The 60,948-nt window shown below is 29.9% G+C and overlaps 2 protein-coding genes, 1 long non-coding RNA gene and 1 pseudogene across 3 annotated transcripts; 2 read left to right on the top strand and 2 right to left on the bottom strand.

Moving 5' to 3' along the window:
- The first annotated feature begins 14,735 nt into the window (after positions 1-14,735).
- LOC124939484 lies at positions 14,736-22,762 on the top strand. The gene is made up of 4 exons (XM_047479957.1): positions 14,736-15,137; positions 15,215-15,609; positions 21,688-22,132; positions 22,210-22,762. Exons 1-4 carry the CDS (start codon positions 14,750-14,752, stop codon positions 22,605-22,607), a joined length of 1,626 nt encoding a protein of 541 aa, XP_047335913.1. The 5' UTR covers positions 14,736-14,749; the 3' UTR covers positions 22,608-22,762.
- A 3,718-nt stretch (positions 22,763-26,480) lies between these two features.
- Positions 26,481-28,983, bottom strand: LOC124940489 (annotated as a pseudogene).
- A 7,170-nt stretch (positions 28,984-36,153) lies between these two features.
- LOC124940490 (chitinase 5-like) lies at positions 36,154-37,209 on the top strand. The gene is made up of 2 exons (XM_047481015.1): positions 36,154-36,570; positions 36,642-37,209. Exons 1-2 carry the CDS (start codon positions 36,189-36,191, stop codon positions 37,046-37,048), a joined length of 789 nt encoding a protein of 262 aa, XP_047336971.1. The 5' UTR covers positions 36,154-36,188; the 3' UTR covers positions 37,049-37,209.
- A 15,618-nt stretch (positions 37,210-52,827) lies between these two features.
- LOC124940491 lies at positions 52,828-53,520 on the bottom strand. Its single transcript, XR_007099468.1, has 3 exons — positions 53,395-53,520; positions 53,169-53,307; positions 52,828-53,086 (listed from the first exon to the last, which is right to left on the bottom strand). It is a non-coding gene; the product is annotated as an uncharacterized LOC124940491 (long non-coding RNA).
- Positions 53,521-60,948: the final 7,428 nt, after the last annotated feature.

Here is a 60,948-nt window from a genome sequence, read left to right as displayed (position 1 = left end):
GATATAAATTATGCAAAGTGCAAATATTGTGCTACAAAAATTGGTTGTGCGACAAAAAATGGAACAACTACTTAGCTAATCATATCAAAAGATGTAAGCAACTTTTTGCTAATATAGATAAGAAGCAAAAACTTATTGGAATTGAAACAAAATCTATTGTCCGTGATGATGGTGTGTTTGAAATAATCACTCTTCCGTCTTGTTGGCATTTGATCAAACAATTTATAGAAAGGCCCTTGTAGGATGATTATCGTGGATGAATTGCCTTTTGCTTTTATGAAGCATGAGGGATTTATATACTTCTGCAAGTGTTTGAATCCTACATTTTTAATTACATCACGCAAGACCATTTCTAGAGCTTGTTATAGCTTTTTCATCGAAGAAAAGCGAAATTTGAAAGCTATTTTTGAAATACTCTTTTCTCAAATTAATTTGACAACTGATGCATGAACTTTCAATCAAAACTTCAGTTATATGTGTCTTACTGCTCAATTATTGATGACAATTGAGTTTCATAAAAAAATTATTAACTTTTGTCCTCTTACTAGCCATTCTAGGCATTTGATAGTTCAAGGTGGATTTTTTTGAGAAAAGTGTTTTGATTAGCCATTCTAGGCATTTGATAGTTCAAGGTGGATTTTTTTGAGAAAAGTGTTTTGATTGATTAGGGACTTAAGAATATTATGACTATGACTATATACAATGTTAGTTTTAATGATTTTGCGGTTGATTATTTAAGAAGAAAACTTCATTGGAAATCTAGTATTTTGGATGAAAATTTTCTACATATTCGTTGTGTTGCTCATATATTCAATTTGGTTGTAAAGGATGGTTTGATGGATATTGATTCATCCGATCTAGTATTTCTTATCGAATATCTGCTTTTTTTGTTTTTTTAAATTTGCAAATTGTATCTGACCCGATATTTGACCATTATCTGATCCGAAAACACCGGATTGGGTCAGCCAGCTAGATACCTGCCAATATAATTTTTTTTTCTTCCATATTTTTAATTTTTTCATATACTAGAAAATAGAAACTGGTCCATTAAGAATCTTTGTTATGAATTGAACTCGTAACTATAATACCAATCAAAAATATAATTCAAATGCCAAAATGAAATCAATATCTCTTTTAAAACAAAAAGACATTGGTCCACCCAAGTGACCCAATATTTTATAATACTTGCAGGTCTTGTAGGAATGTTGATCTCTAGTGGGCAGTGGCTTCAAGTTCTATCTACTCTAGTATCTTCGTCTCTAGTGAGTCCTAAAATGTCTGAGGTTATATTTACAATAAACAGAATAACACAACATCACAAAAACTTCACATATTTTACTTCAACGATTCATTCAATCAAACATTACAAGATGATGTATCTCGACATTTTTCTAGTTCTAGTATGATACTTAAGTCATAACTCTCATCATCAATTATAAAGTTTGGTTGCTCCTTAGTTAACTCTTTCCTTCCTACAAAAAATTAGTAATGAACAACTTATAGATATTAATATTATTAAATTAAAAAGATATTAATCAATTAAAAATTAAATAAAATAATTAGAAGATTAAACATTCTTCAAGTTGCTCCAATGATGCCAAATTTTCCTTAATTGCCACAGCCTTTGTTGTACGTTCCCAATAATAGGTACAAATAAGGGCCCAAGGGCCTCAACTATTCTTGGGGTTAAAGAAGTATGAAATGAGTCAAGGACGTAACCCCCGGTACTGAAAACCAACTTAGAAACAATAGTTCTCACATGTAAAGCAAGTACATCACGAGCCATCTTTGCAAAAATATGAAATCTCCTCTGATTATCCTTCCACCAACACAAATTATTATTCTCAAGAGGATCTTCTAGATACTTATCCAACTCAGATTTGTTCCTTTAAGCATGATCAAAACCAACCTCTATTTTAAACCTTGAAGTCAACAACCTTGCAAAATCTATAACTTTCCCTTGACGATTCTCATTCCTATTTTTCAATGCACTATTTGAAAAGGATCTTGTTTGCTTGTCTTCTTGAGACATTGAAGAAGTGTTGAAAAGGATCTACACTTCACTTTCATTTGTTGAGCCATTTTCTTACATCCTTCATCATCATTTTGCATAAATTAGAGATCTCTAAACCAATGGCAAATACACTTTGTGCACAACTATTATAGTACGAACTTTTATAATAGATGAATTCATATCCTTCAAACCATCTTTTACAACCAAATTAAAGATACGAGCAACACAATGAATATGTAAAAAAATTTCATCCAAAATATTAGATTCCCAATGGTTAAGTTTATTATCAAATAATCAACTACCAAATCATTAAATTAGCATTGTCTACCCTCATAGTCATAATATTTTTAAGTCCTCAATCAATTTAAACCTCGACCAATCAAATGCCTAGAATGGCCAGCAAGAGGACAAAAATTAATGATCCTTGTATGCAAAACTCAATTGTCATCAATAAAAGAGCGTTAAGATACATATAGCTCAAGTTTTGACCGGAAGTTCATGCATTAGTTGTCAAACTAATTCGAGAAAAGAGTGTTTCAAAACTATCTTTCAACTTTTGCTTTTCTTCGATGAAAATGCTATAATGATCCCTATAAATTGTCTTGCATGATAGAAATTGAAAATGCAGGATTCAAACACTTGCAGAAATATATAAATCACTCATGTTCCACAAAAATAAAAAGCAACTCATCCACGATAATCATCATAACAAGGGAATTTCTACAAGTTGTTTGATCAAATTTCCAACAAACGGAAGAGAGATTGTTTCAAACACACCATTATCAAGGACAATAATTTTTGTCTCAACTCTCATAAATTTTTGTTTCTTATCCATATTAATAAGAAATTGCTTACATCTCTGAATATGATTAGCTAAAGTAGTTGTTACATTTTGTTCCGCACAACCAATTTTTGTAGCACAATATTTGCACTTTGTATAATTTATATCATCCATTCTATCAAAATGAAACCACCAAATAGAATTTATTCTATTATTATCACAATTAGAACTAGAAGAAGAAACATCACTAGAGTAAGGATGATTTAGTGGTTTTTGACTTATAGAAATATGAGGAATTAATATTTTCTAGTTTTGCTAAATCTGTTAGGTTAATCAGTTTGCTCACCCCTAATTAAATATATACAATAACACATATAAATGAACAAAGTAGTTACCTTGCGACTACATAACGTGCATAGTTTCATTTATCATCATCAATTGCCAATAAGTTTACCATATCTTGACCAACATAAGTTTCACAAGATGGATCGGGACATCTCAACATTAAGCATCTAGGATCTTTCCAGCATCAGCATGTAAGGCATTAAGCCTCCAATAATGCATAATTTCCCAAGGAGGCAAACATTGCCACCAACAGGAGATCTGGAGAATAGGAGATGAAGTATCGTTGAGGCTCGAGAATGAAGGTTTGGTAGCGACGCGAGCGGGCAGTTTAGACTTCACTTTAGACCCTTAATTAGGGTTTGTAATTTATATAAATATGTTATTTTATTTTAAAATTTTTAAATTTTAAAAATTACCGAATCAGTTTTGGGTATCCGAAAATTCAAAATTTTGTTTTAACCCGCTGTTTATGAATTAAATAGAGTTATGTGTTATTAAGTGATTATAACATGCTATTAATTCACTAGAAATTAAGTTATTAGAATGTGTTTCTAAATTATTTTCATATATATAAAATCAAAGTAGAATTCTTAGAGTTTTTAAAAATGTAATTGGTACAAACTTTTTATATATTAATTTGTTGGGCTAATCTCTATATATTAGTTTTAAATATCTCTATGCGTGATATTGTTTTAAATTGATCTTTATATATATATATATATATATGACATTGCTTCGTATACATTTTTTTTTTGTTTGAAATTGCTCATTATTACATTTTTTTAAATAGTTTGAATCTTTCAAATAATATAAAATGAAGAACCTAACTCACAATATATACCAATTCTTATTTTATGGTCAAAATTTGAACACTCCTGATAACTAATTTCAAATCATCGATCGTCAAAGGTTTCAACTATATTGTGTTTCTTAGATTTAGATTCTAACTTATTTTGACTAATAAACTGATTTCGTTTTCAAATAAGATTACTCACTAAAGGATAGTCATCATTTTGGTGTAATCTTGTCTAATCGGCTGATTCAACCATATTACAGATTTTGTATTACGATATCATATTTTATATCTTATAATATTTATTACAATATTTATATTTTAATTATATAACTACAGTACATCTTTCTCTCCTTTAATATTAATATTGTTTATCGTTTAGATGATTTTAGGGGCATCTAAATACCTCCTTGTCGTGACTGCGCGGTCGTCATGGAAAGGCCCGTCGAACACAACGACTTTATAAACTACCTTGATCTATGGAATGACGTAGTCAAGATGAGTATCCCAAAAGATCAGAAGAATTATATTGACCAGATCATCGAGGAGTTCCGACATTAGCAAGAGGAGGAAACAGGACGTGAATGTTCCGTCACGTCTACCTCCTATAGTCGAACTCGCTCCCCCTAAAGAGGAGCTATAAGTTTTACCCCTTTTGTATAAACGGAAAAAGTTAGAAATGAGATAGTGTAATCAACTATTAAATTAAAAACTCCGAAAATTTTGAACTTTATCGAGATTCTTTTAAAGCAAGTATATAAAACTTTATGAGATGTTTACTCTAAGTCATGTTATTTTCATATGCATTTTGCTCTTGTTTTTACAATTCCAATTCCAATTCTCCCCTCTTCTATAATCGCAGTCTTTAACGATATCCATGCTGACGGATATCGAGTTGGTCCCCTATGTAGACAACTTCCACGTTAATCGATGGAACTTTAAAACTTATGGCCTTAATCGCATCATGAGGTTCTTAAAATACAAAGTAAACTTCAACTTCATGATGGAGATGCAACAAAGGTAGAATCCCGACAAAAGAGCTTATAACTTACTCGATAGAAGGACTATATGCCCAACCATGGAAGAATTTTGGGCTATCCTAGTGACGGATAACAAAAACGTTCTACATCTAAGATCGTTTATAGACTCGATGTCTATCGGAAAGTTTCTACAAGAGGAGTACCACTACTCCAAAACAACCTCTAATGCTATCATCGTTGGCACGCACATCAATTTCGAGGCTTGGGCCGAAATAGAAATAAAAGATGGAGAGATTCCTCTAACATCGGGATCGTCTATGATTACAATGTTAGTCCCACTGGCTCACTTTTTTTATAGCACCAACAAACGATAAGCCTTCTTCAAGAATCATTGTGGTAGCACACCAAATGCGAAGGAGCAATAAAGACCCCTCTGACATTATTCTAGCAGAGACATTAATGTGCCTAAACGACTCATCCACATCGTCTACTATGAGTAAAAGAGGTCCCCCTTTAATCCTCTACATCTGGCTGCTTGACAAGCTTAAACGTCTACCGCCAGTTTTGCCTGATGGCATCATATCCCCATTAATCCAATACCAAAGAATGAGGGAATTTTTGCCCGAACTCTCGGTACAATACAATGATGAAATCTAGGACATTCTTCCATAGTATCTCCTAAAAAAATGGCTTTCATGATAGATGACAAGCCAATGATTATGCTCATGGGGTTGGAATGAGTTACCTACTACAATACCCATGATCTGTTCAGGCAATTCGGTTATAACTACATTGAAGCTACTATCGCGGTAGATAAACCTATCGATCAAAAGATCTACGCAGGATACCTCGGAAAATGGCACGCGTGTTGCCTTCCAGATGAATATCTAGCTAAAACGAACAAAATATCTGGAATTTATCTACAACCAGTATGAGAAAGCTCAGAGAACTGAAGCGGAAGAAGAATCTAGTGTCGGAGAAGACTACATTTGGACTTTAAATCTGTAAATTTCGTCAAATACTTTTTCCCTTTTTAGACTATTTTATAAATTATCAATAAAAGAGTCTTGGTCAAATACTTTTTCCCTTTTAGACTATTTTATAAATTATCAATAAAAGAGTCTTGTTTATAACAAACACTGGAAGTATGTTTATATACACAAATTATCGGATTTATAACATTTAAATGGTTTTTGATATTTATGGTATAAATTTAAACACAAAAAAAATGTAATACAGAGCCATTTTTAAACAAAAACAAATTTATAAAGAGTAATTTTAAACAAAAATAAAGGTATAAAGATAAATTTAAAACATGGTATAAAGATAAATTTAAAACATGATCATATATAGGAAGATTTTTAAGACTTAGTTATAGTTGGATCATCATACCTATTAGCCTTATTTTTTTTTAACTAATCAGAATACATTTTATGTAAATAATTAAAGATATTTTAAGTTTTCATGGAATTGAATTACAGATCATCACGAATATAATTTTTTAAGTTTTCCATAATGTCAATATTGCTCTTTTTAAAAATTTACATTAAGACTTTTGTTGTAATTTTTTGTTTCAAAAAATTGAATGGCGTTGTATATATAATAAAATAAAGTTAAAAATTTACAGCAATTATTGAGAAACACGTTTAATTTTGTTTGGTAATAAAATTCATTTCATAAAAAAATAAAATTAACAGGATTCCAAAAAAAATTATAGTTGTCTCACAATCAATCAAGTTCATGTCCACCAAATGAATAATATCCAAAAATAATTTGTCAAGAGGTAAGACCAAATAAATGCTGTCCCACAAAATCGAAGAAATGAGAACCAAGTGCTAAAGCGTCGATCCAAGAACTGTTTGTCGTCATGTCCTATGCAGTCATGAGAAACCGAATCACTCAATTTCAAATAGCACTAAAAAGACCTGATAAATCAGTAGCCAATGATGCCAAAAATCAAAACCTAAGGAAACCAAATCTGAAGTCATCTATTGTTTTTTAACCTTAAAATTTTAATTTAACAATTAATTCACTTAATTTATTAAGTAAATATGAGAATAAATTTATAGAATTATATTTAAAAATAAATTATATATTATCTGTCTTCACAACTTCAATTTTAATTGAAGACTAAAAGAGTCTCCTTTATATTATCATTTTTTTTTATCATAGAAGACTAGAAGAGTCTCCTTTAAAGGCTTGTTTGATTGATTTAATTTTTTTTTTTAAAAAAACTTACCATCTTTTCATTTTTTTCACCAATCACATTAAATTTCAATCAAAATACTAGAATGCTACCTTTTTTTTTCAATAAATATTAATACCTCATTTAATTTTATTTTTATTAAAAGAACAAATTTATTTAAATTATTTAAATAAACAATAAGAAAAACTTGTCCATAATGGCGGCTAACTAATACTCAAATTTCTATGTCATTCCATATTTTATTCCTTTAATCTTATAATTAAAAATGTTATTTTCATTAAAATAAAATTAGTTTCCCCTTAATTTCTTTGACTTGTTTCAATCCAATCTTACTATATATAAATATGGTCGATCGGCCATCACTTGTATAATTATCATCGTGGTCATGAATCAGATAATATCATTAGTAATTATTTCGGTTCTTCTGACCGCTGCTCGTCCGGTTGCTCAGAACTGCTGTTTTACCCCAGGATTTTGCGGTAGCGAATATCATTACTATCGTCGAATACTGGGGAGAATCTATGTTAGAGTTCAGTGGACTTCAGTCTATTCGAACAAAGAAAAGAAAAAAAATATTTATGGTAGAAATGCGACATAAACACCTACCATATTAGAGATAGTGGTCAATCGCTTTGGTTTTGGACCAACAATGCACAGTCACCTTTCACGAGGGTTCGGGCCCTCGATCCGAGCCGTAAACAGCATAGTAAACAGCATAGTGTGATAGGAGGAGGCCCGATATTGTAACATGTTCGGGCAACAATATGTGTTGTTGAAACTGTCGGTCGTAGGTACTTCAGGTGTGGAATAGAGAGTCTGGTCGTTTTTGCTGCCTAAACTAATGTTTTTCTTTCTTTTTCTTTTTTTACCAATAAAAATGTGTCTAATGAATGAAAACTGAAAAAGTAATAAAATAAAAACCTCATTTTTTTTAAATTTCATTAACTTTTCCGCTTCATTACAAGCCACAAGGGATGTCTCCAAATTGATCTAAAATCTAAACAAATCAATTTTACAATTTTATTTTAGCAAGTGATTTATGAACTTGACAATTAGGTGTTATTAATTAAGTAATTAGAATTTGTTATGAACTTATGTGAAATTAAGTGATTAGAAACACAATTGGATATATGTAAAATCAAAGTTGATTTCTTAGAGTTTTAAAACATATTGAAGTGGATTGTTTTTTTGAGCTTTTGAGAATCTTGATGTAAGTGACTATGTCCTACTAAGGACATATTTACCTTTTTCAAAACATATAAAGACTTGCACTAATTCTCCGTCGGTTTTCAATAATAATTTCCTGAAATCGTCTCAAATTCTTTTAAGCTCATCATAACTTTAATTTTTGGATGTGTTCTTGACTGACAATTTTTATAATTGACTATTTAATATATTAATAAATTATTTAGAAAATAAATTCTAATAATTTAAAAAACTATATTAAATTACCTAATAATTAAAAATTAATTAAAACATTTCAAATATATTCAATTTACTTTCTTTTTTAAAGTAAATTTACTATTTTTTGAAGTAACTTATGTATTAGTTAATTAAAATTAAAATTATTAACTATAAATATAAATATTAACTTATCAAGGTATTTCAAATGATAAATATCTTACTTAAAAAATTTAGATTTGATTCTTATTAAATAAAATAAAAGAATATTTTTCAATATTTGAAGAAATTTGACGCATGATCATTTATAGAGATGATTGGACCTATAAATTTGTTATTGAAAGGAATTTAATCAAGACATCTAATTCAAATGCTCTATGCAAAAGATCAAGTTTGAGAAAGGTAAGACGGTTTTCAGAAAAATAAAATGACACAAAATCTCGAGGTTCCCATTTTTTTTTTTATATTTTATAAATTTTTCTGGGATTTGAGATTTAAATATACATGTTTTTTATTTAGATGTAATAATTTTACCTCTTTATTTTTTGGAAAGTGATTGTACTTTGTTTTAAGGTTTTTATTTTTATTTTTATTTTGAGAACATATATATATAGGTAGTTAAATAATATTTTTTAAAAATAATAATTAAATTAAGATAAAATTACAATTGGTCAAGGAAATCAACATATTAACAGACGTATGGAATTGTATGTATACTGATTAGTTTAAGCTTTGTAAATATGTCTGGTGCTTCCATAATTCCATATTCATTCATGTTAATGTCTATTTATGAGCTAAAATTGCTGTTTCTACGTAATCGTTATAACTACGTCGATGTCGTAAGTAAATCTAATATAATTTAAATATTACAATGAGAAGAAATAGACTTATTTGATAACTTTGGGTCTGGTATATAGTTTACAGGAATTAAACCTTTGCGACTAATTTTTTTTTTTTAATTTGTTCTAACCTGTATATTTTTTAGTTAATATACTTAAATCAAACTTTTAGATGCATTGGTTGATTTTTTGGTCATCAACTTTAATTTGACTCTTCATTTCATTGTTCATTTCTATTTTTGTTTTAAAGTTGTTTTTATCTTTATTTTTTTTTATTTTCTTGAGTTATTAATATTTCATCATATAAATTTATCTCATAAAAGAAAACTAAACCATTTATTTTATTAAGTATACTCTATAATATTTATTTATTAAGTCAATTTAATTTAATTTAGTGTTTAACATTTAATTAAATATATGAAATAAATTAAATATATTTATGTAACCTCATTAAATTAGTAAATCTTTCTCAGTCAACAGTAAATTAAGAAAATAAATATAACTTTTGTGAGACGGCAAATACCATTCAACTTTTTCTGCTCTAAAGTCTAAACTTCAGCACTAATTTCTCAAGAAATATTTATATAATTTTTTAACCAATTTTATAGAATTAGCTGAGCACATATTTAATTATGAAAAAATTATGCTATGATATTATAAATCATAATTCAAATGAAAAAAAAAATTGTTAGCTGATATTTTTTTTTTTGTTTACAATGTATGAAACTAACATGATCTCTTCTAATCTTTATTTTGATAAATCTATTTAAAAAATAATATTTTAATGTTTAACACTCAATTCATTATATAATATTTAATAAATAAAATAATTTAAATATATGTATAATTAACCGCATTAAATTAGTTCCTAACATTTACATTCTTAGTCAATGCTTTTTAAGTCTCCCCATTTTTTAAACTTGACTTTTAGTGCCATTTTTTAGTTGATGATAGCTCACATTATTTTCCTTGGTAGTACTTTCAAAAGTCATAAATTAAAAAATATATATATATAATTTATTAAAAAAAATTAAAATAATTATGTATTGACAAATAAATTATTTTTAGATAAACTAAGTATGACAAATCAATCACCTAATCAAGAACTATAGAGTAATTTGGACAAAAACATAACATTTTGCAATTTAAAATGATATGTTACTTTTGTTCTAGTCCTCTAATATTTGCAATTAGGACTTGGAACTCTCTCTTGACATTTTTTTTTTCAAATAAACAAAATAAGAAAATAAAAATTAAACATTGGGAGAAGATTGAATTTGTGAAAGCTTTTTTCCATACATTTTGCGGCACAACTTATTTGTCAGAAAATTAGTCGTCAGAATAATTTATATTCGTTGTAGCATACCATTTAAAAAAATAAATAGATATCATAAGTTATTTTATAGTTGATTTGAAATACTAAACTATGTGAAACCATAATTTATAAATAAAAGAAATTAAGAAATTAGTTAACTAAAAATAACTACAATAAATTGAATGAATAACCGAACCAGATACTAAAAACAATAATGCTTTCGAATAAACATAAGTAAATAAATAAAATAAAGAAATTCGATAAGATCCCGTACCTAAAGTAAACATCATATAACTACAAATGAATCATGTGCCAGGAACCAGATTTGAACTGATGACACGAGGATTTCCAGTCCTCTACTCTACCAGTTGAGCTATCCCATAGAGACGATTACATTATTCCAAATTAAAAAAAGGAAAAAGAGATATAAATCCTAAAATTCTTGTTTGGTCTACTTATCTCATACCCCTCTCAATACATATTTTTTCTATTGGTTAGTCTATTCATTATCATTATTTATTAAAAAAAATGAATAGTCATTAAATAAAAATAAAAAATATTGATTTTGTAATCAAAGTTAGGACTTTTGACTCTTATAGATCTAATTAATTGAAATGCCATCCAAGAATTATAAATTACTAAAACAATTTCTCGATAAAGAGAAATAAGAACAACATTATTTTGAATATATATATATATATATATATATATATATATATATATATATATATAAATAAACTATAAGATATAAAAGGAATACACCCATACTAAGGATTCATAGAATTCATAAGAAACTAGTTAACTAAGAACAACTACAATAAATATATATATATATATGGAAACTAGTTAACTAAGAACAACTACAATAAATATATATATATATGGCAGATATGTTGTCTTACAAGCAGTCCTCGTATATATCTCACACTTTAAAATTAAAATTGAAAAAAATTACACATTAATTTTAAAATTTAATGTTAAAATGAACTAAGTTTTGAAGCATGAGACCTATAGAGACTGCTTGTGAGATAGCAATTTACTCCATCTATATATCCTTTCAAAACTTAATCTCTCAAAGGAGTTTCAAAAGAATTTAATATTTTTCTATAGTAGTTATATATGCACTTTATTTTATTTGTTAAGTCTAAATATTATGGTTTCAAGCCTTCTCAAGCAATTAGGAAAATAAGTTTTTATTTTTCGATTTTATATATTAAATATTTTTTTAATCAACTATTATTATTTTTGTTCAATTTTATTTCTTGATTTTATATATTAAATGTTTTTGTAATTAACTATTATTATTTTTTGTTCAATTTAGTTGTATTTAAATTGATTTTTGACCCTTAATTCTTTAAAAAATAAAAAAAAGTTTAACCAAAAAAGAAAAAAAAAGTGATATATTTTTACAAAGCAAAATACAAAAACTTGGAAGTAGACAAATGAGACTGACCAATAATTGAGAAGCAACTTAACGTGTCAAAATAAATCAATGGTGGTCCATAAGTGTTGGGTCTATTTTTTAATTTTTAATTTAAAATTATATTGATTAAACAGGTTAACTATTAAATAAAAATAAAACACAATTTATTATTACTTAAATTTAATTTAAGTGTTATTAAATAGTCAACTGAATTGATTTTATTTGAAAATTGCTCATATTTTTCAATTATATCAGTCATCTATCTGATCTTTTCTAAATTAAAAAATAATAAAATAATAAAATAAATATATAGTTACGAAATTTGAACCTAACCTCTAAAATTCATAGTGAGTCAATTAACTATCTATTCAATATATTTTTTTTTATAATCTTAACTCTAAAATATTATATATTTTAATTATTTAAATATTATATATATAATAAAAAAATTAAAATAAACTTGGTTATCAACACTAGTATTATTTATTGACTGTATCATAGTACTATCATGATTCAATGTACCACTTGTTTGTCTGACATGGGTTGTTGATGTAAATAAATTTTTTAATACATTATTGATATTATTTTTACATTTTTATTATATCAACTAAATTTATTGAATATCCTACCATACATGTTTTATTATTATATATTTTCACATTTAGTTATAATATATAGGTTGTAAAAATTTATCTAGTACTATTGCATATTTAATTAACACATGCTCTTAAAATGACAAAAAATATAGCATGTCTGTATGGCAATATGACATTTTATCATTAAAATAAATAATATGTAGTTTACATTATATAGGTTGCAATACAATTATTAGTATAATATATCTAATATAATATCTCAAAAATCAAAACATAAAACATAAATCATAGATTTTTTACGATGTTAACGAATATATTAATCTTATTCTCACTTACAAAATTATGAAAAAATATCTAGATTGGCACTTAGTCTAAATTTCATTGATTTTTTTTACTTTTGTTTTGTCTTTAGTTTATCCTCTATTTATTATTTCATTTTTTTCTTTTCTCAATTTTTTTTAAATATTCTTCTATTAAATAAGTTTTATTTTATTTATTCGTTAAAAAAACAATTAAAAAAATGAAAGAAAAAGAAAAAGATGCATAATAGAAAAAATAAATGTCATTACACTCTCATGATGATCAATTTTGGAATGAAATTAAACTTGGGGATATTTGTTGCTTTACAACTGATCATTTTTTTGTCAAATGTTTATAGATGTCACACTTATTGTTGATGATGAAATTATATTTTTAGTGGAAGCTAAATATAAGATATTTGGTGCTTTAATTTACAACTGATGAATATTTGATCAAATGTTTATAGATGTCACACTTATTGATGATGAAATTATACTTTGAATGAAAGTTAAATAAGATATGAAGTTTCGTGTATATATAGATAAGTTAATAATATTTTTTCCCATCAAAATTTTAATTTAACAAATAATTCACTTAATTTATTTAGTAAATAGGAGAATAAGTGTTAAATTTTAAATAAATAAATTTTACTTGATTTTAAACACTTAATATCACCCTCAATTCTTTTGTTTCTTTTATCATAGAAGATTAAAAAAGAGTCATCTAAATTTTAAAGTTTTTTTTAATAAATAATCTAAAACATTTCACAATCTTTTTGTCCATTTTTCATACATCACATTATTTTATTTATCAATCAAAATATTAAAATATTATTTATTTAATTTTTTTTCCAACAAACATTAATATTTTTTTAAGTTGTTATAAAACTATAATTTTTAAAAATTATTAGAGAACAAATTTATTTAAGTAAACTGAATCCTAACATTCTAAAGTCTCCCAGTCAACTTGAAATTAAACAATAATAGCAACTTGTACCGAACGGCGGCTAATTAACACTCGGTGGAATTTCTAAGATTCATTCCACATTTTTATTCTCTAACGTATAAACTCCACCAAGTGACTTTTATATAATTAAAATATTCTTAAAAAACAGGAATTTTATAATAAAATTTGTGAAGAGATCAAAAAAAAAATATTATAATTTTTTTGGTTATAAAGTTAGAATAACGATATAATGGTAATCGTTTAAACATAACGACAAAAATAATAAAAAATACGAGATTGACTTTGTCACAAAAGACACTCGAAACCTAACCAGACTAATTATTTGAAAATAATAATGAAAATATAACTAAAAATATTCACCAACGAACTAACATAAAATAAAATTTAACAATTAATATTAATGAGTTAGGACAGAAGTGAATCCAAAAATAAATAATTTACCTTAAAATGTGACATAGCACCTTAATTTTCTATGTTTATAAATTTAATTTATTATTTAATTATTTTTCTTATTCTTAAAGGACGAACGTTAATTTACTCATGTTATTCATAATTTTTTTAAAAATATTTCAAACTCATTACAATTTTTTTAAAACTCACAAATCTAAATACGTAATTGCCTCACCAATCACGTTATCTAGTCTCTAGTCTCTAGTCAAGAGCAAGAAAATAAAATTAATTAATTTAATTTCTTTGACTTTTCCAATCCAATCTAGCTTTTAGCTCCATCACTAATGTATATAAATATGGCCAGTCACCATTTGTATAATTATTATCATCGTACGTAGTCATGAATCAGATAATAGTAGTGGTAATTATTTCGGTTCTTCTGACCGCCGGTTTTACGGTTGCTCAAAACTGCGGTTGTGCCGCAGGGTTTTGCTGCAGCCAATTTGGCTTCTGTGGCCAAACAGCAGAATATTGTGGTGCCGGCTGCCAGTCCGGTCCTTGTACCGGCACCAGCACCGGCGGTGGCTCCTCCCTGGATACCATTGTGACTCAGTCTTTCTTCGACAGCATAATAAATCAAGCCGCCGCCAGCTGCTCCGGCAAGAGTTTTTACACCAGATCGGGTTTCCTAAACGCAGCCGGTTCTTTTACTTTCCCAGCCGGGTCGGGAGATGACGCTAAACGCGAAATCGCTGCTTTCTTCGCTCACGTCACTCACGAGACAGGACGTAATAAATTTTTAATTAACATTTCTCTAATTAACATATATTATAATTGTTTTGAATAAATTAATTAATGTTTGCAGATTTTTGCTATATTGAGGAGATTAATGGAGCATCCCAAAACTATTGTCAAGGACCAAATCCATGCAACCCAGATAAAAAGTACTTTGGTCGTGGTCCGCTACAATTGACGTGGAACTATAACTATATTGCAGCCGGGAATAGCCTCGGGTTCGATGGGTTAAACAATCCCGAGATAGTGGCCAATGACCCGACCGTGTCCTTCAAGGCGTCACTTTGGTTTTGGACCAACAATGTTCAGGGACCTTTCAGGTCTGGAGGGTTCGGGGCCTCAATCCGAGCCATAAACAGCATAGAGTGTGATGGGAAGAGGCCCGATCTCGTTGAAGCCCGCGTTGGTTACTACACGGATTATTGTAACAGATTCGGAGTGTCGCCCGGAGACAATCTACGTTGTTGAAACTGTCCATAGTTCGTATTGATGGAGGTGGAATAAAGAGACTGGTCGATTTTGCTGCTTTAAACTCATGTTTTTCTCTTACCTTTTTACCAATAAAAATGTGGCAAATGACTGAAAGCTGAGAAGTAATAAAATAAAAACCTCCTTTTTTATAATTTCATTACCTTATTGACTTCATCACAAGTCACAAGGATGGTCTCCAAAATGGGTCTAATTAAAGTCTAAACAAATCAATTTTGATTACTGTTAAACTTTTTGATAGCCTGTGTAATTTTACAATTTTATTTTGTTAGTTATAAGTAGTTTATGAATTTGATATAAGGGTGTAACTAAACCCATAAACCGAATTGAATCCGCTTAAATCGAACAATATCAAATTGAAACCAGCCAAACCAAATTTAATATAGTTTCTTTTTTATCAAACTTATCCCAACGATCCAGCATCACTGAAACCGACTGTTTAAAAAATAATATTTAAATAGAATGTTTAAAAAATAATATTTAAATAAGACAAAAGAAAATTAAATCTTAAATTGACAATGATGAGTGATATATATATGTTATAATAATATGATAAACATTCAAACTTATTAATAAACTATTAAAGATATTAACTTAGTATCTGATAAATTTAATTCAAAATTATTGACTCATCTTTTATTAAACAATTCTTAGTATTAGTATTAGATAAATTTAATTCAAAATTATTGACTATTTTTTATTAAACAGTTCTTAGTATATATATATATATATATATATATATATATATATATATATATATATATATATATATGTGATTTTATTCATAATATTTGTTTTTTTATATTAATGAAAATAGGTATACGCTGTTATATATATATATATATATATATATATATATATAACATTTTAATAAATTTATCAATCAGCCTAATCCTAATCCTCAGTAGAACCTGTCAAATCGACTGTTTAAAATTTAATAAAATATTAGTGGTTTTTGATGTGTATTTCAATTGATAAATCGAACTGAACCGCTTATCTATTAATTTTATTTACGTGATTATAATTTGTTGTTATGAACTCCTGAGAAAGTAAAATCAAAATTGATTTTTTAGAGTTTTAAAAAATATTGATGTTGTTTTATAAATGGATTGATTTTTGAACTTTTGAATTCTTTATGTAAATGATTTTGGGCCTAAATATTTTTATTAACTTTTTCATTTTAATTCAGATACTTGTTTATATCATTTCTAAAAAAAAAAGGTAAGACTTATATGTTTCATTCATAATTCTCTCTTATTGCAAATACAAAATTTTAAAGCTTTTGATAATGTAAACATTTTTGTTAAAAAGTGATTTTTTTATGGTTTCAAACAAATTAATTATGTATATATAAGTAATAAAGAATAAAAATGCACATTTAAAAAAAAACTTTCACAGACGAGGTTAAAGTTGATCATCATGTAAAAATTTCAGTAAAATTGCATATTAATTAACTAGTTAAAGAAGTTAATTGTTTGAACTTAACAAAAATTCAATTCATTATTAGTATACAATGTTACAAATAAAGTAGTCAATAATTTATAAATTTTAAAGACAATTTTCTTGTGCATTTGTAAATATCAATTATTAGCACAAATTTTGTTTTGTTAAAGCTGATTAATAATTAACATGATATTTAGTATGTACAAGGCTAGTTATCTATAGTATTGATCATTTACATTGTTAATAATTAATTAAAAAAATTAGGTTTTCAGCTTTTAACAACTTTTTGCTATGTTAATCTTGTAGTTTTAATAGTTTTTATTATTTAAAATACCTCAAAATTAAGATTGCATTTTATAAAATTTAAAAATTAAATACTGAATATTATACAGAAATTAAATATTGAATAAACTAACTAAATAATTAATTAATTTTATAAAATATAAACTAATATTATAAAAACATTTAAATATATTTTATCATTTTCATAAAAATAAAATTTGAATATTCAAGCAAAAAAAAGTAAGAAAGTGTTATATAAATATATATTATTTACAATATTAATTAATAAGGTTGAAGATAATTATCAATTATTAGGTCTATGTGATATTTTATCAAGTTTTTCGTTAAATATTTATTATTTGTTATACGGCACCTATGAATTAGAATTATAAATATGTAGACTATAGCTATTATGCTATATTTAATTTATTTACTTGCTATAAACTATTTCAATCTATATTAGAATGTATCCATTGTTGAAAATTGAAATCATAATTCATTAAATTAGAGGTGAATATTGCGTCATGATAGAACAAGAATAGAATAACATGTTCTATTCAGGATTTAAAATTTGACAGTGTCTTTTACTGTTCATGTATTAATAATAGAAATATTTATTTAATTGATTTAATTGATTTAATTTTTAGTTGCATGTAACTAATTAAGATCAATCATGTTAGGATTCAGATTTAAAACGCACAGGTCGACACGGTGTATGATTCTACACAAGTCACAATATATAATTATATGATAAAATCAAGAAAAAAGTTAAATACTTTTTTAATGTTTTTTTATGTTCAAATAGATAAAAAAAATTAAGTAACATATTTTTCTGTAAGTCCCAATTTTAAATATTATTTTTTGCATATATTATTAGTATTTCATAATTAAATATGTTCTGACATTAGATGGGCACAAGTGGCGTGACACAAACACAAAGTGCCTTTTGAAAAAAAAAACATTTTAAATGAAATCACAAAGTTTTACCTATGTTCTCATAATAGAAAAAATATAATAGAAATATCTAATTTAATGAAACCTAACCAAGTCTCCTTTTCAATCATCTGTTGATCATATTGAATGAAAATACTTATTTATAACTAATTTCCAACATATGAAAATGTATTAATCTCATTGAAAAGAGTATATTAATTTGATGAAATCTAATTAAGTATCTTTTTAATTATCTGATCATTTTGGAATCAAAGTATTTATATATATATTATATAATTGGAGAGAAACATCCGTGGGGCTGTGAATATATACAAACAAACAAAACTTCAAACCTCTTCTATTCATTGAAAACTGCATCACTGCAGAGTAACTCTAAACTAAATATCAGCTCATTCTTTATAAAATATTGTGTTTCTCTATTCCACAATCCAAATCTAATTAACCATGTATGGTAAGTAGTTTTCTTTGAGTTTTTGTATAATTTGTATGGTAAGTTTTCATTCTATCTTAATTTATTTAATTTGTTGTTTTGCATAAATCAATATCTTTATTATATCATTTATGCATAAACAATTTTTAAAATAGAAAAATAAAAGAGTATAAGTTATTCTATTCTATTCTTATTAAAAACTTTTAAATTGAAATCATAGTTCACAATTATAGGTCGTGCTAGTTTTTTAAAATTAACAAAAATGATTTTTAAGTAATTGTTTTTAATATTATTTTAAACTTTGTTTTCATGTTATTTTTTTTTTGTTATTTAAGAAAAATATTTGAGGGGTAGGAATTAATATAGTTTGCAATGAAAATTTTCAATATGTCCAATGTATCATAATTGTGCCAAAGATTTTTTTAAAACAAATAGTTGGAACAATATTATTTAATTAACAAGTTATTTCGTTTAGCTTTAATTCTACCTAGTTCAAATACAACTACAAAATAATCATTTTCCGCTATGAAACTTGCTTCAAGTAAAAACCCGGATTCAATTATTGCTGAATATTATATATTTTAAAATGATCGTATATCCCAATTTTAATAGCAAATGAATGCCTACACAATTTTTATTATTATGTTATATTGGTTGTATTTTTACCTTTATTTTTAAATTCTAGTTCCGCCCTTTGAAAAATCAATATTTTTATATCTTTTGGATACAAAATAATTGTGGTTAACGACATACTCATTATAATTTGGGTTAAGGCTAGAAATGAGGTTGTGTAATATGAATTCTTTCATATAATAGTTAAGCTCAAATATGGTTAAGTTTATGAGTTTTTATAATTAATTTTATAAAAGGAATAGGTTTGTGTCATGTGCTTATATTAATTATTTCATATAATTATAAGACTAATTAAATTTTAATGGTTGACAGTAAATACTTATATCTCTAAAATTATGAGTTTAAATTTTCATAATCGTTTTTTATAAAATATATAGTAATAATAATTTTATGAAATTTATAAAGTTGTTTCATTAATTTATAGTTTTAAGAATAAATGATTTGTATTATGCCTAAAGATAGACAATTAATTTGTTTTAAAGGATTCATTGGTTAATATATATATATATATATATATATATATATATATATATATATATATATATATACTATTTAATATATTTTTATAAAATATATTAATAAATTATTTTTTAAAAAAGATTCTATGTTTCAATAGTTTATTTTCTTAAACCATCTCTCTGTTAAATAAGTTCTATTTTATTTAACCATTTACAAAAAATATGAAAAGGAAACAAATAAAAAAAAGTGTCAAAACACTTGAAGACGATGATCAATTTTGAATGAAATCAAAATTGGGAATATTACAACTGATTAAAATTTTGAGTTAAGTTCAAATAATTTTAGAAAAATTAAATGCTTATAAATGTTATTGACGATGAATTCATATTTTAAATGATGGATAAAAAGATATGAATTATCGTGTATGTATACACAAGTCAATAATGTATTTTTTTTCTTTGAGAATTTCAATTTAACAATTAAATAATTTAATTTATTAAATAAATATGAGAATAAGTGTTGAATTTTAAATAGAGAAATGAGTGTGGAAGAAAATTTAAAAAAAAATTACTTGGCTGATGAAAAATAATGAAAACAATTTCTCTCTTCACTCTTATTTATTTTTCTAGCCAGTTGGTGATAACTTGTTCTAACTTTTTTTTTCTCTCAAATTCCATCACTATCAATCCTCTTTTAAATAAATTAAATTTATTTAGTATTAAACACTCTTGTATTTAAAATTAAATTATATATATCGGTTAACTTTTTATATCTTATATCATTAACTTTAAGACTTGTTTGGTTTCTTATTTTGATTTTTAAAAAATCTAAAAAACTCACAAATTTTTCATTCATTTTTATCAATCTAAATAAAATATTAATTTATTTTTCAATAAACATTAATCATATTATTTAATTATATTAAGTCTTGTTATAATATTTTTCTTAATTCTTTTTTATTAGAGAACAAATTTATATAAATAAACTGAATCCTAACTAGTTCTAAAGTAGTACAATTAATAATACCAACTTGTACCAAACGGCGGCTAGTCAAATTTGGCCTTAATTTGATATTTAGGTTTTAGGTTATTTAAGGAATTTACCTAAAATTCAACATTATTTCCGTCTATTTAATCACTAATTTTATTTATTAAAATATCAAATTTACATTTTATTTAATTATTTGAAATTAATTTATCATTTAAGATAGAGAGAAAAAAAATTGAAATATTTTTTGTCTTCCAACCATAAAAAATAAATATTTTGAAAATTTAATCAAATAATTTTATTTATAAAAAAAAATCAAGAAAAACCCAACAAACCAAATATAAAAAAGTCCTTCCACATTTTTATTCTCTAATGTATAAATTAGGCCGTAAAATGAGTCGAATCTGACTTAAACTTGCGTAAGTTCGAGTCAACTCGATTCAGTAGTTATTAGATCGACTCGAATTTAAGCTCAAACGAGTTTATAAATTTGAGTTCGAGCTCAACTCGACTATTTACCTACAAGATTGACTTAATTCGAAAATTTGAACAAAAATTAAATTTTCAAGTTCGAAAGTATGAGATAATAGGAAGAAAGGAAGAAACTCTTTATAAATAGATAAGATTCATATAAGACATGATTAATGTTTTAAATTTTGAACGATTGGGTTGAGTACTCATTTGTTGCCCTAATATAAATTATGGACTTTTAATCTTATAATTTAAATATTGTTTAAGAAACTTAAGAACTCTATAATGTGAGAGAATTGAAACATTATGTCAAGAAAATAAAATTAGTTTCCCCTTAAATATTTCTTTGACTTTTCCAATCCAATCTAGGTTTAAGCCATCACTAATGTATATAAATATGGGCGGCCACCGCTTGTATAATTATTATCATAGTCGCCATGAATCAGATAATAGTAGTAGTAATTATTTCGGTTCTTCTGACCGTTGCCAGTCTTTCGGTTGCTCAGAACTGCGGTTGTGCCCCAGGGTTTTGCTGCAGCCAATTTGGCTACTGTGGCCAAACAAAAGAATATTGTGGTACCGGCTGTCGGTCCGGTCCCTGTTCCGGCACCGGCGGTGGCGGTGGCTCCTCCTCCTCCTCCTCCCTGGATGCCGTTGTGTCTCAGTCTTTCTTTGACAGCATAATAAATCAAGCCGCCGCCAGTTGCCCCGGCAAGAGGTTTTACACCAGATCGGGCTTCCTAAACGCAGCCCGTTCTTTTAAGTTCCCAGCTGGGTCGGGAGACGACTTTAAACGCGAAATCGCTGCTTTCTTCGCTCACGTCACTCACGAGACCGGACGTAATTATTAATTATAATTAAATTTAACATCATATTATAATAATTGTTCATTTGAATAAATTAATTAATGTTTGCAGATTTTTGTTATATTGAGGAGATTAATGGAGCATCTCAAAACTATTGTCAAGGGCCAAATCCATGCAACCCAAATAAAAAGTACTTTGGTCGTGGTCCGCTCCAATTGACTTGGAACTATAACTATATTGCAGCCGGGAATAGCCTTGGGTTCGATGGCTTAAACAATCCCGAGATAGTGGCCAATGACCCGACCGTGTCCTTCAAGGCGTCACTTTGGTTTTGGACCAACAATGTCCAATCACCTTTTAGGTCCGGAGGGTTCGGGCCCTCAATCCGAGCCGTAAACAGCATAGAGTGTGATGGGAGGAGGCCCGATCTCGTTGATGCCCGTGTTCGTTACTACACGGATTATTGTAACAGATTCGGAGTGTCGCCCGGCAATAATCTACGTTGTTGATCGAAAGATTCCATAGTTCGTATTACTACTGGGGGTGGAATAAAGAGAAGTGGTTGTTTTTGTTGTTTTTTTTTCTTCCTTTTTTACCAATAAAAATGTGACTAATGACTGAAAACTGAAAAGTAATCAAATAAAAACCTCCTTTTATATATATATATATATATATATATATATATATATATACTTTCATTACAATATCGTCGACCTCATCACAAGCCACAAGGGATTGTAACAAAAATTGGTCTAAAGTCTAAACAAATCATTTTACAATTTTATTTTAACAAGTGGTTATGAATTTGATACAAGTGGTTATGAATTTGATACAATTATGCCTTATTAATTAAGTGATTGAAATTAAGTCATTCTATACACAATTGGATATATGTAAAATCAAAGTTGATTTCTTAGAGTTGTAAAAAATATTTACTTTTTTTTTTAGATGGATTGTTTTTTAAGCTTTTGAGAAATCTTGATGTAAATGGTTATGGCTATGACCAAGAAAGGATTTACCTTATGGTCTTAAACAATATTATTTAACTTCAATATTACTTAATTACTTCACTAACTAATATATATCCAAAAACAAGCAAAGTCTCACACTGATACCTGTCTCATCTATAATTTTCTCTTAATATAACTGAAGTCCGTCACAGATTTTAACAAACTTTAACTCTAAATTATGGATCATCTCTAACTCTGAATATGACAAATTTTAATGTAATTTAACTATAGTTGTGAATTCAAAATTTTAAGGCTTTTGATAATATCAACATTTTGTTAAAATTTTTTTATTATTATTTCAAAAATAAATTTGTGTATATATATATAAGTAATAAAGAATAAAAAATACACATTTAAAAAAAAAAACAAAGACAAGGTTAAAGTTGATTTTAAAAAAATCAGTAAAATTGCTTATAACTAGTTAAAGAAGTTAATTGCTTGAACTTAACAACAATTTATTATTAATATAGAATGTTACAAATAAAGTAGTCAATGATTTATTAATTTTAATGACAATTTTCTTGTAAATATGTAAATATCAGTTATCGGGACAATTTTTGTTTTAAGCTCATTAATAATAAGCGTGGTCTTTAGTGTAGTTTATTAATTCAAAGTTTCTGTGTGTATATGCATGTTTGTGAGAGTTAATCCATGACATGTCTTTAAATGAAAATAGATTCATTGTCCATGAGGCAATTCTTGAGGCCGAAACAGAGGTGTGGTCGGAAGTTCATGAAATTCCTCCACTTCCGTATAACTATCAACACGGAGAAATGAAAAAGTTTACAGTACTTTCTATCGATTATTTAAAGACGGAGAAATGAAAAAGTTTACAGTACTTTCTATCGATTATTTAAAGACTGAGAAATGAGTTTCGAAGCCGAGTAAGGTGTACTGTAATCAGTTTACCTAATGATTAGAAAGATTATTAGGTTGAACGTATGTGAGATCAATTATACTAATAAGCGTATGGTACTTAAGTCTCTATTGGGTACTTTCGGTTGTGTTATTTATTGTTTCAGCGAGACGAAGATGCAGCGTATGAATCAATGTGTTGTTAGGAGTATTTGTAGTGGCTTTGTGGCGGGAAAACTCTCAATTCTGTGGGAGCCTCAAGTGAGATTTTCGTGACAAGGAATGATGACATTTTCGAAAAAATGGATGTTAGTATTGAAATATTTTCTGTGAGCGTTCAGTTGAAAAATTATGGGGATAATTTTAGGTGGGTTATCTCGACTGTTTATGAGTTTGTCATTCCACAACTATAAACGGAGATTTTTTTGAGTTGGCTAGTGTTGTTAATCTATGGGATTTTCCTATTGTGTTCGTGGGCGACATGAATGAGGTTAGATCCCCTTCTGAAAGAAAATGTGCGAGAAGACTCACGAATGTTATGCGAGAGTTTTCTAAAACTATTGAGAATCTCGAGCTTCTTAATTTACCATTAGAAGGATGTCAATATACTTTTAGGAGAGGTTACAGTCATGGTGGGCTCGTTCAGTGTTGTTTAGACAGGTTTTTAGTAAGCAATTCAATTTTTTCGTGGGGTAGCTAATGTCTTCCAGAAAATTCTTCCATGGAGCTTTTATGATCATCGACCTATCTTGATTGAGCGTATGTTGGTTTTGAGAGTTTGTTGCCTATTTAGGTTTAAGAATAAATGGTTGATTAAACAAGATTTCCTTACGAGTGTGCAAACTTGGTGGGAGAACCAAGTTATACGTGAGTCACATTCTTCCAAGATTTTTGTTAAATTTAGAGATTTTTAGAAGCTGCTTAAAAGTTGGTTTGTAGGGACCGTCATTTTTTCGATCTAAGGTCGATAGTTTATGCTATTAGATCAATATATGTTATTGAAAGGGCTGAAGAGGTGCGTGACTTTTTGGATTTTGAGATTAGCTCTCGAATTCATTTGATTAGTGAGTTGCTATCTCTATGAAAAGAAGAGAAAATTGGGACTCGTCGGCATAGTAGGGCTACATGGTTAAGATACGTTGATAAGATTAGAAAATTTTTTCATAGTGTTTCGAATGCTCGGGCTAGAAATAATGCGATTAATTTTATCTCGATTCTCGGGGTTACTCATGAGAGTGAGCCAACTATTTTTGCAAACATTATCCAGATTTATAAGAATCTATTTCTCAAACCGTTTATCAATAGGCCAAAGTTAGACGACATAACTTTGTGACTATTAGTTCTGAGCAAATGTGTATTCTTGAGAGACGCTTACGATGCATGAGGTGGAAGATGTTATTAATGCGTGCGGTAGTGACAAGGTTCCAGGTAGCGATGGTTTCACTTTGGCTTTCTTAAAAAAGGTATGACCTTTCCTTAAGGGGTTGTTATGGCTGCTATTGAGCACTTTTATTGTTTCTCCACTTTCGACAAAAGTTGAAATTTTACCTTAATTGTTCTCATCTGCAAGCTTCAGAAACTATAAATTTAAAAAAATTTAGGCCTCTAAATTTTGTCACGTCTTTTTACAAGATTATATTAAAATGTTGGAAAATTATGTTGCGGTCTGGTGTTAGAATCAATTATATATGTTAACCAAATGACATTTATTAAAAAGCGTCAAATCTTTGATGTGGAGTTGATTGTCAATGAATGCATTGATTCAGGTAACTCTAAGGTTCTCAATGCGCCTTCGTCAAACTTGATATTGAAAAAGTTTATGACCATGTTAACTAGGATTTTCACTTCGATGTCATGGCTAGGATGAGAATGAGTGAAAAGTGGATTCGGTGATAAAATTTTGTAATTCCACAGCTAAATTTTTTTTTATACTGAATGGTAGTTCTCGAGACAGATTACATTATCTATTCTTAATACATCTGGGAAACCAATTTCATTCCCCAATACACCATCTAATCTCTCAATACATCTGGGACACCAATTTCATTCCCCCATACAACATCTCATCAACGATGATTACAATATCTGTATTATTTTTATCCTATAAGGCCTTGTTCTCTTTGGGTTTTTTAAAAAACCTATCCCAAAACAATTTTCCAATAATCACTTCTCAACAATCATATCACTCATTTCATTAAACAAAATACTAAAATACCCTCTATTTTAAATTATTATTTTTTATTTTATTCATATATATCAATACCCTTTAAGTCTTTTTACCAAAAATAATCATCACTTCCTCAAAATCATCACCAATCATTATCTTTTTTCTTCTCTAGGTTTTTTCAAAAACCCCAATCCGAACAAGGGCCAAGAGAGAAAAGAAATTTCTTTTATTCTACTAACAATAATGAAACCAAAATGGAAGAAAGTGAAAACATTCATCCATTAAAAATAGCAAGAATTTAAAGTTGTAGAGAGATACTTTGAAGTGTTTATTTATGGGTTTACAATCATGTAACAAACAAAAGAGTTCATTCCTTGGAATAACTCGCGGATGAAGAAATGCTTTGAGTCTGTGAGGTTGTATTTGAAGATATTTTTTCGAAGAAAACTAAGCTTTGATCGTCGCCTTCTTCAACAATGACTTGAAGAGCCCGTGGAACCGGAGACTGTTCCACGTCTATAACCCCTTCAAGGACCTGAACCACTTGACCCATTGTAGGTCTATGTCCTTCCCAGTCTTGTATGCACCAGCAAGCCACCCTACAAACTCTCATCACCTCCTCAGGTTCGGCACTTTCCCTATCCAGTCTAGCATCCAATAGACTCATAATATCTCCCCCTTCTACGGCCAAATTGGCAGCCAAAATGGGGAAGTACTTCATTCTCCCATCTCCAAAGTTCCTTCGTCCTGATATCAACTCGAATAGCATCAGCCCGTAGCTATAAACATCCGCTTTTGCCGTTATAGCTACTCCCGATATCCATTCCGGAGCAAGATACCCTATTGTACCTCTCATACTCGTCAGCACCCGGCTGAAATCTCGACCCATGAGCTTCGCCAGGCCGAAATCTGCCACCTTGGGACAGAACCCGGAATCTAGAAGGATGTTTTCGGGTTTTATATCGCAGTGGACGATGCAGTCTCGACACTTCTCGTGTAGGTAAGCCAAGCCCCGAGCTATTCCAATGGCAATTTGGTACCTGGTTTTCCAGTCCAAAATAGATTTTGAATCGTTTTGACGGAAAAGAATTGAATCCAGAGAGCCGTTTTGCATGTACTCATAAACGAGCAACTTCTTGTTTCCTTGGGAGCAGAACCCGCGAAGACGGACAAGGTTAACATGTTGAACGTTCCCAATCGTGCTCACTTCCGTCCGGAACTGCTTCTCTCCTTGGCTGATACTATCGAGCCTCTTAACCGCGATCAACGTTGAATCAGGCAACGTCCCTTTGAAAACAGAGCCAAACCCACCACCTCCTAGTTTCTCCGAGAAGTTTTTGGTGGCCTGTTGCAAGTCCCGGTACATGAAAGAAACCAAATAACCTTCCACATCCGACCTCTTTTTCCTCCTCAATATAACGAAGATAAAGATGCCCAAGACAATTACAGCACCAACCGAACCTATAACGACACCGATAGTCTTTTCGGGGTGGCTACTCTTGCTACTAGCAACTTCTTCAAATTCTTCAGCAGCAAGTCTGATGTAAATACTCCTGCCATTACCATCGTTTCCAGCGAGTTGTTTTAGATTCCACAACTCTCCATTCCAAACCGAACATAAGTTGTTGTCGTAAGAATATGCAGAGCACGAGCAGTCATTAAGGCAGGAAGAAGCACATGTCTTAATATCCCTTTGGTCGGGGAGAGACTTTGGATTCCCAGGAAATCTCATGTTGGTGAACAGCTTGAACCCGTCTTGACGTTTATTATTATTATTATTAATATTTCCGCATTTCAAATCGAACTTCCTAACACAGCCACCTGAAAATTCATTGAGATCCCAATCATCCTGTGACTTGGGATTGAACCCCTCCAAGCAATTGCAAAATTTCTGTGTGATCTGATTGCAGGCTCCATTTCCTCCACATATAGCATAAACATCACACTGTGATGTTGGCTGATTCATGATTATATTCCATCCAGCACCATCCACCCAAGTCGCGACCCTGATTTGTCCAGTTACATCCATAAATGCTCGACCAATGGTTTTAGGATCATACATGTAATACATAAAGTAACTCTCGTTCTCATTGTTCACATAGCTGAAGTTGAATTGGAAGCCGAGCCTCATCTCGGGCACCAAGCTGAAGTACTGACCATTCCATGGGCCACTAGTCCAGTACTGCTCGGATCCATTCCGCCGAAGTAGATATTGATTGTTAATTCCATCAAGTTCTAACGAAAATAACCCAGTTGAAGGATCCTCAGAGTTTTTCCAGGAAATGAGGATCTCGCGCGTTTGAGTGCGTTTGTTATATGAAATTTTGCACCAGGCAACAAGTTTTGGGTTGGGTAATCAAAGCTCTGCCAAATTGTGGACTTTGAGACGTCTTTTAGAACCAGATTGCCATCATCACCTAGGGTCGCTTCAATCGGAGATGATGATGATGAGATGTTGGTGGACCAGATGGGTGTTTGAGATTCGTTGAAAATGGCCAAATTGTTGTTTAAGATTCTGAGTTGAGATGAATACCTATCGGAGATGGGTTTATCTCTGTTAGCTACCCAAACCACAGTTTGATTAGCTGCAGGGAGATTGTTATACCATATTCCTATGTAGTTTTTGTTGGAATCTTTACTTGGTCTGAAGAAGCCAAGTGCGAAGATCCCACCTGCTGAAACAATGGTTTGATCTCCGGAAAGTGTTTGATTTGCAGAGATGGTGTTAGCAGCAGCTCCATGAGAAAGCCCATGTTGGCTACAGAAGAAGCAAAGGAGGACAAAGAAAAAGACACTAATGCTGTTCTTCATGATGAACAAATACTATGAGAGATGATCAGAGAAAGAGAGAAGAAGAAGAAGAATTGAGATCTTTCAATTAATCTGTTTTTCATGAAACTTAATTTATAGTGCTCTTGGCGGGTTTTTTACTTAAATGCACGTCAACAAGACTTATGAATTGACCATCTTTATTTGAATAAATTATTATTTAAATATATTAATATATAACACGTTAAGTTTACATTTGTATTGGGCATAATTTCTAAGATACAATCAAATATTTTACGTGTAATGGGGTTGAAAAGTGTGAGAAAATAAAAGACATATTTATTAAAGATTAAAATTAAACTGTAAAAATTAAATTTCTCTCTCAAATTTTTTCTCTTCAAATATATAAAGATTTCTATCTTTTAATTTTACAAAATTTCACCTATTATAAATAGTTATTTTATAATAATAAATTCATATTCAACCACTCAAAAAAATGTCAAATTAAAGCCAAACACGAAATCAAAAATTCAATTACTCAGTTTTTTTTAGGCAGTAACGAAGGAAAGCCTCAAAGAGACAAATTTAAAGAGACATCTTCAAAATTTGGATACAGTCGACAAACAATCTGGTAGTGGCAAGGTAACAGCTAGAAACATGTATGCCCATAAATGTAATCATTAAAAAAAGGAAAATAGTTACAACAATCAAATTTGATAGTGCAAAATTACAAGACATTGATTTAACAATAGAGAAACATTGTTAAGGAAATGAAGGTTAGAGCAACTCCAACCGGCAACGCATAACCTATGCCCTTTTCTCCTCCAAACTACCGGCAAAAAAATACCCATTATACGAATCTGTCTTCTCTTCGGTTCATTATCACTATTTTGGTCATTTTTTAAAAATGTATACTTTTTTTAATAATTTTTAATATTTTTACATGTAAATTAATCATTTAACTTATATTTTTTACTTTTAAAATAAAAAAATTATAATATTTTTTAAATGTATAATTAAAACATTAAACTTATTATACTTAAATTTATCTAATTTATTTTATATTTATATGTATCAAGTGTTTTTTTTATTAATAATGTTTGTTTTTATATAATATGTTTGTTTATTTAAATGTATTATTAAATTATTTTATTTATTATGAATTATTAATATATAATTAATTTTATTTTAATTTTATTAAATGAATAAGAAAAGATTGGAGTTAAATAGGTAAAGTTGATAAATATATAGATAATATTAATAAGGTTAGAAAGTTAGTGTAAGAAATGAATATTTTAAAAATATTCTTTTGAGTTTGAAAATGAGTTTTTGGGTTAGAGATAGTCTTAATAATCTTTATTAGGAGGTGGTTTAAAAAGAAACTGATCAGGCTCATTCAAATGAAATAAAACCATCATTAATATATGCAAACAGGTCTTAATTAGTTGAGTACTCACAGAATGTAATCAAATTAAAGAGCATAGAGAATATCATTCATATCAATGAAAAATAATTCAATCTTATATAAACAAATCAGATATTATTTGTGTCCAAGTGAGCCTTAGGAGTTGTCAAAACAAAAGGTTCATAACTAAAGTTATGTTCCTTTGTGCAGTGGCAAATTCCATATATGCATTAAATGGTGAGTGTTTATTTGATGACCTTTTACACATACAATTCCAGCAAAAAGAAAATCAAAGACAGGGAAACATGTACTTTAAAGATAAAAGTTTTGGATTCAATCACAAGACAGATCACGAAGGATTGTTTTATCCATCATCAGATAACATAAATTACACTCTAGAAGTTTCATTTGTACTCTAATGAGTCTCCTAAATTCAGTAAAACATCGATTAATTAATAAATTTTTGTAGTCCTAGTTCGGGACCATTCAGATAAATTAATAATTCGTTAAATTTGTAAGATAATATATTTTTATTAATGCATATAACTTATAAGACCCATATAATATATAAATTAATAATTTCATATTACATGAAAATTATAGATATTTATTCTAAGACGTACTTTTATAATAAGACTCTAATGTAATTTGATTCCTTTTGAAATTGATGTCTTCTTGTATTCTTAATTCATCATGGAGCTATGGCATACTATGTTTATATTATAATTGTTATATAGGAAATAATGATCCATCAACCTACACAATTGATTAGATACTTATAACATTTAAAACAACATTTAATGAACTATCATATCTTATTCTCAATAACATGTTTCAAAGTTTACAAGTTTGTGTGATGAAAATCATCACAACAAAGGGCCATAACTACTGCAAGCCTTTATAAAAAAAAAAAACATTCCCAACCACCTAGGTCAGGGATGCTTCCACATAGCCTAGAAGTGGATCTACGTATGGACTATTTGATGGAAACCTGGAAAGCCTATAAAAAAAAACATTCCCAACTTAGGTCAGGGATGCTTCCACATGACCTAGAAGTGGATCTACGTATGGACTATATTTGATGGAAGCAAATGAGATAGATGGACTGGAAGATCTTATCACATGAGAATCATCAAACAAAGCTACCACCTGGTTCTCTGGGCTTACCAGTGGTGGGGCAAAGCCTGAATCTCCTGTGGGGGATGAGATCAAACACCGCCGACAAATGAGTTTCCAACAGAGTAAACAAGTATGGTGCCGTCTCCAAGCTAAGCCTGTTTGGAAAACCGACTGTCTTTATCCAAGGCCAGGCAGCAAACAAGTTCTTATTTAGCGGCAACAATGATCAGTTGGGTAACAATGATTACTTGGGAAGATCTAGGGAAGATGAAATATACATGGAAAGTAGTTTTAGAAACTATGAGATTGATTCCTCCATTCTTTGGAGGGTTTAGGAGAGCCCCTAAAAGGTATATATTGAGTATGAAGGTTTCCTAATTCCCAAAGGATGGCAAGTAAATGTGCATGATTCTTCAATAAATACTGTGTAATCTTATATGGTTGGTTGCAAAAGAAATTAATATACTTCTTTCAATGGCACTTTTATAATGCAGGTTTTATGGGTATCAAGCATGACTCATATGGACAATAACATATTCCCAGATGCGTCCAAGTTTGATCCATCAAGATTTGATAACCAAGGAAGCATTCCACCTTATTGCTACATTCCCTTTGGAGTTGGGCCTACGAGTTTGCTAAAGTTGAGATTCTGGTCACAATACATTACATTGTCACCCGGTTCAAATGGAAGTTATGCTGCGTCGACGATAATTTCTTTGGACGTGATCCATTGCCAATGCCTACTCAAGGACTTCCCATTCAAATTGTTTCTAGGGAGGAGAAGTAAACCATTAACACTAGATGGCTTCTCTATGGCTAGCAATCAAAATTGTATTTTATAATCAGATGTACTATGCTAATATAAGAATACCAAAAGAAACAAAAAAAATTTCAACTATTCAAGGAAATATGTTCATGTCTAGCACAACAACTTGGTTCTTTCATAATTTCTCACTTCAATTTGGTGTTTTCAACAAGAAATGAACCAAAGATGTCAAGGGTAATATTCAGAATTGGTGTAAGGTGATTGTCATTGAACTACTAATACTAGAAGACTGAAAATAATGTGTTAAAGTTGAGAATTAATTCAGAAAAGTTAAATTAAAACCTAACTAGTTTGAATCTCTTGCTCAAAACGATGAATGAGACAAATAAAAAATTATATATACATGACATGAACCTTAAATATTAAACCCTAAATCATAAACTTTAAACCTTAAACTTTAAAAAATTATATAAATAATATTTTATTTTAATATACAATTTTCTCTTTCCTTTCTCCACTCTCCATTCTCTCCTCTAAGATAGCAAATAAGAGAGGACAGCAAAAATTAATGACCCCATGAAAAAATAAAAATAAATGATAATAATAAATAAATTGTGTATTGACTAAACATCAAACAAACAATTTCAATATATAAGTGTAAGGGTAGTATACACATTCAAATGATCTCAATAGATAATTAATTATAATGGAAAGAAATGTCAATATTTTTTTTAAAACATATATAATCATAATGGAACAAATTGCTTCAATAATATTTGATTTAATTTATTAATTATCCTCTTATTATTCTAAAACAATATAATATTTATTTTAAATTAACTTTTATATTTTATCAAAACTTTACTATACTAATTTACATATTTTAATATTTGAGTTATTCATTCTTTATTTACTACTCTCAAATATATATAAATAAAGAGAAATGATTAGGTGAAAGAATTTGGTGAGAGAATTTGGTAAGTGAATGACTTAACCTAATCTTATTTGATGAAAAATCAAATAATTTCTCTCTTTTCTCTCTTTCCTCCCACTTTTACATTTTCCAACCAATAAAGGTGATGATGAGTCATTCCCTCACCAAATTCTCTCTCTATCACTCCTCATAAATAAATAAATAAGTTAATTAACAAAAATATATAAATATATATTTACAAATTAATAGATAAAGATAGAAGAATTATTAATAAAAAAAATATTAATAGAGAGAAGAGAGAAATAAACTTTAAAATTTTATTTTTAGTTAAAATATCTTACTCGTCTTTCCATATTATTTTTTACAATAATAAAAATATACAAATAAATTAAATATATAATTATAATATTTACTATATATAAAAAAAATATAATGTATAAACAAATATTAATATATTTAAGAAAAATATACATTAATTAATTTATAATATATTTATTTATTAAATAATTAATAATATTATATTTTTGAAAAATTTAGAACCTTACAAAATGGACCAGTACTCTTCAATTGCATAAGTTATCTTATATCTTCCAGATATGTCAGTATGATTCTTGTTTCTTTGCTTCTACCATTATTTGATGATGGATTCTTGTTTCTTTGCTCTACCATTATTTGATGATGGCTCAATCCAGATTTTATATTAAAATTTCAATCATGATCCATTTTAATATTTATTTTGATATTATTTTTTTTTAAAAAAAAGGTTAATTTAATATTTAACACATAATTTATTAAATAATATTTGTATACAAAATAATTTAAATATATGTATTTAACCGCATTAACTTAGTGCCTAACATTCCCTCTTCTTAGTCAATATTTTCAGCTTTGAAGTCTCCTCTACAAACTATTCCTGGCATTTCTTAAGCTTGACTTTAGTGCCATTTTCTAGATGATATTGATAGCTCATACTTTTTTTTTGGAAATTTGTCCATGAAAAATGATGATAGATCACACTTAATTTTGTCATTCAATATTAAGATTTAGTTTTTTTTATTCATATGAAATCCTAACATGTATGTTAAATTATTTTATTTAAAAATAATATTAATATTTGATAGGTATAAGAAAATTACTGATATTTTTGAAAGAGGATTGATAAACTAAATGAAATATTCAACGAAAGTAGGTCCACGAATTCGAGGTGGCCTGTCAGGTGTCCCCACGTCCCAAAAGCGCTCATTTCGGGTCCCAAAACCACTCATTTCGGAAAGGAAAAAAATCCCGAAATGACCGTTTCGAGTTTCGAAACCTGAAATTAATTACCGTTTCGAGACATTTAAAAAAAAAATCTCTCTCCTACCCACGTGTAATGCCACATTGATTCGTGAACTTACTTTCATTGAATATTTCGTTGAGTTTATCATTTTTCTTTTTGAAATATCAAAAATACTGGAAAAAAATGTATAGTACTGAAATTTATCGATACCGAAAAAAGTATGAGATTTTCAAAATTTGGATACATATGTGTATTTACCAAAATAATATTTATAAATTAATATATATATATATATATAATACTTATAAATAATTAAATTTTAATTTTAAGAATTAGATTCACGCATCATTATTATTTTTTCAACAAAATCAAACATTTCTCAACGAATTAACTAATTTATTATTTATTATTGAATATATTGATTAATTATTGCTTACTTAATTATTGTATTTTAAATAATCGAGTAAATTAAATAGTTAATGACATATTTGATCATCGGTCTAATTAAATTTGTTAAAAAAAACTAGTTGATTCTATCTGAGAGTTAATTATTTTTCTCGATGATTTATGAGCTCAATAACTTATATATTGAGTATCGTTTTTTCTTATTTTATTTTTATTTTTTTCTTTTAGTGTAATATTTTATCGTTGTGCTTAAACAAATTTTTTTTAAAATATAAATAGACCTTTTTAAAAAAATATTCTCTAAACATATTTAATGTTAATTTAAATTATACCAACCTAATTTTTAGAAAAATATAATTAAATTTTAATATTATTCGGTATGAAAGGTATAATATCGATATTGTATTGAAATCGCAATATATCCTGGCTAGGACAGGCTAGGACGTACAACCCATTTACTAAAACAATGAGATGTTTAATAAAAGTTTATTATTTTTTAAAACATAAAATATTGTAGCATAGTAGTTCAAGATTAAAACTTAGTATTTTATTTTGTTATGGGTTTTAATCTCATCAAAAACTAAAAAAAATTATCAAATTTTTAAACTAGACTTAGGACAACAAAAAGAAATCCACAATTTTTCTCTGTGGGGCTGGGGCAGCCCAAAACTCGGGGTCGTCTCTGATTGTCTCATACCGAAATTTCTGTATAACAAAATAATCGTAAGGTAACGGTATTATTTTTCATATACCGAAACTTTCGATACGTATACTAATAAAAAAAAATTATCACACTAGTATGATGACAAATAAATGTATTTTTATTAATTATTAGATTTCAAATAAAATTTTAATAAAATTTTATAATAGCTCATTTGAAAACAAATTAAAAGCTAAATATCAATATGCAAGATATAAGTTTAGATTACTTAATAATATATAACTTAATTAGATATATATATTTTTAATTTTGTTGATTATACAAAACTAAATTAAGTTTTGAAAGTGGTTTTAAATGTAACCCAAGTAGTCTTTGAGAATTTCGAGAAGGAAAGCACAAAGAGTTCGGCTATGAACCCTGATTAGATGTGAAATGGTTAAGTGGGAACACTTCATGAGCTCCTTATTCAACTTGTCTTCAAACATGGACCAACTAGTTTAACAAGTCCAAGTCAACAACTTGGTAAACGGGTAATTACAAAATCCCATATTGTAATATTTAATTTATGATTTGATTGAATAATAAAAAAAATAGCACTTATAATTTTGGATAGTGGGAGTGAATAGTGATAATTTTTTACTACATGTTTAAATTTAGCACTAATATAAATATCCCTATTCTCTACTCAACATTGAACCATTCAAACTAGCTACCATAGTCATGAAGCTGATAATAACACTTGTCCTTCTTTTGATCGGGACTCTCACCGGTCTTTCCTCGGCTCAAAACTGCGGTTGTGCCGCCGGCCTTTGCTGCAGCCAATATGGCTATTGTGGAACCACCAACGACTATTGTGGTCCTGGCTGTCGTGCCGGTCCCTGTTCAGGGGGTGGAGGCGGCAGTGACCCCTCTTCCATTGTGACTCAAGCCTTTTTCGACAGCATAATAAATCAAGCTTCCTCGAGCTGCCCTGGCAAGAGGTTTTACACGAGATCCGCGTTCCTCAACGCGGTAGGCTCTGTTAGGTTCCCTGCGGGGTCAGGGGACGACGCTAAGCGAGAAATCGCTGCTTTCTTCGCTCATGTCACGCACGAGACAGGACGTAAGAAAAACATGCATGATTAATAATTAAAATGTTAAATAATAGTTACTAAGTTGAATTTGTTTATGTAGATTTTTGCTACATTGAAGAGATAAATGGGGCGACTAGAGACTATTGTGACAGAACCAACCGACAATATCCATGCAACCCTAACAAAAAGTACTTCGGTCGAGGACCTCTTCAACTATCATGGAACTACAACTATGGTGCAGCTGGGCAAAGCTTGGGGTTCGACGGAGTAAATAATCCAGAGATAGTTGCGAATGACCCGGTTGTGTCCTTTAAGGCGTCCCTTTGGTTTTGGACCACCAATGTTCAGTCTCGTTTTAGATCATCGGGGTTCGGGGACTCAATCCGAGCCATAAATGGCGGGGAATGTAATGGGAGGAAGCCTAATCTAGTTGCTGCCCGAGTTCGATACTACACAGATTATTGTAACAGATTTGGTGTTTCGCCCGGCAACAATCTCAGTTGCTAAAAATGTTGGTTTTTATTAATAATAATTGGTAAAAACGCATGAACTCTTGTTGAAGTTCTTGTTTTATGAATAATGTACAATAAGTGAATTATTGGCTTATAGCCCCCACCTGATGTCGGCCTCACTTGAAGCAATAAAATATTAGTCACGGCTTCCTTTCACTATTATTTACATTAATTTTACAAAAAAATAAAAATAATAATCTTTGTATTTTATTATAAAAATTAAGTTTAGTTTTAAAATAAAAAAATATATATATTTATGAATTCAGAGTTCTTGTATTAAAGAATTTTCAAATGAGATTATTACAGGAACAAAATATTAATGAAATTTAAACAGTTATATATTTATTTGATTTTAGAAAGGTAATTAATTAAAATGAATGTTACAAACACTCCGTACAAAACATTCCATACAAAATGAATGCTAGAAAGCAACCTGGAAAATGACTACCAACTAAATCACTAAACATTAATTTTGTAACAATATTTTAGAGTTTGATGTCTTCATTTGTTTTTAGATTATGTCCTTTTTCACCTCTAGTTATCTATTTGTAATGTCACTTCTATTTATCTATCTATGTTTGCCAAATATTAACTCATTTGAAATTTTCACTACCTTATAATGGCTTGACAAATGACAATTATTTGTGTCATTTGGGACCTCAGCCTCAACATAACCCCAACCTCAATATTAGTCTGAGTTTCAACCACATGAGATCTTGCCGTCGTCCTAGCAAGGTGTTTTCCTCATTTTGCTTTTAAATCTCAATAAAACAGAACAAATTCGGTTATAGATTCAAGCGACATCACAACTTCTTGATGCGACGGACTTACGTTTTCAATCCACCTCTTCAATGAAAAAAATAATATAATAAAGTTATTTTTATTTTTTACTACCAAATCATGTTAAAAAATGGAAAAACTTACCAAATAAAGCAACTAGTCTTTGGCGAGAAAAATCATCTCAAATTCCTACAAAATTTCCAACTCTTAGAACAAATGTATAGTTTGTTTGGTATTTCACCGGTTACTAAGATGATAACATACGTATATAGTATACGTATAGTAGGATACTTTCGCCCGCCTTAGCTATCCCTAATTTTCTTCTCATGATGAAATTCAATAACAATTGTTAAACTCTTAACACACATATAAAAGATGATTTTTAAAATTTCTCTGCGGTAAGGTTCTCCGCAACAAATCTCATAAACAGGAATTCAGTCGATGCGGCAAGGTTATTCTTAGCTGGTTTTGCGTACTCCATTCTCTACGGCCAGCCTGATCCATAAATTATAGTTACTGTGTGAAGAAAATAAATGAGAAAACTAAATAAATACTAAATCGATCAGAATGAATTAGATTGAAAAAATTAGGGAATTAGAGATTCATGTCACCTTACTATATAAAAAAATATATATACTTTTTTTTGGGAGTTTTAAACAAACTTGGCCTTATAAATTTCAATTGTCTCTGTTATGATGTTTGAGAACACCTTATTTGTTACATGTTTAGATGCTTTAATTGTAATTTTATAAATAAACATTATCTTAACTTGTACTTATTTGAATTTAATTTTTTGTGTGCGATTTTTGTAATATTAACAACAAACAAAATGTCTCATTCTTTATTTAGAAAAATATAAGTTAAAAAAATATGAGTCTATCTCACCAGTATTATTGTACAAGCATCATTGACATGTCAAAAGACATTCATGATGAGTCAACAAGTCAACAAAACAACATTTTCAATTTCATGGAATTTGGAAAGTAGCCTCATTGTTATGCAAATAAGTCAATTTATAGCATAATAATAATAATAATATCAGTCAATTTTATCAAATAAAAATCAAACCACACTAAGTCACGAATGATCACATAATGAATTGAAGTATTATATATTCTTAACAAAAAAAAAAAAAACAAGTATAATACGCAAATTGAAACAAACTGCAATAATAAAGTAACACTAGTAAAAAAAGGACCTTTACCAACGGTTTTTCCCGAAGGTTTTGTAAACCTCTCCTAAATACTCCCGAGAGGAACAAATCCTTCGAGATTAAAAATAGATTCCGAGTGGGGTGTAAAACCTTCGGGTTTATTTATTATTACCGAAAGTTCTACAAAGAACTTTCGGTTTTTACCTTCCCAAAAAATCCAAAAAAATTCTAAGTGTTGGATGTGGGTTAATTGCGAAGGTTTTTGTAAAAACCTTCGGTTTTGAAATCCCTTGGTTTTTTAATTACGAAGATTATTCAAAGAACCTTCGGTTTGACTTTTTTGAAAATTTCATTTCCGAAAGTTTTACAAAGAACCTTCGGTTTTGCTCAATAAAAAAAATTCTAAATTTTGAAATGGTTTTTTCCGAAGGGTCTTTAATAAACCCTCGGTTTTGACTAATATCAAAACCGAAAGTTTTTTGAAAACCTTCGGCATCAACCTCTATAAATACAAACCCTAACCCTTCTCTTTTTCATTCCACTCATTTCTCCTTTCTCTCTCTTCTGCCGCCGCCTGCCTCCTCCAAGCCGCGGGTTCTTCTCCTCTCTTCAGGTAATTTGTTTCATTTGGTTTTTTTTGTTTTGTTTATTATAAGATTTAAATTTGTTAAGTTTATATATGTATATATATTATAGATCTAGATTTATGTTAGTTTACGTTATTTTGTTTGATTAATATATATATACATATATCTGAAATGCATTTAGGATATGGGTGATTCGACATGGAAGAGACTTCGGCGTACACCAGAGAAACTGCATCCGTGTTACCAGAATCTGATAGCACAATCAGAAATTGCGGCACGTGAGGAAGAGGTAAGAAAGATGACGCTGGAAATGGAACAAATCCGATTAAGGGATGCGGAAAGAGGTCGTCTGCTCAGTGAAATCAAAGCGGACCGGGCCGAAATGTCTCAGAGATTAGAGAATCTCGAACAGGAACTTGTATTGTTGAGGAGTCGACTTAATCAACCACCCCCTCCTTCCACCCCATCTAATAATTAATTTGTAGATTTATTATGGATTTATTATGGGTTTATGACAATTAATATTTTTATGCGTTATGTTTTAATATTTATGAATTATTGTTATTATGTTTGGTTTGGTTTGGTTTAATATGTTGTTAAATAATTATGTTTGGTTGACTTTTCAACTTTTTTTAAAAAAAAAACGCATCGCTAAAACCGAAAGTTTATTTGAAAACCTTCGGTTTTGACCCATTTTTTAAAAAATCTTTGGGTAAAAACCGAAGGTTTTCAAATAAACCTTCGGTTTTGACCGCTGTTTAAAAAAATGGGGAAAGGTAAAAACCGAAGGTTTTCAAATAAACCTTCGGTTTTACCCATGTTTGAAAATATCTGATTTTTTTTCTAAGTATGGGGAAGGGTAAAAACCGAAGGTTTTCAAATAAACCTTCGGTTTTACCCATGTTTGAAAAAATCTAATTTTTTTTCTAAGTATGGGGAAGGGTAAAAACCGAAGGTTTTCAAATAAACCTTCGGTTTTACCCATGTTTGAAAAAATCTAATTTTTTTCTAAGTATGGGGAAGTGTATAAACCGAAGGTTTTCAAATAAACCTTCGGTTTTCAAATAAACCTTCGGTTTTACCCATGTTTGAAAAAATCTAATTTTTTTCTAAGTATGGGGAAGTGTATAAACCGAAGGTTTTCAAATAAACCTTCGGTTTTACCCATGTTTGAAAAAATCTAATTTTTTTCTAAGTATGGGGAAGGGTAAAAACCGAAGGTTTTCAAATAAACCTTCGGTTTTACCCATGTTTGAAAAAATCTAATTTTTTTTCTAAGTATGGGGAAGGGTAAAAACCGAAGGTTTTCAAATAAACCTTCGGTTTTTATCCTTCCCATACTTAGAAAAAAATTAGATTTTTAAACAAGGGTAATAACCGAAGGTTTTCATGTAAACCTTCGGTTTTAACAATTCCCAAAAAACTTCTGATCAAGGTCAAGACCGAGGGGTATATTTAAAACCTTCGCAAATACACATCAAAACCGAAAGTTAATTTTATAACTTTCGGTTTTAACACTAACTAGTTTGTTAAATTATTTTGTTTTTAACCCACTAATCTTAACTTCTAGCTAATATAATCAATTTTGTGTTGAATATTAAAAATTAATATTGTGTTTCATGTTCAAATATTTATGATTGTGTTTGATTATTATAGAGAAGTCTATATGAATGTTCATGTTTGATTATCTTATGAATGTATGTAATGTTTGATCATATGGATTGTGCAATATTTTAAGACATCAAATGTGTTAAATTAATGTTGTTAAAGGTCATTAGAAGGTGAAAAACCAAAAAATTTAACAATTTGTCAAGTGCCAATTCCGAAAGTTATATAATTAACTTTCGGAAATAACCATCAAAACCGAAAGTTTTATATAAACTTTCGGTTTTTACATTTCTCAAGAACGAGGGTTTTATATAAACCCTTCGGTTTTGATGCATATTTCTGAGAGTTAATTATATAACTTTCGGAATTATCATTTCACAAAATTGTTAAATTAATTGGTTTTCTACCTTCCAATCTAGACTCCTAAGTAATATAATCAAGTGTGTGTTTTAATTTAAAAATTTAGATTGTCTTTAATGTTAAAATGTTTATGAATGTGTTTGATTATATATAGAAGTGTATATATATGAATGTTTATGTTTGATTATCCTACGTATTTGTGTAATGTTTGATCATATGGATTGGGAAATGTTTTAAGGATATCAAATGTGTTAAATTAATGTTGTTCGACGTTATTAGAAAGTGAGAAACCAAATAATTTAATAATTTGTGATGTTGTAAAACCGAGAGTTTAATATATAACTTTCGGAAATATGCATATAAAACGAGGGATTTACCAAGAACTCTCGGTTTTTATAAAATATAAAACCGAGAGTTTAATATACAACTCTCGGTTTTGGGCAATTAAATTTAAATATAAAAAATAAAAATCGAGAGTTTAATATACAACTCTCGGTTTTGGGCATTTAAATTTAATTATAAATAACAAAAAAACAAATATAAAACCGAGAGTTTTAGTATAAACTCTCGAAATTCAACAATCAAAACCCGAGAGTTTTCAATTAACTCTCGGAATTTGATTGAATAAAAACCGAGAGGTTTGGTATAACTCCCGGGAATCATGTTTTAAATTAAAAAAACCCTTCTTTTCTTCCCCGTTTCCTTTTCTCTCTCCCCGCTCTCATCTCCCCGCTTCTTCCTCCACGCCGTCCCTCCCGCGCCGCCGCTTGAAGACCATCTATTCCGCGCCGATTGAAGACCTCCGAAGACGAAGACGACGAGGATCCCGCGGCTTGAAGACCGATTGAAGACCGCCGTTGCCGCTGTTCGAAGACCGCCGCTCTCCGCCGCACTTTGAAGACCGCCGCTTTCCGCCGCCCTTTGAAGACCGCCGCCGGAGACTACCGCTATTAGAAGGTTAGTTATTGAAGTTATATATATATATATATTAGTTTCGATTTAGGTTAGATTGGATTTTAGGTTAGATTAGTTAGATTTTAGGATTGAATCTATTAGATTTTAGATTAGGTCAGATTGGATTTGAGTTAAATTAATTTAATTGAAATTATGTTAGATATTTGATTTAGAATTGGATTTGGATTGAATTTAGAATTTGATTTTTTGGGAATTTGTTACAATTGGAATGAAATTAGAATTGAATTGGATTTGATTGGAATTGGTATGAATTGGATTGAATTTAGAATTGAATTGGATTTGATTTTAGAAATTTGTATGTTTTGGATTGAATTTAGAATTGGATTTTTTGTGAATTTGTATGAATTGGATTATGTTAGATTATGTTTGGTTGATTTTTGTTGGATTTTAGGTTTGATTTAGGTTAATTTAATGAATATTTGGTTAGGTTGATTTATGTTTGGTTGATTTTTGTTGGATTTTTGTTGGATTTAGGTTGATGAATGTTGAATTTTAGATTTGATTTAGGTTAATTTAATGAATATTTGGTTAGGTTGATTTATGTTAGATTATGTTTGGTTGATTTTTGTTGGATTTTAGGTTTGATTTAGGTTGATGAATGTTGGATTTTAGGTTTGATTTAGGTTAATTTAATGAATATTTGGTTAGGTTGATTTATGTTTGGTTGATTTTTGTTGGATTTTTGTTGGATTTTAGGTTTGATTTAGGTTAATTTAATGAATATTTGGTTAGGTTAGATTAGGTTTGATTTAGGTTGATGAATGTTTGGTTGATTTTTGTTGGATTTTTGTTGGATTTTTGTTGGATTTTAGGTTTGATTTAGGTTAATTTAATGAATATTTGGTTAGGTTAGATTAGGTTTGATTTTAGGTTAATTTAATGAATATTTGGTTATGTTGATTTATGTTAGGTTTTATTATTGTTTGTTTAGGTGGAATTTTGGTTGGATAATGTTAGATTAGGTGGAATTTTAGTTGATTATGTTGATTTATGTAGAGATTATGTTACAATTATGTAAGCATAATTAATTTAGACAAATTTAAGTAAATAATTAAGGGTTTTTTTTCCATTTTATTAGAAAGATGGAAGTACCCGATAAAAGCTGGATGACCTTACGTCGAGATCATCCAGATTACGAGGAAGGTGTTGACAAATTCCTCGAGTTTGCTGTTAGGAGTACATTCCGACAAAAAGTGAAATATCGCAACCATTTCTTTACGGAGAAATTTAAGGTACGGTTTCATAATTCAAATAAAATATGATATTAGTTATTCTAACTTCAATTTTTTTATTTGAATTTCAGAAAAATAGTAGCACAAATATAGCTAACAGAAAGCAGCTGAAATTCCCGCATCATACGGGAAGTAGACCGTTTGCTCAAATTGAAGAAGAGTTGGTAAGATTGTTATGAGTTATATAATAACTTAATATAAAGATTTTTATGAGTTATATAATTTTTTTTTCAACAGACGATTGAAATGGGACGGGCTCCATCTGTCGTTGAAGTGTTCAAGAGGACCCGTGTTGGGTTTTGCAACAGCAAAACTATGGATCTTCTTAGAAATCAAAACCTGTAGCAAATCAGATTCCAAATCGTCTATGACGATAATCAGATTACCAAGAACTGAAATAGCACAAAGCAATAAACGACAATACAATATACGTGGTTCGGTCAAAATCGACCTACGTCCACGGGAGGGATAAATTTCACTAAATCAAACAAATGTCAATAGTAGAAACTTACATGCCCTGCTCTCAAATGAAAGAAGTGATTACACTAGGAATGATTGGACTACTCCACAATCAAAAGCTCCCCCAATCTCTCACTCTAGATCAGCCAAAGAACAAGAAGAAGAAGGAAACCAGAAAACCCTAGATCTGTAATTCACTCTCTCTCTATTTGCTCTGTTATGAGAAAAATACCCAAAAAAAGTATTTATACTCTAACCCGTTTTCTAAAAAGAAAACCCTGACCCGTTACCCGGAATTTAAAAAACTCGCCCGTAATGGCAAGGAACACCAACAATTCTCCCCCTTCCGAGCCATGGGAGAATGTTGCTATAAACATTCATCATCGTGACGTTTCTGCCAGAACCATTCCGGCTTTGGCACAACATATCTCATGCTTTCCTCTTGGCAAGCCCTTTGTCATCATATCTGACCCGTTCTCATCCGTGTGCACTTTCTCCAAGTATAACTCCTTCTTCTCGAGCACTTCACGGATCCAATGGTACCTTCTTTGGATGTGTTTTGAACGTGAATGAAAACTTGGATTCTTGCTCACATGTATAGCACTCTGTGAGTCACTAAACACCACAATCCTGTCTTGTGCAATGCCAATTTCTTTCAACAATTCTTTCATCCATCTCATTTCTTTACAACATTCAGTAATGGCAATATATTCAGCTTCTGTAGTAGACAAAGCAACACATTTCTGTAGACGAGACTGCCATGATACAGCTCCTCCTCCAAAAGTAAACAAATACCCTGAAGTTGATCTCATTGTGTCAATATCACCACTCATATCTGAATCAGAAAACCCTTCAACATGTGACTTTCCAATACCATAATACAAAGCGTATTTGGAGGTCCCTCGAAGATATCTCATTAGCCACTTAACCGCTTCCCAGTGTGTCTTACCAGGATTTGAAAGAAAATGAGTAAGTACTCCAACCGCATGAGCTATATCCGGTCTTGTACAGACCATTGCATACATCAGACTGCCTATTGCTGAAGCATATGGAACACTGCACATTTCTTGTCTTTCCTCTTTATCCTTGGGAGACATTGTCTTGTTTATTTTCAAGTGTGTAGCCAATGGACAAACAACTGGCTTTGCCTTGTCCATACAGAATCATTTTAGAATCTTCTCAATATATCTCTCTTGAGATAACCATAGCCTTTTCTTCACCCGATCACGAATGACCTACATTCCAAGAATTTGTCTTGCTTGACCCAAGTCTTTCATCTCAAAAGACTTAGCCAAATCCTTTTTCAACTTGGCAATCTTGAGTTTGTCTCTCCCAACAATCAGCATGTCATAAACATATAGGAGAAGTATAATAAAATCATTAGAAGCAAACTTTTGCACAAAGACACAGTGATCTGTAGACGTCTTCATGTACCCATGGATGGTCATGAACGACTCAAACTTAAGATACCACTGCCTTGGTGCTTGCTTCAAACCGTACAGACTTTTGACAAGTTTGCACACCTTGCTTTCCTCACCTTTCTTATTATAACCTTCAGGTTGCTCCATATAAACATCTTCATCCAAATCACCATGGAGAAATGCAGTCTTGACATCAAGTTGTTCAACCTCAAGATCCATACAAGCAGCTAGACTTAACACCACCCGGATAGAAGTCATCTTCACTACCGGTGAGAAAATCTCATCATAATCGATTCCATGCCTCTGGCCAAAACCTTTGACAACCAGCCTAGCCTTGTATCTTGTCTTGCTATCATCACCTTCTTGCTTGATCTTGTACACCCATTTATTTTGTAATACTTTTCTGTTCTCTGGTCTTTCAACTAGATCATATGTGCCATTTTTCAGCAATGACTTCATCTCTTCATCCATGGCAGCTAGCCATTCTTTCTTATGAGCATCCTCAAGAGCCTCCTTATAGCATATAGGCTCCCCACAATCAGTTAGAAGAACATACTCTGTAGCAGGATACTTAGAACTTGATCTTTTCTCCCTAGTAGACCTCCGAAGTACCTCTGTTTGTTGATTCTGTTGATTTCCATCTTCTTGTTGAACTTCAAAATCAACCTCAACATTATCACCAAGATCAGTTTCAGTATTAGTATCATTTCCATGGCCTACAGCTTGACCCTGAGTAACATCATCATCACTATCTGAGTCTGAAGCTACATGTGGCCTTATCTCCTCAACATCATGAGACAACTCAAGACCAGAAAGGTCACGTATGTAAGCATCAAGCTTTTCACCATCTTCAAAATTCTCAATAGTCTGATCTTCAAGGAATACCACATCCCGGCTTCTCAAAACCTTCTTATCAACTGGGTCATAACACCTGTATCCCCACTTTTCATCACCATACCCCAAAAATATGCATTGTCTAGTTTTTGCATCTAGCTTAGACCTCTCATCTTTTGGAACATGCACAAAAGCTCTGCAACCAAAAACACGTAAATAGTCATAATTAACATCTTTACTTGACCAGACGCTTTCTGCACACTTATTATTCAATGGCTTGGAGGGAGAACGGTTGATCATATACACTGCAGTGCTCATGGCTTCAGCCCAAAAATGCTTAGCCAACTTGGCATGGGAGAGCATACTCCTCATCCGTTCCAACATTGTTCTGTTCATCCTCTCTGCCACACCATTTTGTTGTGGAGTCTTGGGCACAGTCTGTTCATGTCGAATACCCTGCTCTTTGCAATAATCATCAAATGAGCCTATGTACTCTCCCCCATTATCTGACCGCACCCTCATCAGTTTTCTTCCTGTCTCTCTTTCAACCAGCTTGTGAAAGACTTCAAACCTTGCTGCAACCTCATCCTTGGACTTTATAGCATAAGCCCAAACCTTCCTAGATGCATCGTCTATGAAAGTTACAAAATAGGAAGCACCGCCTATGAATTTAATCTTCATAGGACCACAAACATTTGTATGGACCAATTCAAGGACATTCTTTTTTAGTTCAACTTTTGACTTACTAAAGGAGACTCTGTTCTGCTTACCCTTCAAGCAATGCTCACAATTTTCAAGATGAGCATCCTTGAGATTCAGCAACTCATTCCTCTTGATCAAAACATTCAGCCCTTTTTCACTAATGTGACCTAATCTCTTGTGCCACAACTCAGAGGATGACTCCATTAAAATAGAATATGCCGCATCATAGACAATTTTCAAAATTTTCTTGTATAAGGAACAACATTTCTTACCTCGTGCAATAACCAATGAACCCTTGCTTAGCTTCCATGCTCCACCACTGAAAACATTATGGTAGCCTCCATCATCAAGCATACCTGCTGAAATCAAATTCATTCTTAAATCAGGAACATGTCTTACATCTCTCAATGTCAGGAAGCAGCCCATGTTTGTCTCAATTTTAACATCACTAAGACCAACTATCTTGGATACACCACTGTTACCCATGCGAACCTCACCATAATCACCAGCTTTGTAGGACTGAAAGTAATCTTTGTGTGGAGTTATATGGAATGAGGCACCTGTGTCAACAATCCATGTTGTTTCATTTGAAGATGTGCTAAGACAGGAGTCTTGACAGTTAGAAGCATATGTCAGTTCACCATCTGAAGCATAAGCAGATGTATCTGCACTCTGTTCTTTCTTTTCTTTGGGCTTCACTGTACCCTTCGCTTTATCATTTTTAAATTTCCAGCACTCATTTTTCCAGTGACCCATTTTTCCACAGTAGTGGCAAGCACCATCCTTCTTTGGAGCTCTAGACTTGCTTCTAGACTTTCCCCTGCTCGAACCACTTCTATTATCTTTTGATCTTCCTCTATCAACCACCAACATATCAGACTTAGAGGGTTTATCCCTCTTTCGATTCTCCTCATCAAGTAAGGAACTGGTGACAAATGCCATGTTGACTTTACCATTTGGTGCTGAGTTGCTGAGAGTGATAATAAGTGTCTCCCAACTTGCAGGCAAAGATCCAAGGACTAAAAGTGCTTGCACCTCATCATCAAAGTTTATCTTCATACTACTCAGCTGATTCAAAATATTTTGAAATTCATTCAAGTGCTCAGCAATTGATTTATTATCAATGTACTTCAGATTCACCAGCCTTCGTACCAGTGCTGCTTTATTCCCTACTGACTTCCCAGCATAGAGAGCTTCAAGTTTGCTCCACACACCATACGCTGTAGTCTTATTCTCAACATGGTGCACAACATTTACACCAACCCGGGAACGAATAAAGCTGCAGGCCTTTCTATCTATCTTTTTCCAATCAGCCTCTTTTGTAGTCTCAGGTCTAACACCCTCATTTTCAATTGCTTCATTCAAATCATCTGAAACTAACAGATCACTGATCATCAGTTTCCATTGCCTGTAGTTTGTACCATTCAGACTCACCATATCAGGTCTAGATTTCCCCATTATTACTGCCTTAACAACTGACAAAAACACCAGCAAAGAAACCAGTTGATCTCTTCTATGAATTTCGCCAAATAATCAGTAGAGCACTCTGCTCCAATGTTAAAACAGATAACCAATTAATACTGCTCTGATACCACTGTTGGGTTTTGCAACAACAAAATATGGATCTTCTTAAAAATCAAAACCTGTAGCAAATCAGATTCCAAATCGTCTATGACGATAAACAGATTACCAAGAACTGCAATAGCACAAAGCAATAAACGACAACACAATATACGTGGTTCGGTCAAAATCGACCTACGTCCACGGGAGGGATAAGTTTCACTAAATCAAACAAATGTCAATAGTAGAAACTTACATGCCCTGCTCTCAAATGAAAGAAGTGATTACACTAGGAATGATTGGACTACTCCACAATCAAAAGCTCCCCCAATCTCTCACTCTGGATCAGCCAAAGAACAAGAAGAAGAAGGAAACCAGAAAACCCTAGATCTGTAATTTACTCTCTCTCTATTTGCTCTGTTATGAGAAAAATACCCAAAAAAAATATTTATACTCTAACCCGTTTTCTAAAAAGAAAACTCTGACCCGTTTACCCGGAATTTAAAAAACCCGCCCGTAATGGCAAGGAACACCAACAACCCGTACCCCAAAACCGACAAAAGAAAACCCAACTCCCGTCCCGGATGAACGCGTGCAAGAGAAAATTGTAAGTGAATTGAATTTAATTAAATTACTTATAACTAGTTTATAAATTATTATATAATTGACAAATTATTTCAAATTTGCAGGTTGAGATGGAGGAAGTTCTAAGTAACGAACCGGAAATATCAGACTTTGAGTTGACGGAGAGAGTATTCGGACGTCAAAAACATGGGGGAGTATTCGGTATGGGATCAGGCGTCCGACCCACACACTTTCGCCAGGATCTACGAAGTTCTAACAATTCTCAACGAGACACTGATCGATTGTTTGAGGAGAATCAAAGAATGGCGATGGAACTTGAGGAATTGAAGAAAAGGGATGAAGAAAAAACTCAAACGATTAATCAAATCCAAGCGGAAAAGGTAGAATTGATTTCAAGAATGGATAGGGAAAGTGCAAAACAGGAGAAGGAAATGTTAGAATTGAATGCAAGATTAGAGAGTTTTGAAATGTTTATGCGGCAATATCAACCACCCCCTCCCCCCACTAGCTAGTTCTAAGACGTTTCGACTATATGAATATGTTTAATGGTTTAATGTAAATCATGTTGTTGGGATGATTGATTGGAGAATTTTGGAATGATGATTTTGTTTTATGAATTGATTGGTTTGGCTGAACAGGTTTCGGTTTAGGGTTTCGGTTGAGCACAAAACAATAGGGCTATTTTGTAAATTTTTTAGAGAAAACCCGAAAGTTAAATGGAAGCTTTCGGTTTTTCTTTAAAGGGAAAAACCGAAGGATAAGCTAATAACTCTCGGTTTTCTTTAAAGGGAAAAACCGAAGGTTAAGCTAATAACTCTCGGTTTTTCTTTAAAGGGAAAAACCGAAGGTTAAGCTAATAACTCTCGGTTTTTCTTCAAAGGAAAAACCGAAGATTAAGCTAATAACTCTCGGTTTTTCTTCAAAGGAAAAACCGAAGGTTAAGCTAATAACTCTCGGTTTTTCTTCAAAGGAAAAACCGAAGGTTAAGCTAATAACTCTCGGTTTTTCTTCAAAGGAAAAACCGAAGGTTAATTCAATAACTCTCGGTTTTTCTTTCAAGGGAAAAACCTAAGGTTAATTCAATAACTCTCGGTTTTTCTTTCAAAGGAAAAACCGAAGGTTAAGCTAATAACTCTCGGTTTTTCTCATTTGAAGAAAACCCGAGAACTAGAGGATATCTTTCGGTAAACACACAATTATTTTTAACGACGGAGTCAATACCGAGGGATGGCGAAAGTTACCTTAACTCTCGGATTTTGGTCTATACCGAAAGTTATAGGGTCAAAACCGAGAGTTTTCACTCTCGATTTTGACCACTTTTTTACCAGTGTAAATATTATCTTCTTAGTCCAATTTATGTAGATAAAAATAAATACAAGTGTTAACTTTGTAATCATATTTCAGTTAATTTGTTTATATTTTATCTCAAACTCCAGACTAATCCTTGTTGGTATTATTAATAGTATCAGTAGAGTTATTTTATATAAGCAATCATAGACCTGACTCTAGCACTTGTGCTTATTATATTGTATTTGAATCTTATAATTCTAGATTTTCTTTCCAATGAAAAATTATTTGATTCTTAGCTTTCATATACTGATCAAAACTCTTTTTGACCACTATCAATACACTGAGGTAGAGTTAAAGAAACCAAACTTGAGCAGGAGAGGTCGACAAAAAAAAAACATAAAATAGATTACTCCTTCTCCCATAATAACATTTAAATCATAAATACACAAAAGTTTAAATCTGAAAATATCGGAAAGAGTGATAGCCAACAAAATTAGGTACCACTAAAAATGTGATGATTTGGAAAGAAAAAATAGAATGAATATTGTTCGATTTGCAAATTTCACAATAGTTTAATTGAGAACGATTGCAATACAAATAAATTAACTATTTTTATTTACAAATATAAAACTAGGGGTGTAAACGAGTTGAGCTGAGCTCGAACTAGCCCTGACTCGAGTTCGGCTCGACTCGTTTTTTATTGGCTCAGCTCGAGCTCGATCGAGATTTTAATATTAAGCTCGAACTCGGCTCGATCATATAACAATAGGCTCGAGTTCGGCTCGATAAGCTCGAATTTAAATATATTTAAATATTATCTTCTTATATTAAAAAAATATAAATCATCATTCATAAATCAAATCACCTGTTCATCGCAAAAATATTTCATATCCTTAATTACATATTAATAAATAAAAACAATCATAAATCAAAATATAGTTCATAAATTATAAAACTTATAGTAAAATAAAAATACTTTTATATCTTATAAACCATAATATATTGAGATTAAATATATTAAATAATATTATAATATAATTATATATTTTTTATTTTATTTTTAAAAAATTATATTTCTATAATTAAATTAATATCAATATATTTATTTCCTTATATTTCCTTATAAGTATTATATAATATATATATTTTTTAATTTATAAATATTATTCTGATATATCTTGATATACTAAAATATTGAAAATCTCATACCTTTTAGTATCAAAAAATTTGGTGTGGGTATCATAAAAAATAAGCCATAAATAGTCTTATGGATGTTTCAAATTTTGATTAAAAAAAATATAATAAAAAAAAATTATATGATTAGGCTCGAAAAAGCTCAATGAGTCATCAAACGAGTTTTACCTAAACTCGAATTCGACTCGAATCTTAAACGAGCTGGCTCGAGCTCGGCTCGAATTCGATTTTGACCGAACTCGAATCGAGCGGCTCAGCTCATTTACACCCCTACATAAAATACATGAATAATTGCAAAGATTATTGTCATATCTTAGTCTGGTTATATTTGAGTGATTTTTCACACACAAAATGATAGTTTAAGTAGAGGTGTTCAATATTTGGTTTGAACCGAATATTCGACCGAATTCGAATAAATCGAATTCGAATTTCATTTTCGGTTTTCGAATCGAATTTCAAATCAATTCAAATTCAAATACGGTTTTCGAATTAATTTTCGAGTTTGGATTTCAACTCGAAAACCAAACCTAAAATTGAATTCATTTTTTTATTATTTATTTTTCCAAACTTAAATTTAAGAAAAAGTTCAAAATAATCAAATTAGAATATTTTGAACTCAAGATTTAATAATAAAAAAAGGTAACAAAAGTATCAATGGTCTAGTGGTAGAATGGTACCCTACCACAGTATAGATCTGAGTTGAAAACCAATGAACCCTAAGTTTAAGTTCTAAAATATGAATATTAAATTTATCTAAAAAATGATTTTAGTGTCAATTGTTCTGTTTAGACAACTACAAAGTAGGAAACTGATTAAGAGAAAATATATATAACTGTAATAGAGTTTCATCCAAATATACATAAGTCCAATTGTTACATAAGTTTTGAAAGTATCAAATTCAAAAGAAACAAAAGTTCTTTTTATACATTAAAATACAAATACAAACTGTTTTTAAAATTAAAACTCTTAATACTCAATTAAACTTGAACCAATTCACCAATACACCAATAATTTAATCAAAATTGTGCCAAATATTATAAGCATTCAAATAACAAAAATATATATTAAAATTATCAAAAACTCATTTCATTTCATGGGTTACACATTCTCAATTATTTAAAAACAACACATTACATAATAGATCTACCAGACAACAGCACCTATCTCGGAGCTTACATTATGTACAGAATAAAAAACCGCACCCCTATACTACATTCTCCTCCATAACGGGCTTGTGAAGCATCCTAGTCCCCTGGAAGAACAACAGCTGATATTGTTTCCGTACTGCTCTTCCTGCGCATCATATATTAAAAAATCCAAATGATTAAAGAGAATTGAAAAATATGATTTGAATGATAGAAAAAATGAAACAAACCTCGATGTCAGACATCTCAACAAAACCAAATCTGTTTATCCAAACAGATTTGGCTTCTGTAGCAGGACCACACAAGCATTTTAACTTTCAAAGATGCTCGGAGACCTTCAATACATGAGAATAGTGCTTGAAAGTAACCCTGCAAAACACAGAATAAAATACAAATAAAAATTAAAACTTTATTTTGATCAACAATGAAATTTAGATGATTTCTTGAGAGGCTCACCAGTCTTTCGGAAGCATTGCTGGTTAGCCTATATAAACAATCATAAACATCAACTATTGTATTAGTTTTGGGCATGATTTCATCTATGGATGGAAGAAACTGTATTTTGAGAGACGGCGGCATTGGAAGGGGATTTGAGATAGGTTTCTCTTGGGACACTCCCATTTTATTATGAAACTCTACGAAACCCTAGGTATAAACGGGCCGATTCTGATTCTGAATGTTAGGAGGCCCAAATGTAAATTCAAATTTTGTAGCCCAAAATTTTAAAATAAATATAATAATTATATATTTTTATTAAAAGTATATTAAATATACAAAATAAATATATAACAATAGTAACTAATATAAAAAAAATCAAAATATATATTCAAAATATTATTATAATAAGTTATAAACAAAATACTATTCAATTCAACAAAAATACTCCTCTTTATTTTTTTTGAAAAACAACATACCTCCCATAACTTGATAGAAATTACCTTCAAATTATTAAACTCCTTAAATAATTCATCACCAACAATGTTCATTTGTGGGTTGTGTTTCAAGAATTTTTTTAATTTAGTAAAATACTTCAATAATTGATCTTCACTAATATTTTTGAATTTTACATTGAATAAAAATCTAAAGACTTTTTTATAAATAATATAATTAGGGTTAAGTGATATAAAATGTTATAATTTAAATTGATTGAAACATATATTAATGATAAAAAAATAGTATAAAAAATAATAAATAGCCTACGAAAAGAGATAGAAAATTAGTATATTATTATGTTATATATAATATGAAGAGAGAAATAAATAAAATATTATTATATAATATAGAGAAAAAAAAATATATTATAATATATAATATGGAGAGAGAAAAAGTTAACTTATTATATAAAAATAAATAAAAAATTAATATGATATTATACTAAAATAAATATTTTATAATATATAATTAATAGTATTATATATTAAAAATTTGGCCCCTAAAATGGTAGGGTGGTGGATATGGTATACCTTAAATTTTTTATAGATACCTAATAAATTACAAGTTTTGTATAAAAAAAATACATATATTTACCTTACCTTGATTTCAGTATACATTGTTTTCTATATATTTTAATTTCGTATACTTTTGATACCTAAAAACATATTAACTTAAACAAAAAAACCAATTCAACTAAGAATAAGTAAAAACCATACCTACAAAACTTTTTTTTATCAGGAACCTTGAACCTCGGTTGTGCTTCATGTAATAAGCTCACAAACCCCTTTACTTCGACAACTTTAAATGAAACTTCATAGAGAATCAAATACTCCGTCATTTTTATTTCACACATTTTCTGGTTAAAAGTATGTGGAACCAAAGAACTTTCTTACTCCATCGTCTCTCATTCGTCAAAATAGTTTGACTTTTATCACATCTACGGGCTCTACTTGTTTCACAGAGTGAACTTAACTTACACATTTTTAAAAAGTGGTTTTTTAACCCACTAGTACTTCCAAAAACGACTGAAATCTCAACTTGATAGTACTTGCATTTCCCAATTCGTTGTATTTTTCCTTCAACCAACTCTCTTGTCTTTTTTCACATTGTTCCCCAAATATACTTTTACTATGTTTAGGAGTTATATGGAGTTTTGTTTTAAAGTTGTTCTTACTCTCTTTTGAGTCGTATTTTTATTTGAGATTAACTTGAAAACATATTAAACTTTATTAGATTTGTTTTGAAAAAAAAAAATCAAACACTCTATAGTGAAATAAAATTAGTTTTATATCTTATAAAATAGAATGTCTAGAGATTGTATACTTTTGAACCTTTATTGATGTGCAATGTTCCTTCATCACCTCAAAAATTGAAACCTTTAGTATCTAAAATGCATAAAGATATTAAGTTCTTCTTCAGTTGAGGAATATGTCGAACGCCAATTAGGGTCCGTATCTTACCATCATCAGTTAGAATCTTGATAGTCCCAATACCCACAATTCTACATGCATTTCTCATGACAACGTTTCCACCATCATAATCTTCATAGGTATCGAACCATTCTTTGTTCGGACTCATATGATATGAACTAGGGGACTCATAAAATTAGTTTTATATCTTATAAAATAGAATGTCTAGAGATTGTATACTTTTGAACCTTTACTGATGCGCAATGTTCCTTCATCACCTCTAAAATTGAAACCTTTAGTATCTAAAATACATAAAGATATTAAGTTCTTCTTCAGTTGAGAAATATGAAGAACGTCAGCTAGGGTCCGTATCTTACCATCATCAGTTAGAATCTTGATAGTCCCAATACCCACAATTCTACATGTGGCATCATTTCCCATGACAACGTTTCCACCATCATAATCTTCATAGGTATCGAACTATTCTTTGTTCGGACTCATATGATATGAATTAGGGGTGTTCATCGGTTCGGTTTTCGGGTTATTCGAGTTCCTCGGTTCGGTTTATTCGAATTTTTATTTTTTTTAGCCATTTCGAAAACTGAACCGAATTCGAATAAATTTTAATTAAACCAAACAGAATTCGAATTTGATATTCGAACCCGGGTCTATACCGTGGTAGGGTATTATTTTACCACTAGACCACTGATGCTTTTATTTTCTTTTTCTTTTATTATAATTTGATTATTTTGAATTTTTTCTTAAGCTAAGTTTTGAAAAATAAATAATAAAAAATGAATTCGGTTTTCGGTTTGGTTTTCGAGTTGAAACCAAACTCGAAAACCAATCCGAAAACTGTATTTGAATTCGAATTGGTTTGAAATTCGATTCGAAAACCGAAAATGAAATTCAAATTCGATTTATTCGAATTCGGTGAATTCGAATTTGGTCGGATATTCGGTTCAGACCAAATATTGAACACCCCTAATATAAACACCCTGAATCCAACACCAACGTATCAATAGGGTGTAGAGAAGCGTTAGCTACAAGGGCAATGTCCTCCTCCGAGTCGGTGTCTCTATCTTTATGTGTTATAGCAGCCGTAAAATTTTTGCCCTTTTTTTACAACAATTATTATTCCAATGACTAGGTTCTTTATAGTAATTGTAGATGTCTTTAACACTAGGGTCTTTAACTTTGTACTTTTGATCATTCTTCTTTACAGACCATTTGTAGTTGACTATGCTGACAATCAACCCAGATGCTTGACTATCTACAATTTCAATGCTCGCCTTATGGCGCATCTCTCTAGTATGAAGTGGTTTGACCGAACTTCCTCTAGAGTCACAGTGTCTTTACCCACAACGAACGATTGAACAAAATTTTAAACGAGTTGGGTAAAGATACCAACAAAATTAATGCAGCATCTTCATCTTCGATCTTAACATCTATATTTCTCAATTCAAGTAATATAATGTTTAACTTATCAAGATATTCACGAAGAGACTTACCTTCAAGCATACGAAGACTGAACAGACGTTGCTTTAATAACAACTTGTTAGTTATTGACTTTGTCATGTACAAAGTCTCTAACTTTGACCATAGACTGATTGCGGTATCTTCATCTGATACCTCAGTAATCACTTCATCAACTAGACATAATAAAATTGTTGAGTGTGTCTTCTCTTCCAAGATCTCAAGCTCAGCAGCCTTTGCAGGACTTGCAACTATCTTCGTTTTTTCCTTCGACAATGGTCCCTAGACACCTTGTTGTTTAAGCAAGGCTCGCATTTTGATCTGCCATAGACCAAAACTATTTTGCCCTGTTAATTTTTCGATTTTCAGATTCATTGAAGACATCTTCTCGCCAGAAAACAAATAATGATAAATTGATTGAATATAACCTGTTCTGATACCAATTGTTTTGCGGAATGTAAGAAAGTGATGAACAATGAAGTATGGAAAAACAGATGAAGAGACATTTCTTATTGTTAAAGATGAAAAGATTACAACAAAAGGAAAAAGACTACGACTATAAAATTCATAAAACAAGAAAACGTAAATACTAACTTAATTAAGCATAACTAGGGATGGCAACGGGTACCCTACCCGCCGGGTAGTGAAGTACCCATCCCCGAACCCGATTTTCAAATTACTACCCGATCCCGAACCCGACTGGTAACTCTATTTATATCTCCATCCCCGATTCATCGGGTACCATATCCCCGACGGGTACCCCATTACCCGATATTAAATACTAAAAAAAATATATTTTAATTAACTAAAATTATATAAATTAAATATAATATGTTACTACAAAATATAATTAACCTAAAATTATTAATAAATATTATATACTTAAAAAGAAAATCATCCATACTATAAAATATAAATTCATTCATACTTCATAATATAAATTCATCCATACTACAAAAATACAAATAAGCTTAAAAGTGATAGAACATAATTTTTAATTAAACACAAAAACTTCAAAAATCATCAAATTAGTTCTCACAAAAATCACAAAAAACATCCTTCTTGAATAGACTTCTTCAGCACATTTAATTACAACCTACAAAATAAATAAAAAACAATCATTATAAAAAATACAAAATAGACTAATAACATACCTCAAATTTTTGACAAACAATTAATTACTTAGAAAATAAGGATTAATATGATTCTTTTACTTGGTCTTATATATTAATATTTTTCCAAAAATATTTATAAAAATAAATAACTGATATGTTGAACTATTATTCTCTAAATATAGTTAAACATAATATTTAAAAAAAAAACTATTTTATTTTAAAACTAATATATTGAATTAAATATAAAGAACTTTTAATATTTCTTAAAAAAACTCTTTTGACCCTTTATTTTTGCCTTTATAAAAATAAATTTATTTATTGTATTACTTTATTAAATTATAAATTATTTCATAAAATATATTTAATAATATTAATAATCTATTATAATTTAGAACCTTAGTTTGTTAGTTGTGAAAATCCATCTAACACTTGGATAAATTTCTATAATGTTTGATGTTGTTTATTTAATCTGAGTCAAATAAATGATAGACATATTATATATAATGAAAGTATGCCTAAATCTTTGTCGTATATATCAATAGTATTGAAGAGATTCCACATATTAAATAAAAAGTCTATAAATAATTAAAATAATTACTTACCTACTTGTGTTGTAGACGTGTAGTCATGTAGATCTTACATAAAAAATCAACTTTGTTGCGGTTAAAACACTGAAAACATTACTTACTTGTATAGCTATGTAACTTATGTTGAAGAAGAAGTTGAAGAAGATAGAAGTTGAAGACTTGAACTCTTGAAGTAAGGTTGAATGGAGATATATGAGAGGGAAACATTTATTACAAATGAATGAAATATGTTAAGCATGCATGATGTATGTGGGAAATGATGTTAAGACTTAAGAGTAACGATAAAATAATTAATATATTTATTTAATAATAGTTAATTAGTTAATAGTTGGAATTTGATAAGTCACTTAAATTTTATTAATATATATTAATATTTAATATATTCGGATATCGGGTATCGAGTTTGGGTTCCAACACTCCCCATCCCCGATCCCGAACCCGATCGGATATCATTTTTCACTCCCCATCTCCGACCCCGATCATCGGGTACCCACGGATATCGGATATACAAGTACCCATTGTCATCCCTAAGCATAACTGTAGAATAAATGTGATGTGACAGAATTAATATAAACCAGGGACAATCAATTGTTAATATTAATTCCTATAGTACTATAGGAATAAATAAACTAACACTTATCTTATTGAAATAAATAAAATGTTAGCACTATATATAAACTTCTCAAGCCTGATCAATTATCATAAGCATTCTAACGAAGCTAATAATAATACGTGTAGTTCTTTTTACCGCCGTTACTCTTGCCGTGGCATAAAACTGTGGTTGTGACCTTGGACTTTGCTATAGCCAATTTGGCTTATGTGGTACTAGCAACCAATAATGTGGTCTTGGTTGTCGGGACGGCCCTGTACTTCAGGGCCCGGAGGTAGAAGTTCATCGCTCGCCTCGGTTGTGACTCAGCCGTTTTTCGACCAAAATATTTCAATGATAAAATCTTAAGCAAAAACTTTTCAAACAATTTTAGTTAGTTTTTTTTATAAACTTAACAATGATTTGATAGAATAATGATCCAAATCATCTCAAATTTGGACAGAGAATATTTCATATGTTTGTCTATAAAATTGTTTTGGGGAGTTTGACATCATTAATGGCCTAACGTGAAGTTTTAAGACGGAGAACATTGACAAAAATATATATATAAATTGAACAAAAGTAGCTTTTTACCGTAATTTGAGCTTCAACTCGAAGACGAGATATATCCATTTTGTGATACACTTATGCGATGCTCTTTTTAGAGTGTAATTAAACACCAAACCAACTTAGACTATCTTATTTGCATTTTTGTAAACAACATTACTATTATTATCATTTCTCATGGAGAATATCGAGTGACTAACTATTTTAAAGTCAAAACTACATAATTAAGCCCTTTTCATTTTCATCATATATCCTGTAAGATAGTTGTGTTAGAATTATTTCCAATATTTAGGTACATATATTATTTAATAATTGTATATTAGTTGTTATCATAATGAAGATTAAAGCCCAAATAAAGTGATCTATTAAAGTATAAAGGTTATGGGCTTATTTAGACATCTATAATAAGTATGGGGACATATTTGTGTAGAAGCAGAAATACCATTCATTATTTCGTTGATGGGCCGAATAATGGGCTAGGTCCCCAACCCATATAGATAGCCTACCGATTTGTTTCTCTCATCGAACAATAAGGTTTATGTTCATCTCTCAAGAACACAAAAAAAGGGCTATCAATATAGGGTTGGAAGACTTAAACCCCACCCACATCAGACATTACAATCCAGGTCCAGATCAAGAGAAGATCCAAGATCAAGAAAAATAGAATAACGAAGAATGGCTTAATGGACCGTTCTTCATTCAAGTTCCAGGTACGTTTCCGCAATTACAGTTTATCTCAATTTATCGACATAGAGTATATAGATTATAGACTTAAGGATTAAAGATTTAGACTAAAGATTCTAACAAGTGGTATCAGAGAGCCTCTTTATGTCGATTTATTGAGATTTAATAAGGATAAAGATAGATTGTTGAATTTGGTTAACAAGATTATGAATAACAATTAAATTTCTGTATAAACAGATTCAGAATAGAAATTGAATAAATTGAATTGAATGTTCATTTTAAGGATAAGGAAGTTGAACAGTTTTAATTTTGTTTTATTTTTGATTCTCACTTAAGTTAGTGTTAAGACTAAATATTATGTATAAAATAAAATGTGAGATAATTAAGAATAAGTTTTAATTCTATTATATATATATATATATATATTTGATTTGAGGTTATATAATTCTTATTAATTAAAGAATATGAATAGACATTTATAAATGTTTTTGATCTAATATGTTTTTATTTACTGAATTATAAACAATAAATTATTTTGATGTATATGTTATAGTAAAGAATTAAAGACTCTAGACATCTAAACCGATTTTTCAGTAATCATAAAGATTAAACGGTTTTAGAATCATAAAGAATAAAGAAGATGAAAAAGT

The sequence above is a fragment of the Impatiens glandulifera genome, chromosome 5 (genome assembly GCF_907164915.1).
Source record: "Impatiens glandulifera chromosome 5, dImpGla2.1, whole genome shotgun sequence".
Classification (NCBI taxonomy): Eukaryota; Viridiplantae; Streptophyta; class Magnoliopsida; order Ericales; family Balsaminaceae; genus Impatiens; species Impatiens glandulifera.
Note: the sequence above shows the minus strand (reverse complement) of the source record. Positions and strands in the feature narration are given on the sequence as shown.

Coding starts and splice junctions, on each gene's coding strand:
- LOC124939484 (XM_047479957.1), top strand. CDS start 14,750: ATGAATCAGATAATAGTAGTGGTAATTATTTCGGTTCTTCTGACCGCC. Junction 15,138..15,214: donor CGTCACTCACGAGACAGGAC/GTAATAAATTTT, acceptor TAATGTTTGCAG/ATTTTTGCTATATTGAGGAG. Junction 15,610..21,687: donor CCGGAGACAATCTACGTTGT/TGAAACTGTCCA, acceptor TAATGTATATAA/ATATGGGCGGCCACCGCTTG.
- LOC124940490 (XM_047481015.1), top strand. CDS start 36,189: ATGAAGCTGATAATAACACTTGTCCTTCTTTTGATCGGGACTCTCACC. Junction 36,571..36,641: donor TGTCACGCACGAGACAGGAC/GTAAGAAAAACA, acceptor TTGTTTATGTAG/ATTTTTGCTACATTGAAGAG.